Here is a 72,089-nt window from a genome sequence, read left to right as displayed (position 1 = left end):
TAAGCTTGCTTTTTAATGCCTGGTGAGTGAGATAATGGAAAGTACAAGATTCCCTCAAGCACTTTAACTGTATTATTTCTTCTTGGGCACCTTTTTTGATTTTAGAACAAGTTATTAGGATAAAGAAGTATGTAACTTGCGTAAGAAACATACACAACTTCTGCTAAATCTGAGTGTCATATATTCATTTGTAATTTCAGATGTCACTTTAATTACTGTAGTTACTGTAATACCCTTTTTGGAGAGAGATAGATAGATGATAGATAGACAGATAGATAGATAGATATGCCAAGAGACACCTAGAATTTTTGAAAAGTTAAGTCGTTTAGCCCAACTTATTTACAAAATTGACTTAACGCATTTCTAGTAGTCAAATCAAAATATCTGAACTAAATTCACTTCTATACAAAGCAAAACTCGGAAAGTAACTGAGTTTTTCTCAAGATTGGCATATAGACAATTCTAAAAACAGTCCTGGTCTACGAGCTCTCTCAAGCTGGCAGTGCGCACTGGCATGTGCCTCATCCTGCTGACAGTCCCTTCATTTCGAGATCCTTACAGAAAAGGGGAAAAAAGCATAGTTTAATGGGTTTCAAGTTTAAATGATTATACTGTTATATTCTTTCGAAGTAAAGTTAGGACATTATTTTGGAGTAAAATATTTAGTTAGGACTTCTTCCCCCTTTCTTCCACCTCCTCGACAGGCAAAAATTCCAGCATATGAATAAACACACACACATACGCGCCTCCCATAGAAATCAAAGATAGGAGTCTGCACGCCAAAACTCAGTAAGAGTGAACCATGTGTGGGTTTAAAAACTTATCTGTAGAGACATGAGGTCAAATTAACTGTACATTTGATGAAACCTAACTCTAGAAACTCAAAAAGGAGATACAAGTTACCAGATAGGAAAATGTCAATTCCTCTATTTTTCAATAGGAAGCAAGGAGTGGAAAACTTGCTTTCTGTTTTGTTTTGTCTTGTCTTGTCTTGTCTTGTCTTGTCTCGCTTTGTTTTATTTTGTTTTCTCTAGCAGAGGGAGAAGCAGACTCCCCACTGAGTGGGGAGCCCAACACAGGACTCCATCCCAGGACCCTGAGATCATAACCTCATGCTCAGAGCCGAAGTCAGACGCTTACCTGGTGAGCCACCCAGGTGCCCTGAAAACTGTTTTTTAATAAAGCTGCTTTTACCATCTGGGGGAGTAGAAAAGTAAGGGCTGCAGGGAATAGGAAATGGATACTAATATTTGAGTGCCTGTTATCTGTCAGGCATCTGTTCTGTGTTTTATATAAATTATCTCATTTAAACAGCGCAACATCATGAGATCGATGTTTCTAGGTCTATTTTTAATAGAGAAAACTAAGGTTCTGAGACTTTATTTCACTTATGCCATGATGGGTAGTGGCTGAAGCATGATTCAAATTCAGACATGCAGTTACACAGTCAATATGCCATCCATTATACAACCACTGCTTTCCAACTGCAGACAAATCTGTATCAAAAACATCATAAAGGCGGTGTGGAGTCCAGGAAAACAAGCCAGCATTAAATTAAAAGAAAACGGCTTAACCCAAAACATTTTCACAACTGATAATTCAACGTTATTTTGGTTGCTGTGACTTATATGGAACCATGCACAAATTAATCAATTCTGCACTCATATTGTTTTTACATGTAAGACATTTTTTAAAAAACCTATTCCTTAGGCAGAGTGCTAATAAGAAACTATTCTCCTTCCTGAAGTTGTGTCTTATGATTCTACCCAGCCAGTTTTAGGCATGGTCTGTTTTAATAGGATTACTTAATTGCCCAGTCATGAAATGAATGGTGTGACTGATTCTTAAGATGAACTAATTAAACTTCTGCTTCTTTAATAGCCAAGTTAAGATGTACAGATTTGTGACCTCTTGGAAAAATAATTAAGATTCTATAATTTAAAAGGCAACAAACTATGAGAACATAGCTACTAACATCATCACTAATAATTACTGACTATAATTATTAATGCCATTATCCTACTGGATTTCAAAATAAACTCACTTTATTACTTCTATGTCAAAAGAGCATTAAGGTTTTCTTCAAAGTACCATGTGGTTTTATAGAATAAAATACTTAACATAGTGTCCTGTCCCTTGATTTTTCAGAAGAATGTAGAAGAAACAGAGTTTGAAAGATGGGTTGGGCAGGAGTGAAAACATATGTATGTCGTAGAAAGTTATGTAGTTTTAATTGTAAAAGAATATGTTTCTAACTGGACTAAAGCTTAAATGAAAATATCAATTGCTTAAGATAAGTAAACAATAAGTAATGCTGACCATGTAAGTGTTGAGGAAAAGTAAGTTAGCAACTGGAAAGTATGACTTATAGAAGTTAGGACTTCTTATAGTCCCCATTTTGAGAAGAATATTCTAATAATGGAAATATTTAGGAATATGATTTTATAATGAAAAAATACATGTATAGAGACAAAAATTATAAACGTTGAGATTACAAGTATATAATAAAATTTAGCAAAATACAACAAAATTATTTTTTGTGTACTAGCATCAGAATGATCAGAAAAATAATAAAACAAAATATTCACAGGGTGTCCAGTGTCTTGTAGGTCCTCTTTGGCATATGAAAGTTCTTTTGAAAACCTCCCTTTTCCTTACCTCCCCCAACTCCCAAGTATATAAACAGCCACCCCTCACAACCCAGGCACAGCAGCTCTTTCTACCCTCAGGTCCTGCCCCATGCTTTAATAAAATCACCTTTGTACCAATTAATTAATTAATTACTTAAATAAATTTAGAATTTTTTTAAATTAAAAATAAAATAAAACAAAATATGCTCAATGTCTATATGAGGAATGAAGTAAATAAGAGCTATATTTTTAAAAGAATTATGTAAAAGTTTTATTTAAAAAAATACGACTATGTTTCTTGTTTATGTACCTTCCAAATAGTTCATTAAATTGTTTTCAATATTCTGCAGAAACACCTAAATATAGGCAAAGAGGATGTGAAATGTAGGAAACCATCATACTGTCCCCTATATTTAGAGCTCACTGCATCTCTTACAACACATCAAAAAGCTACTTCTGTTTGAAACCCACTTTGGTCTGAGCTACGGCTGAGAAATGGAAAAAAAAAAAAAAAAGTTTTCTATAAACAAGGTAAATCATCTTCTTTGAGCCACTTTGAGTCATTTGGTAAATAAATCCTTGGACTCCCAGCCTCCAGACTGTGATAAAATAAATTTTTGTTGTTTAAGGCACCCAGCGCGTGGCATTTTGATATGGCAGCCCTAGCAAACTAGTACAATCAGTATAACTTTTATGGCCTAAAGAACTTAATGGATTTCCCAAGCTCAACACTTAATTATGTTACCATTGTTTTCAGGAGTCTATTTTTATCTATTTTCTTGAATATTAGAATGACATTTTTTAAAGTCAGAAAACTATCAACTACATTTTGTTCTAATTTTTCGGTTAAATACAGAATTATGTAAGGCTACATCAACTTGCCCTTTGTAAATGTAAAAAATCAGATGTATTTAGGTACAATACCAATTTCATACTGAGAGTTTTCTAGTGTCAGCTGACAGACTTATAGGAAAAGGAGACAGGTTTAGAAAGAATGATGCTTCCTGAGCTTTGTGATTCAAACAAGCTACCTACCAGGAAGGTGAAAACATCTAGTGATCAAGCACAGAGAAAAACCATAGACCTCCTACTTGAAATAACACATTTTGTCTAGCAGCCAAAATAAAAGGATACAGATCTCCACAAAGCACAATAGAAATATTTTCACATCTGGAACATAATTGCCACAGGTTTATGAAAGGGAAAAAAAATCCACACTATAGAGAACAAAATAAGAAAAATATCAGGAAGGAAGCTTATAACATATACCAACTTGCAATCATAGAAATTGAAGCTATTTTAGTGGTGACCCCAGCTCAATTACTGTCCCAGCAGAGAAACAAAGATTTAGAGAGGATTTATGAATTATCCAAAGTTAAACATGTTCTACCTAACCAAACCAGACCTAGAACCTAGCCTTGGTTATATTCTTTCCACTGACCATGTCTTATCCCCCTTATTTTAAAATGTGTTGTTTTCTACCCTTGTATTAGGAGTCCTACACTGGTTCTAACATCAGTAAGCCAGAGAGAACAAAACACTTATTTTTCCATTCAGCTGTTTGGATATGTCTATCCCACTGTCTTCTGACCCCAAAAGCCCCTCTCCCCCACACCCCACCCATTATCTTTTCTGAGCACAAAATTTGCCTTCATGAGCACATATCTCATTTACAATTTACATAGTTTTGGTTTTTGACTGTATTGTCTCTTTCTTCCACTAAAGTGTAAGCCCCACAAACACAGGTATTAGATCTGAGTTAACACTGTATATCTCACACTGATAAGAGAGATGGGCTATTGAATAAAGGAAGGAAGGAATGTGTGATTACACAAATCACTGGTAGTTTTGTGATTACTGAATGTGTGAATGACATCTTGGCATTGACAGGGAAGCTAATCACACTGTATAAAAACCACATTGGAAATATAGACTTTGTAACAATAAGCTGCTAAAATTGGTTTATAGGGGCGCCTGGTTGGCTCAGTTGGTTAAGCATCTGCCTTTGGCTCAGGTCATGATTGCAGGGTCCTAGGATCAAGTCCTGTATCAGGCTCCACGCTCAAGGGGAGTCTTCTTCTCCCTCTGCTCCTCCCCTTGCTCCTGCTCCCTCTTCCTCTCTCTCTCTCAAATAAATTCTTCTTATAAATAAATAAATAAATAAATAAATAAATAAATAAATAAATAAATAAATAAAATTGGTATAGGGTTTAATTTCTAAATTAAACAGTGTTTATTTTCAGAAATTCCCATTTCACCTTTTCTAATCTTAGTTGTTCTCAATCAGGATGACACATGCAAACCACCAATACAATGCTTTTCTTTTTTTATTCTTTTTGTCTTAAAAATTGCATACAAAGTAAAATTCTTGTATTCCTAATAAGAAACCCTCTCCTAAATGAGTATAATTTTGAAGGTGCACAAATCTGTTATGCAAAGAAGAAATTATCAAGTTAAGCTGAGATTTTCTTTGTGCAGTAGATAGACCAAACAAAGCAGTATCTAGAGATCTGATGAGAAAAGGAAGACAGAATAATAAACTCAACATGAAAGTTTAGCTAGCCATCTAGGACGGAAAGGATAGAGAGGAAGACAAAGATAAAATGTAATCACTTATCACATGCTGCTCTCCAAAGATGGAATAAAAATTCCTTTTTACCAATGTTTTTCCAAATCTACTTTCAGAAACATATCAATAAAAATAAACAGTAAAATAAACAGTATCATCATGTTACACTAATATATACACAATGTTTTACTTTGCATATGATGCCACATAGCTCTCCTCTAATGCTATCTAATGCTATCGGAAAAATAAGAAACTGCATATATGATAAGACCAGAATAGTCCATGTCCTGACAAACTCTATTTTTACCAATATTGACAGTAATATTGACAGGAATAATAACTCTATTGAGGAAGACTTTAATTAGATTATAGACAATGATCAAACTGGTTATTGCCTTAAAAGCCAGAAAGCTTTCTTTTTAAGCATTAAGTAGCTTAGAATTGTAAAATAAAAAACACTCAATGGCATTGATTTGAACATGGACACTAAAGTAAAAAAAACTTTCTACTTAGGAGTATATGCAGGAAATTATGTGGGGAGCTTGGCATAAACATTCATACAAAATTGCCCTTGCATATTTTATTAAATTATTAAATTATAAATTAGGGAAAAAATCACTACAGCAAACTAATTATGTTTTAGGCTTTTTCTTTTCTTCTGAAAATGAATCTTATAAACTGATAAGGCTATTAGGGTAGGAATTTCAATCACAGAAACAAAGAAACTAAATGAAAATCCAATATATACATTATTTATATGTATAATATATGTAAACTGATTATTACCTGTAATTCTAACTTAAATATGCTCCATTTAAAAATACTTTAGTAAAAAAAACACTTGTTTTCTTTCAAGTTAGGTTGTGAGATATTTATTACATTTATTTGTAGTTATTGAACGCCAGTTAAGATAATCAAGTCTATTATAAAATACATTATTTAATGTTGAAATGAAAGTTCAAAATTCATATTATTAAATAAACTGCAAACTGTATAATATCTTCCATTCTGTGGCTTAAAATATCATTAAGGCCATGGTATCTATCAACCTACCCAGAGTTATAACTGAGAAGAAAGGAAAGAAAAACCCATTTTATCAAAAAAACCCTCAGTGGATACTGTCCAACTTATTTTCCGCTACAAAGCAGGACAATCATAGTGACAGTCATTGGTGGCAAACAGAAGATCTGTCACTCATCATGCATCTAAACAATGAATATTAATTAAGTACCTGCTATCTGTGGTCATTGTTTATTAAGCAAATACAAGAATCCTTGCCCACATGAAGTTGTTATTTTTGTCACATTACATTCTATTTTTTTTTTTTTTAGAGAGAGAGAGAACATGCATGCATGCGAGGTGGGGGAGGGGCAAAAGGCAAGGAAGAGAGAGAATCTTAAGCAGTCTCCGTGCCCAGTGCAGAGCCTGATGCAGGGCTTGATCTCCTGGCCCTGAGATCATGACCTGAGCTGAAATCAAGAGTAGGACACTTAACCAACTGAGCCACCCAGGCGCCCCACTGTCACGTTACATTCTACTGGAGAACATATGAGGAATAAAATCCCAGAAATATTAACAATGTATTCCACACTAAGACAGTCTCTCACAACATATATTTCCAGACTTAGCTCAATGATTCCATGTGATTTTTATGATATATCAAAGACAATGCTAATGGATTTGAACATCCCCAAATTAAAATGTAATGCTCACAATAATTATGATTGACATAAAAATTACTCATAGGAAACAAAAGTGAGTCACTTCAAATGGCTTTCCAATGCCATTAGGATGGAATCTTTCTACTTACAAAATAAAAGCCTAACAATTCAGAGAGTAGGTCTCATGACTTTTGTTGAGGGGAAAGACATTGTAGAAAATCCCACAAATTATGTGTCAGACTCCAGCAATATAAGGCCTAGTAGAGTGGACACCAAAGTATATAGTTTTCCAACTGCTTATGTTTAGTTCCAAGAGATTGGACTCCCATAGCTCTGTGATACAGGGCAGCATTCAAAGATCAAACTTATATTTTTAACAAGTGCCAACTTTTGCTCAGCCAAACAAGGTGTCTTGGGATATGTTCTTACTTGAAGGGCAGTGAATATGATATAATTAACCCCTGAGCAGCTGAAATACTAATATTGATAAGTACCTACTATGTGCCCCAAACTATTGCAAGTACTGAGTATGTAGGATACAGTGTGACAGATTCTATGGTGGGCAAACACGAAGCCAGAGCAATAGAGCTGAACTCGGACACCATTGTACCTAGCACTGGTGCAAGCCCCTTTTATGTATTTAGCTTCCCTAAGATAACTATGTGAGATCACAGTTCATCTTACGGATGATAAAAGCTGTTTCAAACAGTTAAGAATAGGCACAGTGAGGCTGAGTGACAGAGGATGGGAAGCTAGGATTGTCTGATTGTAGGCCTGTGCTCTAAACCCCTGTAAACATTGCCTCCAATACCAAGGGGCCTAACTCAGAGTCAGATTTGAATTGCCAGCAAATGGTAGCCTCATAAACCCAAAATGTCAACAGTAATGAAGTTTATGGAGCACACTTTAAGTGAACAGAGTATCTCTACAAGCATTATCTTTTATAACTCTCACAATCACTATCAGATTATTCCCTTCTCTAAAAAGTAGAAAATGGAAGGTTGCAATGGGGTTACATCAACATTAAACTGCTCTCAGACACAGGCATACAAACTATCTTTCTTGCAAAGAAATTTATATTCTACTCATAGTCCTACTGTAAAACGAATCCTGGAATTCAATTAAACACTCATCTTGCAAACAAGAGCATAAGTGGAAATTCCTCACCGGCATTCATGCAAATAAACAAAATAATGATGTTAAACCTACATCTAATCTTTTGTTGTACATAGTGAGCATCTGCTACAGCCACCGCTAAGTTATACATTCACAATGACAAAACCATGAAATGAATTTGCTTCCGTTCGTACCAGCAAAAAACTAAATAGGGGGAGGGCAAAGGGTTGAATTTGTTGTATTTCTCCAGTATTTCCTCCTGCTGGCAACACCCAGTAGCATTCCTCTAATTTGGAACTTGTTCTATGCTTTCTTACTTTTCTAACTTTCTAACTGCCTCTCCTGAACAACAACAAACCAAAATGGATCTATCACTGATACTTTTTTTTTAATTCCCTTATATCATATTTAAATTTTGTATATAGCTACATTATTGTGTAGAACACATGCTTTTCTGCTAGGTTTTTTCCTGGAACATTAATTTTGCAATTTTCCTCATAATTATATTTGGAAAATATTGAGTAAAAATTATTAAATTCCTTTTTAAAAATTCTTTCTTGGAGCTTCATTATCTACAGCAAATGATGAAATTTAAAGCTGAGATAAAGTACACACCTCTTCCTAAATTTTTCTATTTTTCTTAGAAAACAGTATGGCTTGGGATAGAGTACATGTATTAACAGTAGTTTGGTAACTTCTCTGCAAAAGCAAGTATGGGAACAATAGCACAGGTTTTCTCTTGGCCTTGATATATCTTAGATAAAGGTGAATCACGAATCTGCTGTTGTCCTTTAAGTGGTAGGAGCTGAAGGGTTAGGTGATTTGGGGGCAAAGAGGAGACACGTTGACAGCCTAGTCTTTCTTACGTTTCTGCCCTGTGTCCTGCGTGATGAAGACAGAGCCACTCTCTTCCTCCACATCCTACCCTTGGCCTGTCAGCCCAAAGGGATATGATAAATACCCAGCTTCCTGGTTGTATCAAGCATTTTTGAATGTCCAAGGTCTGGGGAGGCCTGAAGAAGAGAAAACTTATATGTATCAAGTAAAACAAAGACCAAAGAAAGAAACTCAGACATAGTAAATAAATTTACTACCTTTTCCTTCACCCTAACAAATCATATAGCACATGATTTCCTCTTGATGTGCTTCCTCTATGTTGACTGCATTAATAGAGAAGGATGTCAAAGTGTGTGAGGAAAATAAGTGTGTGTATTTTTTTTAAGATTTTATTTATTCATTTGAGAGAGAGAGAGAGAGCACAGTAGGGGGGAGAGGCAGAAGGAGAGGGAGCAGCAAACTCCCTACTAAGCCGGGAGCCTGATACAGGACTCAATCCCAGGACCTGAAGATCACGACCTGAGCCAAAGGCAGATGTTTAACCATCTGAGCCACCAAGGTGCCCCAATAAGTGTATTTATAATGTACTTAACATTGGGGTGCCAGGGTGGCTCAGTTGGTTGAGAGTCCAACTCTTGATTTCAGCCCAGGTCAGAATCTCAGGTTCCTGGGATCCAGCCCTTTGTTGGGCTCCATGCTGGGTGTGGAGCCTGCTTGGGATTCTCTCTCTTCCTCTTCCTCTGCCCCTCTCCCCAACCCCTAAAAGCTAAAAAATAAAATAAAGTGTTTGACATTAAATAAGTCCATATAAACAATAACAGTGATCATACTAGAGAAACTGCAAAGGGAAAACTGTAAAAGCTAAAAGATATACCTGGTCAAATAAAAAACACTACAAAATGTTTCTCATTTATGGCTAATTACCTTTGGTTTAACAACAATAATGTAGATCAGACTCAAGGTGATTTGGTAACTGTCATAAGGTATTTCATTAAATATGATGTTCTTGAATTGAAAAACAAAAAATCAGAATTAGGATCAGAGTCCTTGTTTTTTTCTTTCTTTCTTTCTTTCTTTCTTTCTTTCTTCCTTCCTTCCTTCCTTCCTTCCTTTCTTTCTTTCTTTCTTTCTTTCTTTCTTTCTTTCTTTCTTTCTTGTTGTGAGAGCTATAAGTGTTTCAAGAAGGCCTACATTGTGTTTGTCTGAATATTAAGTCATCTTAAATGGTAGAAAGCTTTCTACATTTCTAGGCTTAGAATTTTTCAAAGAAAAAACTGATAAATTAGACTTCATTAAAACAAAGATTCTGCTCTGCAAGAGACACTTTAGAAAATGAAAATAGCTAAACCTACTGCAATAATCATTTCACAATACTTGTACATCAAATCATGCTCTATGCCTTAAACTTTTTCAGTGATGTATGTCAATAAAACTTAAACTTATCATTTCTCAATAAAACTTAAAAAAAAAGAAAGAAAGAAAATGAAAGACACATACTAAGAGAAAGTCTTTCAAAACACAGATAGGGGGGCACCTGGGTGGCTCAGTCAGTTAAGCATCCAACTCTTGATTTCAGCTCAAGTCATGATCTGAGGGTCCTGAGATTGAGCCCCATATCAAGCTTCATGCTGGGCATGGAGCCTGCTTAAGATTCTCACTCTCCTTCTTCCTCTGCCCCTCTACCGCCCCACCGCTCTTGTGCTGGTCCTGTCTCTCTCTCAAAACACACACACACACACACACACACACACACACACAAATAAAGGAATGGTACCATAAAACTCAATGCCAAAACAAAAAATAATATTAAAAAGAACTAAGAATCCCCACAAGCAATCTGATTAAAAAATTGGCAGAGGACCTAAATAGAACTCTCCCAAAGAAAACACAGATGGCCAACAAACACATGAAAAGATGATCAACATCAATAATCACCAGGGAAATGTGAATCAAAATGAAAATGAAATATCACCTTCCACCTGCCAGAATGGCTAAAATAAAAAAGACAAGATATAACAAGTGTTGATGAGGATGTGGAGAAAAAAGAACCCTCAGTCACGCTTCATGAAAATGCAAATCAGTACAGTCACTGTAGAAAACAGTATGAACAGTAACCAAAAATTAAAAAGAGAAATTCCATATGATTCAATACCTCTACTACTAAGTATTTCCAGAGAGAAAACAAAAACACTAATTTGAAAGAATATATGCAAGCCTATGCTTATTGCAGTACTATTTAAATAGCCAAGATATGGAAGCAACCTAAGAGCCCATCAACAGATGAATGAATAAAGATGATGTGTGTGTGCGCACACACACACACACACACACACACACACACACTATTACGCAGCCATAAAGAAGAATGAGATCTTGCCATTTACAACAACATGAATGGACCTAGATGGTATTATGCTAAGTGAAATAAATCAGACTGAAAAAGACTAATACCATATAATTTCACTCATATGTGGAATCTAAAAACAAAACAAATGAAAAAACAAACAAAAAGCAGAATCACATCTATAAATACAGAGAACAAACTGATGGCTGCCTTAGGGAAGAGGAATGGGAGATGGGCAAAATGTGTGAAGGGGAGTGGGAAATACAGGCTTCCAGGTATGGAATGAGTAAGTCATGGGAACAAAAGGTACAGTGTAGAAAATATAGTCAATGATGTTGTAATAGCATTGTATGGTAAAAGATGGCAGCTATGCTTGTGATGAGCAGAGCATAACACAGAGATACTAAATCACTATGCTGTACACCTGAAATTACTGCAACATTGTGTGTCAACTACACTCAAATAATTTTTTTAAAAAAATAATTTTCAAATAAAAAAGGGCTGGTATCTAAAATATACGACAAATTTTTAAAATGCAACAAATGACCCAGTTAAAAAAAATAGACAAAGGCCTGAACAGCTACCTCACTTAAAAAGATACATAGATGGCAAGTAAATGTATTGAACAGATGCTCAACATCATGCTTCAGGAAATGCAGATTAAAACAACAATGAGATACTGTTGTATAAATGAGACTCCACCATGTCATCAAGAAACTCAAATTAGAACAATGACATACGTACTAGAGTGACCAAAATCCAGAACACTGGCAATGCCAAATGCTGACAAAGTTGTGGAGCAACAGGAATTCTCGTTCATTGCCAGTAGGAAGGCAAAATGGTACAGCCACTTTGGAAGACAGTTTGGCCACTTCTTAGAAAACTAAACATGCTCTTACCATATGATCCAGCAATCACACTCTTTGGTATTTAGTCAAATGAGTTGAAAACATATATCTACACAAAAATCTGCCTACAAATGTGTACAGCAGATTTATTCATAATGGCCAAAACTTGGAAGCAACCAAGATGGCCTTCACAGGCAAATGGATAAACAAACAGTAGTACATCCAGACAATGGAATATTATCCCGTACTAAAAAGACATGAAATATCAATCCATAAAAAGACATGAAGGAAACTTAAATGCATATTACTTGGTGAAAGAAGCCAATCTAGAAAAACTACATACATATGATTTCAACTACATGACATTTTGGAAAAGATAAAACTATGGAGACAGTAAGATGATCAGTAGTTGGCAGGGGTTGGGAGCCAGGGGAGGAAGGCATGAATATACGAACACAGAGAATTTTTAGGGCAGTGAAAATTATTCTGTATAATACTGTAATGGTGAATACATGTCATCATACATTAGTCCAGCCCACCAAATTTAAAATATGAAGAGTGATCCCTAATATAAGCTATGGACTTTTATTACTAATAATGTATAAATATTGGCTCATCAATATTTTTTTAAGTAGACTCCATGCCCAGTATGGAGCCCCCTGTGGGGCTTGCCCTCCTGACCCTGAGATCAAGATCTGAGCTGAGATCAAGAGTCAGACACTACTGACTGAGCCACCCAGGTGCCCCTAAATATTGGCTCATCAATTTTAACAAATGTACCACACTAATAAAAAATGTGAAAAATAAGAGAAATTAGGGTGGGGTGAGGAGTAGCAAGATACTTCATACTTTTCACTAAGTTTTTTCCTGTAAACCTGAAACTGCTCAAGTCTATTAAATCAAGCAGGGCAGAGAATGGTTTTCACCTAATTGAAAAAATGGATACAAGCTGGAAAGGTGACTGACAATTGTGCTGATATAGGTTTTCTAGATTGTTTTTTATTCGACAGTATTATTTCACTCTTTCTGCTGTAAAACAGAAAATCAAATATCTAGAGAAATTTATTTCAATGACTGTAGTAAAAATACTTCCACCTCCAATGTCAGAATCCACTCTTTAGAACTAAATAGATGGTTTTATAATTGATTTAAACATAGTCTCATACATAGAGAAACAAGTTGAGGAACACATCAACCACTTTCTCCACCACAGGCCATGTGATGACAGTATTTGTGAGGTATTACAATTTAGGATTAAGACCTATTTGGGGGGCACTGTGGACTTACTGTGTCAGATCTGAAAATATAAGACATTAAAGTCTAGCCTTTGTTTGATCTGCTGTCCTTTGCAGTTACCAAAAGGTCAATTTATTGTGCTGCTTTTTTCTCTTTTTCATATTATCTTACACTACAACTTAATATAAATATTACCTAAAGTTTTTATTTTACTTTGCTTGAAAAGGCAAAATGTACTTAGACTGGACCCTTACAGGTACTGAAAAAAGGCCACAAAATGGGCACAAACAGGTATCAGCAATTATTCGGGGGGGGGAGTAGGATTTGGAACTTCACATTGCATAAAAATTCAATTGGAAAGTGAAATTGTTTCTTTCTACTATATGTGAGTAGTTGCACTAAAAACTTAAGGATAGCCCTTTAAATGAGTAGTTTCCATGTATTTCTAATATCAGAAATAAATAGCGTACAACTTGTTTTAAAAGCAGAGCATTTGCTTTCATGGCATTTCACTGTATTCCAAAGTTCAAATGTAAAGCTAATTTCAAATGATAGAGGCACCATTGATTTCTAACATATTACACATTTTAGAAAAATTCAGAAAACTGATGATAAAAAGGGGTCCACCAACTATGGGCCCACAGACTAAATTTGCTCCATGGCTTATTTTGTATACCTGACAGTTAAGAATGATTTTTACAATGTCAAAAAGTTTTAAGGAAGAGGAGGAGGAAGAGGAGAGAGAGACTAAATATGGCCAGCAAAGTCTAAAATATTTACTGTCTAATCTTTTACAGAAAAAGTTTGTGAATCCTAACAAAAACTTTGCATATCTTACCGAAAAAGGACTACTCCTTTCCAAATATTTCAGAATGGAAATATACATATTTTTCTTAAATATGGTTGTGTCTCCCAATAGGATGTCCCATTAACATACTCTAGCCTACCCAGAAAATACACTGGAATAGGATTACATGATAATAGAATTCCATATTCTATTTGCATCTTCATGCTTTACTTTATTTACTTATAAAGTTAGATAATCACTGTGTATGTAATACTTCAGTTCTTCAACTTGGCTAACTTGTATTCTCCTTACATGTGCTCTAAGATAAAATTTTTAAATGTTGAGATGTGGGTATGTGGGGAGGGTAAAGAGGGAAGAAAGGCACTGGACTGCTACAAGAGGAAGTTGACCTCTAATTGTTTTCTGAATTTATCATTTATTTTCTTCCTTTCTTTGCACAAATGAGAATGTCTAGTTTCACAAAGGTAATTACCAATTTTAGAATAAAAATTTAAATTCAGGGGGTAACTCTGAATGCAGGGACACTATCATTTAAAGATGCTATATCAATTTTGTTCATCCTTTTTCTTAAGATTTTATTTATTTATTTGACACAGAGAGAGAGAGAGCGTGCACATTGGGGGGGGGGAGTTGCAGAGGGAAAGGGAGAAGTGGACTCCCTGCTGAACAGGGAGGCTGATGCAAGGCTCAATCCCAGGATCATGACCTCAGCCTAAGGCAGAAGCCTAACCAACTGAGGCACCCAGGTGCCCCTCAATTTTGTTAATAATATTTTTGATGAAATTAGGTGATACACACACACACACAGTACACATATACATATATGTATATATGAAATTGGGTGATACACACACACACGCACACACATCTCTGTGTATATGGATAAAAACCACTGACATAGATCCTAGCTGGCACCTAATATACCTTCACTCTGAAACTCTTTCTCAAGGACAAGCCATTTGTTTACAATTTGTTTACATCTATTTACAAGTGATTTAGCATACGAAAATGATTAAACATGAGAATAGGGGCACCTGGGTGGCTCAGTCGCTAAGCATCTGCTTTCAGCTCAGGGGGTGATCCCAGGGTTCTGGGATTGAGCCCCACATCAGGCTCCCTGCTACACTGGGAGCCTGCTTCTTCCTCTCCCACTCCCCCTGCTTGTGTTCCCTCTCTCACTGGCTGTCTATCTCTGTCAAATAAATAAATAAAATATTTAAAAAATAGGGGCGCCTGGGTGGCACAGCGGTTAAGCGTCTGCCTTCGGCTCAGGGCGTGATCCCGGCGTTATGGGATCGAGCCCCACATCAGGCTCCTCCACTATGAGCCTGCTTCTTCCTCTCCCACTCCCCCTGCTTGTGTTCCCTCTCTCGCTGGCTGTCTCTATCTCTGTCAAATAAATAAATAAAATCTTTAAAAAAAAAAAAAAAAAAATATTTAAAAAATAAAAATAAAAAAATAATAAATATGAGAATACATTGTACAGCAAGTTCAGATCACAAATGATTGAAAGTTCAACTCTAATAACAACTATAACAAAACAACAATAATTTATAATGAATTGAAAGAGCTTTCAGAAAAGTTAGCTCTGGAATGGGAAGAGAAAACAGAATTCATTCTTTCCAGGAGTTGGTCACAGCATTGTCTTCCAGTCCTGTGAGCATGTGCTCACATAGCACCCTCTGTGTTCAACCCTGACACGCAGAGTTAGATGACAAAACCTGTTTCATTGAGAAAGGGAATGTTTCTACCAAGGATACCAAAAACTAAATATTTGTTTCCATTTGTTTGTTTCCGTTTGTTTGTTTTTAAGTTGATGTAATATTTAAGGGAAGAAAAGGAAAACTTTCTATCAATCCATCCATGTTGAGTGAACATTTCAATCTATGTCAAAGCAAAAGTCAGCAGGCGTCATGTCTTTGAAGCTTTCTATAAGGTGACGTATTAAATCAGTATCCTCAAAAGGGACCCCTGAGGAGCTATGGGTAAAAGGTATATACAAAATGCTTCTAAGACAAATTCACAAACAAGATGGAAAAGAACATTTATTTATTTCCAAGAAAAGTAGCAATTATTGTAAACCAACAAAACCCCAAACAGAAGAATCCCCAAAGTAAAATGTACCAAATAAAGAGAAATAAGGAAGGAGCAGAAATGGAGAGTGGCACGTAGGCATTAAGGAAAAAAAGGATCCTAAGACAGTGCTATTATTTCAGCAAAAATAAGTGGACAAGTCCATACTGAAAATATGACTAGAAATCAGTAAGTCAAGTAAAAGCAAAAATATAACACTTGGCTTTTTCTTTTGATAAGTGGCATTTTAAATACAAAAATTCAAAAAGATTATCATTGTATAAGTTATCTCTCACCCCAATCTTCATGGTGAATTATTCCACATGAAACATTAGTCATTTTGAAAACAACAATAAGGGGCGCCTGGGTGGCACAGCGGTTAAGCGTCTGCCTTCGGCTCAGGGCATGATCCCGGCGTTATGGGATCAAGCCCCACATCAGGCTCCTCCGCTATGAGCCTGCTTCTTCCTCTCCCACTCCCCCTGCTTGTGTTCCCTCTCTCGCTGGCTGTCTCTATCCTGTCAAATAAATAAATAAAATATCTTAAAAAAAAAAAAACAACAATAAAGGCTATAAATACTATATGGAAAGAAGTATCCTTATAGATGTTGACCACACATTAATCTTCACTGCTAAGAGTTAGATATGAAGGTGATTGTAGGCAGTTAAAAGGTATTTTCATAAAATAATTTAGTAGCTAAGCAGTAGAGTGAAAAAAGGGAGATTCAAATGAGAAGACATGTTATTTTCAAAATAGAAGAACTTGTTTAATTATTTGAGTATAAATGTTATTACATCTCAGAAGAACAGTATAAAATCTCAGGCCTCACACACTAGCGAGGGTGAGAGATCAGGACAGCAATTGTCATACAATGTGGGGTGCCACAGGGAAGCTCCAAGCAGGGAACGCCATCCCGCATGTGAAGAATCATGGAAACTGCAGATGGAAGGACACATTTCAGCTGCACTGAATTACGGGTTTGCATGGGGCTCGGGCAAAACCTCCTGACTGTGCATAAATAATGAAGGTACAGAAAAACAAAGTGTCAGAAAAGTACTCTGGATCCTTAGAGTCATGATTAGTGTTCTAGTCACCAGGAGAGTTTCTAAAAAAAAGAAAACTTCTGGCCTTACTCTATGCTTATTAAACCAAAATCTTCAGGAGTTGAATTCACAAATCTGAATTAGAGAACACAAAACAAAAAACATGGAAGTTCCTTATTTTGACCACCTACAAATTTCACACAGTGAGAGAATTAATGAATATACACCTGGGTCTTGATCCCATTCACTGTTTAAGCCCATTCCAATATGGATTCTGTATAAATTTCCCTTTGCCAAGGTCACCTGGGGTCTTCACTTCACTAATACCAGTGACAATGTTAATTCCTCATCCACAATGGCTTTCTTTCATTCTGGCTGCGCATAAAGCCAGTGATCTCTTTCCATATCTATGATTTGCTCTTCCCCCTTCAGAATGCTTTAATGACTTCCTCTTTCTCTAAATACCACTTTAAACAGACTGAAGTATTTGGCCCAGCCCTAAATCTCCAGACAATCTGACATCCTTCCATTTGCTTTCTTTGATCAAACTGTATTAGCCTTCTCTCATTTCTTCAAACACCAAACACCTCCAAATGGTCAAATGAACGGTCTGATAATAATTTTTTTGCCACAAAAGTTTTCACTGACCATGCTGATAATGAAATTGTTGTTTTATAGTCTTACTATCTTTTATACCCAGACTTAAATTTTTCACTCTGTGCCCTGTAGTTGGCACGATTTTAATTTCCACAATTATGCCCTCTTGCGTATCAGTACTCTCTTCCTACAGTTCCGTCTAGACCAAGGATCAGTGAAATGTTTTGTAAAGAACCAGAGAGTAAACAATGTAGGCTTTGTGGGCCAAGAGGAAAATTTGGGCAACTGTCCTTGTCACAAGACAGTCTTTTGTATATTTTATATTTTACACTTAAAAATGTAAAAAATAGGGGCGCCTGGGTGGCACAGCGGTTAAGCGTCTGCCTTCAGCTCAGGGCGTGATCCCGGTGTAATGGGATCGAGCCCCACATCAGGTTCCTTCGCTATGAGCCTGCTTCTTCCTCTCCCACTCCCCCTGCTTGTGTTCCCTCTCTCACTGGCTGTCTCTATCTCTGTCAAATAAATAAATAAAATCTTTTTTAAAAAATGTAAAAAATATTTATAGCTCACGCAAAATCAGGCAGAACAGATTTGGTGCATGGGCTGTAGTTTATCAATGTCTGACCTAGATACATGACTTTAAACATGATCTACAGGCTTATGATTTTCATACTCACATCCCAAGCCAAGTCATGTTCTTGTTGCCTACTTGATATATCCACTTGAATTCTAATAGGCATCTCAATTTAATGTACGGGGGGAAAGTAAAATCAATAACACACATGTATCTATCTACAGCTCTGGAACTTAGAATCTATCCCATGTCATCACACCTTCCCCATCTCAATAAAAGATTATAACTATGTCCCTAAATCTAAACACTTGATGGTTTCTTGATCGGTAAATCCCATCAGGTCTATCTTCCAAATAACTTCTAATTTCAACCAACTTTACAACTTTATTGCTACAACTTTTAGCAACTTTATTGCTACAATCACAATCCCAACCACCATCATCCTTCATCTGAACAAGTGAAATAGTCAACTGAATAATCCCTCTTCCCCCACCACTGTATCCCTCACCAGTTAAGTATACCCTTCATACTGCCCATGGAAGGAACTGTGTAAGAGTAAATCTAATTATATCACATCTCTATCTTAAATCTTTCCATTGATTTGTTTTCTATCTAAACATTGGTTGAAAAATCCTAATTAATCTGGTCCCTTATAGCCTCTGATCTCATGTCTCTCCCATGCCTTCATTCTAGCCAAACTGGCCTGCACTCCCCAAAAATATCAAGCTGATTTCTATTTCAGAACCTTTATATTTGCTGTTCCTTCTGATTGGAACACCTGGGATCTTCGAAGTACCCAACTTTGTCTTTTCATTCCAATCTCAACTGAAACATCAACTCCTCAAAGAAAATTCTCTGACCTCCCCATAGTTGGATCACTGCCTCTCCACATGGCAGTTATACTCAACTATACTATCACATTTAGTCTTCTTCATAGCAGTACACTTCATAGCCCTTCATAGCATTGACAGTGTTTTATATTTGGGTGCCTTCCTCTTCTCTCCCTTTCGACTACATTATCACCACCTGGGGCTCTGCCTTCCTAGCTATAACCCCAGCATCTGGCATACAGCAGGACTCTATTCTGATTACCTTGTCTACTATGCATATGCTAAATCTTTTGACTAATTTTTGTTACACTATTTCCCTTCCTCTCTGTATTTCTCTCCCTTCTTATCTCTCTTCTGGCTTTATATCATTCTGTGTCCTCAGAATTTCTCCATTACATGGTAAGAGCTTAATTTCCTCAAAAACAAAACAAAACAAAACAAACACCACACTACTTTGGCAAAAAAGACAGAAGATAGAAGAATACAGTCAATGTTGTTTAGTATAAAAAGATACAGCCTTACCAGGAAGACAATTTCACCAAGAAACAAACAAAAGCACTGCTAGTTATTCCTTGTTTCCAGATTTGAAGCCAGTAAGTTTTTCTACTTTCAAGCATCCTTGACCATAGAGATGAAAGACATATACTTAGAGCTATTAACTAATTACCACTGTCTACATTTAGGTTCTAGAAGCACAATTTAATATGGTATCAATTTATGCGATAATAATTCAAAAGCAGTTTTATCAACATTTCCAACAGAACAAATGTCTTTTCTAATTAGCATCTTCAATTAAGTACCTAAATCTAATGAAGAATAAGTTATACATTATGCTAAATTTTCACTGGCTCAGTATTCTAGAAAGCTTTTAAAATAATTAAAAACAAGATACTCAGTAATGGAAAAGAGAAAGAGATAAAAGCTTGTTTTAATCAATTTAAATTAGAACTTAACATGGCTTTAATATACCAGTTTATAGTTAACTGCAAGAGTAATAAAGCAAAATTATTGAGTCCTAAGTAGTGACCAATGTATAATCTGAAAACTCAAAATGATTAGCAAAAAGAAATCTCAAAATCCTTCAATAGCTTCCCACATCACTCCAAACAAAAGCCAAAGTCATTAAAATGTCAAGTAAGACTCTACATAGTCTCTATCCCTTCCTTTCTATTCTGTTATCCTTCAGATTTTCTACCCACTACCACCACCCCTCCAAAATGCCACATGTGCTTTGCTCCAGCCACATTAGTTTCTCAGCTCTTCCTACAAAATACTAGGCATGATCTTGCTCAAGATTTACACACTAACTGTACACTTGCAAGGAATGTTCTTGCCCCAAGTCTCTGTGTGGCTTAGCCCCTAACTACCTTGGCTTTCAATTGCCATCTTCTCTATGAGGTCATTCCAGAATATCCAATTAAAAACTGTTATCTCAAAATTCCCTGTTCCCCATCACTGCATTATTTTTCACCATCAACCCTGCCATACTTTACACATTTATGTTGCTCATTGTCTGTCATCGGTCTCCCCCAATTAGAATGCAAGCTCCAGGATGGCAGGACTCTTTGTCAATTTTCTTAACTATTTTATCACTAGCATCCAGAATAGTTCCTGGCTTAAGGTAAACACATTATAAACTTTTGTTGAGTAGATGGATATATACTCTGAGCCATCAAGGAGCTTAGAAATAAGGAAAAGACACAAATGAACAATTACAGCACATATTGAGAAATACCGATAAAGTTGTGTATGGGGACCTTTGAAAACTACAGAAAACAACACCAAAATAATAATGTGGAATCTGGGCAGAGACATAGCTGGGGACATCTGAATTAAGGGACAAAAGGAAGATCGCCAGCTAAAGAAAAAAGAGAAAAGAAGAGCTAACTAAGAAGCATCAGAAGTTACTACAGGAATAAGGAGGGCACGTATTGCATGGTGCACTGGGTGTTATACACAACTAATGAATCATCGAGCCTTACATCGGAAACCGGGGATGTACTGTATGGTGACTAACATAATAAAATAAAAAATCATTATAAAAAAAGAAAGTTACTACAGGAAAAATAAGTTTTAAAAAATCACCATAGGAATAAAAGCATAATATACATTGCATCCCAATTATTATGTCACACACAATTAACTATAAAAACCAAAACCAGTTTATGCTTTGACAAAGCTCCAGTTGATAAACAGATCACCATGTGACACGGCCAAATAGAAATTTCAGTGCTTCCTAACTTTTGGGGAAAAGCCTTTAGACAAGATTTTGATGATTTAGGGAAGAAAGTTGTTGGATGAGGCACATGTCCCTTAAAGACAAGACCAAGTTTGTGAACACTGTGTACAGCCTTCATAGTGGAAAGGTGCCAGATTAATTTTTTTTGAAGTCTCTTGAAATCTAAGCTGGCAACTTAGAAAATCATGTGTAATTCATGAGCTTTTTAAAGGAAACATAATAAGTGACAGAGAAGTGATTCTCAAGTGTGTCTTTATACTGAGGTATGTACAGCATTATAGGTTGAAGAAGTAGAAAGAAACAAAAAGAATTAAGAGTAAGCAGTAATTTCTGCTGAAGACCAGGACATACAGTCTCACCCATGTGACTATTCTGAATTTCTTGACTCCAGTGTCTAGACTCATTAGTTCGTTTTGTTCTTTAGTTCATGCACAAAAACTTAAGTCACATTAAAAGCACAATGTTAACACTTCATACCATGAGATGGCGATGAGGCTGACTACAAAGTTAAGTGGAGTAGACTAAGAGCCTGCTTGCAGAAGGAACCAGCTTCCCCAGCCACTCTCCACTTTATTTCTATTTTCTGGTAGGTAAAGTCCTACTAAAAATTTCACAGATTGATTTTTTTAATTTATATTTTATTATTACTAGCATGTATCAGAATACCTTAATTTATATATTTCTCATACCTGCTCCTATCACTTCTCTTTTTCCCCCCCTACTTAAACCACTTCTATTCCTTTTTCTTTCTCCTCAGCTACTATGGCCTCTTTATTATAATTTATTATAATATATGAAATATATATATATGTATATACGGCTGGAGAGAGAGATGAAGCTAGCATTTCCCATAGAAGATACCATCTAATATGAAGTCAAATTCCATAACAAATTCCAAACACAGCAAAAATCTCCAAATGAAATTTTAATTCTAAACCAAGTCTCCAAAGAGTCTTCAAATATATAAAAACAGAACATTAAAGCTCAGTAAAAACAAATGCTAAGATCACCAGAAGAGTGTTTTAAATATTTTTTCCTAAATAAATTCAATTTTTAGAGGGTGGGAGAACTTTCATTAAAATGAGATTTTCTGTAAAAAACAAATTAAATAAATGGGAAATAAAACACACACTTTATTATGCTGCATGGTGAGACTACTTTTTTAAATATTGTGAATGAATGCCACCTAAAGATTAGATGATACTATATAATTTCAGTAGAAAGTGGTATCAATTACCATGTGCTTCCCCCATAAAAATGGAATATTCTAAACTAGCCTTTTTTTCTATGGCGATGGCTTTGACGATCAGGAAGGCAGCGTAAAACACTGAAACAAAATGCAGTGACTTCATTTTAAACCATCTAATCTCTAAGTTGTGAAGAGAAATCCCTTTCTATGGGAAAAAGAAATGTTATTAAGAGAGCTTTCCAAAGCAAGTCTTTACAATTGGATATTTATGATATCACTTCCCTTACCTCATGGGCTTCCATGCAGGTTGCGTAAAAGAACATACACTGACTTCTTTTAAGAATATAACCTTCAGATGTCTAGAAAGAATTTGAAATGCATGGATTTTCAAAAATCCAAATTCTGAGGGCAAGATCTCAAAAAGTGTTATTATCTTTAAAGTAAATCCACTGTGTTCTTAAACCACTACTTTCCCTATTTACCATATAACATGAATTTTTTAAGCTATGCAAATGGTGTGTTGCATATAATGTCTAAGAATGGTTAGCCTTTTCTTGTTGCTGTTGTAAGTTTAAGAAGATCTTAGGAGGGGGCGCCTGGGTGGCTCAGTCTTTAAGCGTCTGCCTTCGGCCCAGGGCGTGATCCTGGCATTCCGGGATTAAGCCCCACGTCAGGCTCCTCCGCTGGGAGCCTGCTTCTTCCTCTCCCACTCCCCCTGCTTGTGTTCCCTCTCTCGCTGGCTGTCTCTCTCTCTGTCAAATAAATAAAATCTTAAAAAAAAAAAAAAAAAAAAGAAGCTCTTAGGAATTATTGTTACAGTTTAAATGTTGTTGGGGTGAATATTTATGGGAGTCTTAAGTATTGGATAGTTGCATTTCTATATTAAGTTTAAATCAAATACTAAAACTGGACATAAACAATTCTGCTACAGACCAACTTATACACATATATATTGTTAACTAGCACAAAGGAAAATTCTTTACATTTGATAAGGAATGCCAGAAACATTAAGACTTCTATTAGATAGTAGAGTTCAATTTCACCATCACTTAGCCTGATGATATTTTAAGGTCAAGTCTCCTGGGATACACAAACAATCATCATTCAATATTGACTGCCAAATGTTTGAGCTCAGCTCTCTTAAAACAATATTCAGTTATAAGATGAAAACAATTTACCCAAGCAACCTGGGAAAACATAAACTCTGGGTGGTATTAAGATCCTTTGAGGTGATTATTTCTCACCTTTGTAATGATTCTAACATATTAAAATTCATAGATCATACGACCTGAGAAATTCTAATTGAAAAGCTGTTGCTATAAACCTTCACTCAAAGTTGTATACCATCTTCATTTACTGACAGAATTACACAATCACTTAAATTTCTTGAATGAAACAAAAAAATGAGGGAAACAAAAATAAAGCTTTTGGGCCACACTGGGAAAAGATTTCAAAGGAGAAAGAAAAAGAGATGGAGAAAGAATTCTTTAGCCATCCTTCCATCCACCCATCTACCCATCCATCCTTTAAAAGTTTTTTTCCTATCTCTCTAGGAAAAAAAAAAAAGATGTGTGACAGACACAAAACACAGGTGATTGGCTTAGTATGATTAAATATGATTCCACAGTAATATGGTTTAACAACTTGCAAAACAGGACAATCAAATGATTTACTTTTCAAAATCTTACCCCTTCACTAAAAAATCATTTTACAATGAAAATCATGAAACTAAAGATCATAACTACTGAATATTATCAAATCTTATTTTTTTGAATGCTTAATACCTAACCCTAATTCTGGCCATGAGAACAAACATAATTTGATTTGTCCTCAAAGTTTAAGTTTGCTACATGAGTTCAACTGGCTTCTTCAAAATTTCTTACATCTAGCATCAGTGTTGGAATTTCAGCACATAAATAATCACAGGAACCAAACTGATTAAAATTTTCTGTGTATTCATGATAACAGATTAAAAATATTACTATATTTAAGCCTTTTATTAGTCACAAAAATCAGGAAAATAGCACTAATTCAAAAACTACGACAAACTTGTTTTTGGAAACAGACTGACATATACATTCCATTCTTGTTATTATCCTTATTAAGTACCAGAAAAAATAGCACTCCTTTATTAAAACCATTAAGATAGGAATATATTTTTAAGAACTGACAAAAAATATTTCTGAATGCTTTATTTGTTTTTTAAAGTCAAAATCATATCTTTACTTTTAATTAGCACTAACCTTAATCCCAAACTGCCTCATTCTGCCTTTATAGTCACATGCATCTCAGGGACTGATTTTTTCTTAATTTTTTATATAAATTACACCTTTACCTTAATATACGCCTCCTATTATTACTTGAACATACTGTTATAGAAAGAAAGAAAGAAATGGGATTGCCGAGTTTGGAAGTAATTTCTCAGTTCTAAACATAATAACTATTGCGGGAACCTCCCAGAATCTTGTAAATCATTTGGTCTCTCCAGTGCCTCCCTACAGTCCCTCTTGCCAGTCAGCATTTCCATGGCTATAACTGTTTGCTACAAATTATAACTAGACATGTTAAATGTCAGGTCAGTTTTCTCTAGATTATCCCTAAAGGCAATGTATCATATTTGGAAATGTGTATATTTATAGCTGTGATAGTTCTTTTATCTTTAATAAATATTTTATTTTAAAATAGTTTTAGATTTACGGAAAACTTATAAAGATAGTACAGAAAGCTCCCATACACCCCACACCCAATTTCTTGTATTAACATCTGTGACAGTTCTTTTAAAGACAAAATATATCTGAACAATTATGTTACTTGTTTTATTTGCATAATAAATCTATTTTCTTTTTAAAAAGTCACATATATTCCACTTTATCTTAAGGATTGGCTTTATTTAAAAAAATGGATTGGCTTTATTTTCATTTACTTGGTAGTTTCTAATGTGCAAACTACCTAAGCAGCATAGAAATGGGCAACGTCCAAGTGAGGGAATGCTGCTCTAAGGATACGTATCTAGTATTCCATAAGTCAGAAGTCAGGGAAACAGACTATTCAAGCAGATGCTTTTCTTGAGTGATATAAAAAATTGACAAGGGGCAGCTACCTGATTGCAGCCCACTGTCCATTCCTTTCTTCTTATTGGACCATGAGTTTGTTGTAAGTGGTGGTTGCACACAGTTGAATTAATACTGAGTATGATGCTTTATGTACAATCTAGAACATGTAGATTTTTGCCTTCTGTTCCCACAACTTGATTACTATTTCTAACATGGTTTTTATGGGAAAGAACATCCAGATTTCCCAATGACTTACAAATAATTAGCATATAATCTACTGATAAATATGGAAAGCTTATATAAAAATACAATTTAGCTTTGCTATCATCACTAAGAAATTTAACTTTAGGCAAAAATAATTTTATTACATTTTGCAATGCATATTTTCCATAAGAGTCATACCTCATTGATACATAATCACAACTCTGGACTTTGGAAGTCCCAATAATCAAAGTTTAAGACAAAGCTATAAACAATGTAAAGAAAACTTCATTTATATATTTCAATGCATTATTTTCTTACCAATAGTGAAGTACCATGAAATTTTTATTTAAAAAGATATCCAGTAATATAAAGTTTTCATTTTAAAACTTTTATCTTTAAATTATGCTTAATTGAATGTCCAAAGGTGAAAAAATTAATATTTAATGAGGCTTATTGATCTAAGTGATAACATGCTGTTTGGGTTGTATTTGAAATTATTAGATCTGCTTATCATGCCTATGAAACCTGCTTCATTCAATCTAGCTACCCAAAAATTCCCTTAATCATAAAATTAAAGCACTCCATTGTGCTTTCTATTAAGTTGTTTTGTCCCTTGAATCACTGTCTGTTTTAATTTATTCTTTTAAAAAGAAACTAAATTACTTAACTTGCATTTACCATTACAGGCTTCACTATAGCTAAGCATGGAATTGATTTCAGGGAAAGTTCTTTACAAATGTTGGTCACTATCAAAGAAAAGAATATCCAAGCAATCAATATTGAAGAAAGTATAAAGGGCTTGGACAAATAAAAGAGATGATATTTATTTTTCCTCTAACATTTTAAATATCCAATAAACTATTACCCATTAAGAAAAGTCATAATCCCTGGAAATGATGGCCTCACAAAGGGTTTTGGCAATCTTGTGTAATACTAAATGTACTGTTGGATCACTATTGCAGAAAAACAGTTGTCCTGCTGCATTTTAGTGATCTGACACATTGCCAGAGGAATAAACAACTCCTTTAGCCAACAGAAATGTGATGTAGCTGCTGCCTACAGATTCTTGTTTTAGATCTTTGATGAAAAAAAAAAATACTATGTGTATTAAATATGATTTCCTTCCATTATTTTTATCAAAAAGGAAAAATGAAATAATTCAACTATATGCTAATATAAATTCTTAATGGCATAGAAGAAAAAGTTTAAAAATCAAAGCCTATTTCATCATTAAAATTTGTTATCTGCATATATGTGTATATACCTATTATCACACACAAAGATACATGCATTTTTATTTTTGAAAAACATCATCCCATTTCACTTCAAAAATTCATTAAACAAAATTACATATGGTGAGCAAACAATGTTCTTTTCAAACCATCTTTTCAAAAGCTACTAAACTATTTTTAATATACACAATATTTACTGGATATTTTAGAAACCAAAGGACAAGCAAAAGCTCAACAATTCTATCACAATTATATAACACCGCTATACACTCTCAATTCTATCTAGAGTAATGTACCGGTCTGTATACCTTTCCTGCTCATAGTTTTCAAGACTTGAAAAAGCAGAAACAATGTCAAAATGGATTCTCCTCCAAGAAAAAAAAAAAAAAATGCCATAGGGGTCAGCACTTTTTTCATATAAAACACTAAATAGCAATTTGTATCTGAAAAGGCAACACACCTCCAAAAATAATACAACACTTTTCATAAAACACATTTCATTGATACTAGCTTTGGCATGAACCACTCCATACAGCTATTGATCAAATCAGCACACTGAAAAACCTTATTACAAAATCTATGGTCCTTTCCTACTCTGCAAATGACACTTCAGGACACCACAACCTCGCATCTCAGGTCTACCATTAATTTCCTACAAACACACTTGGCAGAGCAATGAGAAACATCAAATTTTTCATGTAATTTCTGAAGAACATCACACCCTTTAAAGAATATGTCCTTGAAATTTAAAAAATTAAAACAAAAACCGCTCAAGGAATGAAACAGGGATCCAAAAGCTTCCATTCAAAAATAGAAAACCTTCAAGTAATATGTTCTTGTAAAATTACACACACACACACGAACATATCTGTATCTCGAACATCTACCGCAACACAATGAAGCCAATTTGGAGCCATGACTTCAAATCTACAACACCAACTCACACCTAATTCTAGCTCAACTTAACTAATTTGGAAGTATAATACACTTTAACAAAAACCTTGGAGAAAGACTGAAACAAACAGCTTAAAACATCAAACTAAAGATCCACATAATATCCAGCTCTCAAAATAGTAAAACATGCCTGCACCTACCTTGGCCTTGTCCATTGCCTTGCTGACCCCAAAGGATCACAGTCATCATTAGCAGTTCCGGAGTCCATGTCCACATTCTTCTAGTAACACTTCCTTGTCTTCTGGCCATTGCATTTTAAACTCTGCATAATCAGTGGGGTAGGCATGAAAAGTATAATAAATTACAACCTTAAAAAAATGCATTACCACTCAAACTCCATATCTAATATGCAATATGTATTTAAATATTATCCTATTACAAGGAGATAGATTTGAAAATCATTGTCTCTCTTTGGGATTCTTACAATGATGATTAATATGAAAACTCATTCATCTTTAACCTCATATTCTAAACATTCATCTGAATATTTTTCAACAGCAGTCTGCAAAATAGGCCAGTAAGCCTGTGAATATTTAAAAAAGTATTACCAAAATATCTATGAGAAATAAGTCAGGCAAAAAATTGTACATGGACACTAGTTATAACTTGTTGAGGTAAATTAATTAATACATGTCATCTCTATGTACACATACAAAAATGAATTTTCAACACATTTATGTAAGTTTAAACTAAGTATCTCATAAAATATTTTTTAATTTAATAGTATTCTAGTTATATCGGTAACTTTAACTACATAGATTTATCATGTACACAAAACTAATCTTGTATACTTAAAATTGAGAATATATAGAAATCACTAACCATTTGCAATTCCAATATCAGATATATGTATATAAACCACAGGAACTATCATACACAGAGAGATAAAATGTGATATCTCCTAATAAAATATACTTGAGTGCTTGTTTTGACAGTTGTTAATAATGAAAAATTAAAATGCTTAAACATCCACCAAATAGATGTTATTTATTTATATAATTGAATGATATATAATAGCTAAAATGAATACACTTAAGCCACATGGACCAACATGGATAAGTGTCAAAATTTAAAAGTTGAGCAAAAATAGCAAGTTGCAGAATGACAGATTCAATACTATAGTGATATATATTTTATATGGAAAGGTAAAATTGTTAAAACTATTTATTTTTGTATATGCATAAATATGTACTACAACATAATGCTGCATAAGAATGGTAAACACTTCCATTGCCCAAATTAGGAAATTATAAGATTGCAATTTAAATAGTTATCAAGAGGGGTCCCTGGGTGGCTCAGTCAGTTGAGCATCCAACTCGATCTCAGCTCAGGTCATGATCTCAGGGTCCTAGCATCAAGCCCTGCGTTGGGCTCCCTGCTCGTCTGCTTGAGATTTCTCTTCCTCTCCTTCTGCCTACCACAATAAATAAATTTAAATAAATAAATAAATAAATAAATAAATAAATAAATAAATAAATAGTTATCAAGAGGAAACTTCACTCAAAGATTATCCCAAATCCCAACTTTTCCATAATTGACAAAATATGGAGCTAAGGAAACTAAATTTAATGATTTCCAGAATAAGCCCTGTATTCAAAATGCTACATAATCATAATTCTAGCAAACTTGGAAGGGAATCTAGGCATCCAGAACTTTTCCTTCTCCCTTTCTCCCACATTAAGAAAGAAGAAGACTTAATTACTCATTTAAGTACTCGCCCACCTAGGCACCCCAAACCCATCCTGCTCATTTTAAACGAGCGAACAGTCCAAGAAGGTTGCAATAACATCTCCAATTTCAAGTGTAATAATACAATGATGACAGAAGAAGATAGTATTAGCACTAACATTTCTTGAAAAGTTTTTAAATTCTACATACTCTGCTAAATGACTTGTATTTCTTGTCTCATTAAGTTCATACAGAAACCCTCTGAACAAAGCAATTTAAAAATTACCATTTCATAGCTAAGAAAACAGAGGCTTAGAGAAAAGCCACAGAATTCTGAAGCCATATGATTTGTAGCCACCATTGTTGTGATTTGAGCCAAAACAAGAGTGACCTCAGAGCCTAGGCTCTGAACAATGGATTACTAAGCAGAAATGTAGCCCTAGATATAACTGCAGTCCAGCAATCATTCCAGAAAGGATACTGAGAAGGAAAAAGATCTCCTGCATATTGAACCTCACATATTTATTCCAAATAAACATCTTCAAATTGAAAATCATGAATACCACTCAAATCAATTGAATGGTTAACAGTTAATCTCTAAAAGAATCAACCCTTTCCAGAGAAATATGGGGTATCCAGGGCAAATCTCTAATCCCTGCCAACACACAGTAACATTACTAATAATTTTACATTGAAGAATAAGATGAGTAATATTTTAAAAGAGCAAAGGAGCTCCTGGATGGCTCAGTCAGTTAAGCGTCTGCCTTCAACTCGGGTCATGATCCCAGAGTCCTTGGATTGAACCCTGCATCGGGCTCCCTGCTCATCAGACAGACTGCTTCTCCCTCTGCCCGTCACCCTGCTTGTTCTCTCGCTCTCTCTCAGATAAAAGAATAAATAAATCTTAAAAAAAAAAAAAAGCGCAAAGGTGATGCCTGGTTATTTGTTTAGGGAGCAGGGTAGGAGATTGTTGCCAAAGGCCAACCCTAGTGGGGTGCAGGTGCACTTGTACGATACAGGTACATGTTCTTTTAACCACTAATTTGCAGATCTTTGTCCCCTTCTAATCACTGTATAACCATTTTTTTAAATTTGATATATTTATTTGAGAGAGAGAGAGCACGCACAAGAGAGAGCACAGAAGCAGAGGGAGCAGCAGAAGAAGAAGCAGGCTCCCTGAGAAGCAAGGAGCCCGACACTTGGGGCTCGATCCCGGGACCCTGGGATCATGACCTGAGCCAAAGGCAGATGCTTAACTGACTGACCCACCCAGTCTGCCCTGCTGTATAACCATTTTTATCTGGTACCAGCAATGTCATAATTCAGATTTACATCACCCTTCAATGGATTGCTTTGGCAAATTTATTCTTATTTAATATTTCCTGAACTTCTGCTAGTCTACACACAGTACTCAATTTAAATGGTGCCTTTTTTAAAATATATCTTCTATATAGAATTGAGGCAGTATCTGAAAAATCTAAAAATACTCTTCAGAAAGGATTAGCATATAAAACACCAGTTCCACTATTTATTTTAGTAAAATTCTAAAGAGCAGATGGCTTTCAAATTGTTATTATAATTTTTTAAAAAATGAAACCTTCCTAAGTTGATGTTTATGGAAAACTAATATTTTATAAATGCCAAGTTACTATGATGTGTTATCTATTGCTGTTCCTGCCATTCTATAAATACAAAAATCATAACTTTTATGAAACTTTTATATAAAGTGCTCACATAATGTAAAATCAACGTTTCTCCATTTTTATGAAAGAAAAACAAAATAACTTTAAAAAAGTATGCTAGATGAACCAGAAAATAAAGTAACATTTACCATAAAGATATGTCATAGAATTCTCTAAATCTTTTTTTGTAACACTCTTTTCATGCATTTGACAATATAAAGTATATGAGGAATACTGGCTTTAAGTACTTTTACTTGTTACTCTTTAAAGATTGGAATAAGTCCTAAAATGTGGATAATTGAGTCCATTGTGCTTTTCTGTCACTTGTTACTCTTTAAAGATTGGAATAAGTCCTAAAATGTGGATAATTGAGTCCATTGTGCTTTTCTGTCATAAAATAGATTTGATAATCCCTAAGCAGAGAAGACTTTAAGACTTCAGATTGATAATGACTATATAAAACACCTTGACTCACTAGTGTTCACCTGACTATCTTAATGTTGAAGGTCACCAAAGGAAAAAAAATAGATGCTGGGAATGTATTGCATGTTATTTCTTGTTATATATAATAGCAAAATTAGTTGGGTTGTGCAAGGACTTTGGAGCAAACAGCACTAGGAGATGGTGTCACAGAGTACTGAGGCTCCGCAGTATATTGTCCGATGATGCCCACAGTGATAGCATCTGATCTGAGGGAGGCTTCATACCTACAGGCACCAACTAGGGAGGGAAATCCTGAATTAAGGATCCTAACTATAGAACACCTACCATCAACACAAGTGGAAATTTCCATACAGACCATCCCTTATCTCTGCAAGCATTATCTCTGCAACTTCTAAGATCTTCTGCCCTCTCCCAGTAGTTCCATTTCTAATGTGGATCTTCTAGATGTTCTCTTCCACCCCAGCCAGTAGACCTGACCAGCCATCCCAGATCGTATGTACATATGAAATTTGTTTTTAAGTGAAATCTTTCTGAATCCAGATAAGTAATGCCCCAGACTTGTCACTTCATTGTCATCCATAGGCAGGAGCTACGGTCAGCTTTTACAGCAGCTTCTTTAACAAAAAACTCTTCTCTGGAGCGAAGTTTCCTTGCAAGACTGTCTCTTGGCAATAGCCCTCTTTGCTGAAGTGCTTCTCAAGTGAGAGAGTTGGGCAGTGCCAACAAACCTCCAGGTTGATGTTCCTTTTGCTTAACTTCTCCATTTAAAAGCAACCTCTTGGATCACCCTTTTAAAACTAGAGACCAAAGAATCAAATGGGATCAGGAAGTGACCATAGCTCACAGGTCATCAATTCCTCTTCTCAGCATATTATAGGAACACAATCTAAGCCAGAAAAACATAGAGCCCATTACAGCTCTCGAGTTCCAGTTATTAACATTGATTTTTTTCAATGGGAAATTTTCATTAGAAGCCATCACATGACTTACATTCAGTAATAACTTAGATTAAGATATATATTGGAGCCTCACTTTAACATTGTCCTTGAACTAGGTGCCAGAGTCATTTTTAAAAGGGTCCTTTTGACATTAGTAAATTCTTGTAGGTAGGATCTATCTCAGTTCAAAATGTATCTGATATGCAATGGTGATGGCCAAAGTCCTGTATAATCCAAATTAATATTGCAATATGTGTAAATTTAAGTGTAGATATAATACATGATACATTTGTACTTATTTATTCTATTTCTTAACAGGATAAAACTTGGAAACTGAAAATATTACTCTAGGCCAACATCTTTAGAATGAAAAGCCCAGGCAGTGATAAGAAACTTAGATGCTGACCCTGTTTGATATCTTTGATGAATTAATTAATCTCTTTAAGATTCAGTCTCTACATATATGATAAATGAAAAAAAAATCTCTAAAATTCCTGTAAGCTAGAAAGTATTAAAATTATACCATGTCATTAGTTCAGGGAAGACTGACAAATCATTTGCCTTCAGCATTTAAAAAAAAACAAAACATCTTAAAATGTAACACAACATGCAATTCTGTCCCAAAGTGTGGCCCACAAAGATTCTGCCTCAGAATAAGGCAGATAGCTGGTAAAATGTATAGTCCTACATTATCACTGTGAACACACTAAATCAGAACCTTTGGAGATGAAGCCTTGGAATATACATTGTAATAAATCCTCCAAATGGTTAGTTTTTAGTCATAAAGTTAGGAATTGCTGGTTTATACCATCACACTTAAAAATTATACATAAATAGATTTAATAAAAATCCAATCTTTCTAATCTTAATGATAGAAAGCTTTATTTTCAGACTGACTTTTCAAAAAAATGCAATGTTAAATAGTGATGCATCATCTTTGTCTAATTTTAAATAAATATGACTAAGGGAACTAAAACAAGTTTAGCGGTTATCTCCCTATTGTTTGAGATCCCAAAGGAACCAGAGGGGCCTAAAATCTCCCCAGAGAGGCTGAGTGATTATCTTCCTAAACACTGTGGAATTACTGAAGTAGCATATCACCAATGCTGCATATCCTGATATCCGCTCAAGTGGACTTGCAGATAAACCATCTCCAGACTAGATTCCCTGACCTTGTTAAGGTAGACAAGGAGACTTTGAGCTTTGGAAACTACAGGAAGTGAACAGTCCATGGACACCACTGGATCTAGTGGTCTTAAACTGATTTATTCATCCAACACATATGTGTCAGATATTACACTAGTTCCTGAACTACACTGATGAACAAGAAAGCCAGGGTCCCTACACTCTTAGGGCTTAAATTCTACAGAGAAAGTCAGGTGTAGAAACCTAATTAAACAAAGAAAAGAAATCATTATGAAATGTGTTTATATGCAAAATCAAACCAAGAACTGGATGAAAAACAACAGTGGGGATGGTGGAGGCGACATCTGATAGAGTAGACTTTAACCACTTCTTTCAGGTGATAATATTTAAGCTCAGATCTGAAAACAAGAGCTAGGTTTGCATACAGTGGGAAGAATCTCTCAGGAAATGAGACCAGAATTTTCAAGGGCCCTGATATGAGGATGATCTTGGCATGTAGAAGTAATTAGAAGTTATGAAATCTCATTGGACTAGAGCACGAAGAAAAGATTGATGTGATGTGACTAAAAGATAAGATGTGATATTAGACAGAGCTATATCGGTAACGGTATAGAATGTGGTTTTTAAGTCCAAGTACATTCGAAAAGTAGGAAGAGATATGAACTGATAAACATCTTAAGATATAACTTTGGTTTCTATGTAGCTAATAGAGAATAGGGAGTTAAGGATAAAATGAGGTAGACTAATGATAAGACAGGATAACAGAGTAGGTAAGAAAAGATCTGAATCTGGCCAGACTGAACATCAGAGATAAAAATCAGTGGGAAAATTCTAGATATATTTGGCAACAATATTTTTTAAAGGAATGTTGGATTGGGTATTGCAGAATACAGAGGGGAAACACAAAAAAGACCACTACGCTTCTGGCTTATTTACCTGAATGGTTAGCAGTGCCATTTTCTAGGACATGTTCTCTCTGAAGTTTCCATACATGGTGTCAAGTGAGGCATGGACTTACAGAGGTAAAGTCTGGGACAGGCTCTAAAACTAGAAATTACTAGTTCTTTAGTAAAGAAATGGTGTTTAGAACTTAGAGATTATGTATGTGTATAGAGAGCAGAGATTAGGATGACACCCAAAGAAATATCAATATTTAGTAGTAATGAGTAGAGGAACAGAAACACATTGTCCTATTAATGATGGGGAAATGGACCTCAGGATATTTGCAAGGGAGTCCTACAGATGAACCATGACATCTGAACTCAAAATGGTGGAAAATGAAGAGGGCAGGGTACAAATGAATTGTGAAGAAATAGCAAAAGCTGTGGCCTAGGATGAATGTCAATGAAGATGAAGAATTGTAGGAATGAGGATACCTGAGCAAATGAGTTAAAAGAGGACTGATATCCAGATGGTGGAATATTTGGCATTAAGATCCTGATGGTCCACATACTGGTACAGAAAAGGTAGATTTGGCCATGAAGTGGTAACTAAAGTGGAGGAAGGGAAAAAAAGCAATGGAAATAAGGATGTCAAGGAGTGAAGAGGGGACTTTGATGGTCCTTCCATTTGGATATTGAAGTCATTGAAATTGAAAATAGGACTTAGCTGAAGAAGATTTTGAAAAAGGATCTACAGCCTTAAATAAATGACAAGAGTGACTAGGAGATCTGTTGATATCAACAAGACAAAAAGAACATGACCAATATTTTCAAAGCATTTTTGTTTCAAAGGAACAGTAAGACTTGAAACAGGGAGAGAAATTAGCAATATGAAAGCTATTATGAAGAATAAGAACAACTTCTGGACATAAGGCATGTGGAGGGTGAGAAAAGACCAACCTCTGTGAAGGCAACAGGGAAAGTTATCCTTTGGTATCAACCAAGTTTCATTTTAAGAGAATTAAAAAAGCAATGTTGAACTTAGCAAAAATCACTTTTAACAGTTTCCAGTAGCTTAGTATACTACATTAAATTAAATTTTAATTTAACACAAAGGTATAAATTCCAATGTCATAACATCTCAAAATGGCCCAAACCAGGTAATTCCTTTCTAAGTATCTCCTTATACTGTGCGATTACTTTGTCTTATTCAGTTAACAGTATTAGTGCTCTAAAATGCACACACACACGCACACACACACACACACACACACACACACTCAAGTGTACATGTCTTATTTAGTGCAGATCTCATTTTGAAGGGACATGCAAAGTAAACGAATCATCCCATAACCTTCAAGCATGGAGACTCTGAGGAATTACAACATGGCTTTTTATAAAAGAAGTTAACCTGAGTACAAGAAAACAGAAAAAATGTCCAGCTCTGGAAGCCGACTTAGCTGAGTCATCCTTTGCCACCAACAAGGCATCAAAAAAGTAATACAGGGCTGGAAAAGCCTTTTCAAGGAAGTAGAAGTCACCTATCTGTAAGGCTCAACTCTTAAATGCCTGGTCAAGATATGGCATCTGGATCAGAGTTCAAATTTTATAAAGATGAATACTTGTTAAACTAAACAATCTATTTCAGGAGAAACAGGAAGATAGAGTATCTATACTACCGGACAGATGTAACATGCTTTCCACAAAAATAGCTTGCATCTTTGAATTGTTTTTTTTCTTTGACAGAGGTAACTTAGAAATAAGAACCAGGAAATGAGGGAAAAAAAGCTATGAGATGTGCGTGGGTGTATATGCATTTGCCACAGATCTTCAACCATTGCACTATCTTTACCATAGACTTCAAGCAAGACAAATATATAACATTTTACTTCAGGGCAAGCACAATGAGTGAAAAAATGAGAATTTGTTAAATCAATATAGATTTACTATAGACACTCAGAACTATGGGAAGCAAGAATTCCCATAGTTCTGAGTGTCTATAGTCTAGAAGTCCAAGTAATCACTCTCTCTGCCACATGTAGCCATCATGACATTCTGGAAATTCCACAGGACACTTTTTACATATGGATTTGGAAAAGAGAACAGGATAAAAAATGCTTTGTTGTGCTCTGTATTCTACGTGCAACATACATTTTGTGCTACATGCTAGTGTTAGATTGTGATTGCCCAAACCTCTACGTGGAAGAGGTAGTTGAATGAGCAATAGTCTGAAAGTTAATGAGCCTGACACTGGTTGACTCAGTTACTAATTGGATAAATGACCTTGTATTAGTTATTTAACCTCTCCAAGATAAATTATCTTCAGGGCACAGTTGAAGTGGCTGGATTCCTTCCACAGGTGACATTTATGTTGATTTCAGTCAACTTGTATCCTGCTAAACTGTAAATTGGACAACACAGAACTTTTTTCTAGACTTCACAATTCCACAAGACCCTTATGTTTGTCTTTCCCAATTCAGCAGGAATTATATGAACTAAATGAATTTATGTAGCATTCATTACTTTAATATATAAACTATATCCAAGCAGTTCCATGAAGTTCTAAGCTCATTAAAGGGCCTTGATGTGGAATGTAGAGAGGATGGTCAGCTCCCTTCATTCCCACCTTCCAGCTGCCTTCAATGCCTTGAAGATTATTTACACTCAAAAATTAGCATCCTGAGAGAGCTTACCTAAGTGAGAAATCAGGCTAATTCCTCAATAAAATGTTCTAGAATAATAAATGCATTTCTGGTCAAAGCACTGGGATTCTGGAAATAATCATTTTCCTAATGAGGCACAGGAACTCTGACTGTAAAAAGTTGGTATATGATATCTGCCAAGTTCAAATGAGCTTCATTTTTAAGGGCCTTCTTCTAGGGCCAAGTATAATGACTCAAATTAGTGAACTTAAAAATTGTTTTAAAATGCTTGATGGAGACATTTCAAAGTATGATCTGAGATTTATCACTCTTACTTTTGCTGACTCCGATGTGCCACCACGACTTAATCAGATTAATCAAATACCATAAACTGAAACACACTGCTCCTTACGATCACCTTCAGAACTTCTAAACAGCTCAAACCTAGGAGATATACTTTTAATAATAATGTACTTGAGTGCATAAGTTTTATTTAACATAGTTGTTTAGAGACATTTTAACACAGGAGATTTGAGAACGAAGACATAATTTTTTTTAAGAAACCTTCTAGGGGGTGTTACTTAAGTTACTATAGAGAATTTCAATTTATGAATCCGATGCCATTAATCATAAACTCAAGAAAAAGTCCTTGTTAAACTTCACAAGAGTAATATTTGTTATAAAGCTGTGTCATTAATTTCAATTGGACGTATTCCATATTACTGGGAAATGTTAAGAATTTCATTCCTTGGCCAGCAAAGCCCTCATTCCCTGGATGAACATCGTACTCCCCACAGACATAATGATCGACGTATTTGTCAGATTTGTCTGCTGCTTTCCTGTAAGCAGTTTACAAAAGATAAAGGAAAATAAAACGTAAAGGTGCACTATATTTAAAACTTTCATCAAAAGGCAACATTCTTTGAGTTTTAAGAAAACATGACTTAGGGGGCGCCTGGGTGGCTCAGTCGTTAAGCGTCTGCCTTCGGCTCAGGGCGTGATCCCGGCGTTATGGGATCGAGCCCCACATCAGGCTCCTCTGCAAGGAGCCTGCTTCTCCCTCTCCCACTCCCCCTGCTTGTGTTCCCCCTCTCGCTGGCTGTCTGTCTCTGTCAAATAAATAAATAAAATCTTTAAAAAAAAAAAAAAGAAAACATGACTTAGTTTTCTGACCAATTATCAAGTTGCAGATATTGAGCAACCTTTCATAATTCCATTTTCTTGTAATCCTGTTGTTCTGGGAAGCTGTCAATCGTACCACCTTTGCTTTTTCTCAGCCTATCTATCACTTTTGTCACGCTCTTCAACTATTTCCACTACTGGACTTTGTCTTTATTACTTAACATAATGTCCTATACATAAAAGGTTGGTGCATGTATTATTAGAATGGAGAAATTGAATTATCAGTGGGATATCCTATTTCCCCTATTCTGGTCTTCAAATAACTCAAGCTGTCCTCACAATTCTAACCCTATCAGGGGCACTGAGCCAAGGGACCCTGGATTATGGTACTCTTAAACTAAAATTATTAATGATTTTACAGTGCCAGAAAGATTATAGGATTATCCAGGACAACCCTGAATATTCTATCTAAGCCTCACATAATCAGAGGACACTTTTATGATTTTATTAGCCTTCAAAAGACACTGCTTTTTTAAACCTACGTATCATTTGTTTACATAAATAAAACAGTTCATCTCTCTACATTCTCACTATTCTGACATGAATTTTCTTTTTTTTTTTTTTTAAGATTTTATTTATTTATTCGACAGAGATAGAGACAGCCAGTGAGAGAGGGAACACAAGCAGGGGGAGTGGGAGAGGAAGAAGCAGGCTCATAGCGAAGGAGCCTGATGTGGGGCTCGATCCCATAATGCCAGGATCATGCCCTGAGCCGAAGGCAGACGCTTAACCGCTGTGCCACCCAGGCGCCCCCTGACATGAATTTTCTTACGAAAATTAATTCTCAATATTTTCCTGAAATGTCCACTCAATTCTATAACAACAATCCATAGCAAAAAAAAAAAAAAAAAAAAGTGGTTTAAATGTGTTAGTTTCTTATTGCTGCTATCACAAGTTAACACAAACCCAGTGGCTTAAAAGAACATAAATTTATTTTCTTATGGTTCTATAGGCTCAGAAGTCCAAAAATGAGTCTTAGTGGGCTAAAATCAAGTCATCATCCAGGCTATGTTACTTCTATAGGCTCTGAGGGAGAATCTTTCCAGAAGTTGAGTGCATCCTTTGTCTCCATCCACAAAACTTATTACTCCAACCTCTCCTTCAGTCACCCCATCTCCTTCTAGTATGATCTTTTGTCCTCCCTCTTATAGGGTCTCTTGTGATTATACTGGACCTACACAAATAATTAAAGAGAATCTGCGCATTTTAAGGTCAGATGATTAAAAACTTTAATTCCACCTGCAACTTTAACTCCTCCTTGCTATGTAATACAACATATTCCCAAATCCTATGGATTAGGATATGGACTTATTTGGGAAGACATTATTCTACCTACCATACAACATAATTGGGAAAAGGTAAAATTAGGTATAATGCACTGCTAACTCTGGCAATGAAACATTACATTACATAAAGATCTATCACAAATTATTTTAAAAGGTTTTAGCTACGAGATCATTGATCAGTTGTGGTATATTCTAGGAAAATCTCATGTCCTTGATGTTAATCCATCACATAAATAAATGGTCTTTTTAAAATTAAAAAGGAATATTCAAGGCAACCTACAGAATCGAAAGGAACTGTAGTTGGTATACCTCAAGAGGCCTGATTTCTGCATATTGTACGTACGAACACACCAAGGTCCTTTCCAACACAATCTGGAGGCTATTTCCCCCACGTTGACCAAATGCTTTTATTCTCATCACTATTTACACTAAGTCCTATTTTCTTTAAAGCTTACCTTCATTAGCTTCCCCCCCCCCCCCGGCTTCCCCTTATTTTTCTCCTCTGAACTCGATTTCATTTCTTATGTATTCCATATGTTCACACACTTGATTATGCTCTGCTTTACAAGATTCTCTCGTTTTATGCATGCATCCCCCCCCCCCAACACACACACACAAGTTGTTTTGTCTGCATGACTTATCACCTTAGCACGCAGTAGTACCATCTCCTGCTCAGGCTGTCTCCAGCCTGAAATTTCGTATTTTTAAACTTGTAGTCTAACTTAAACTTCATAATTAAGTAAAGCCCCTATTTGAAGGCATAGTATGGTTTCTGCCCCTAAAAGTCTGGGTAATGCACAGAAACACATTTAGGAATATAATTGACTTTTATGTACAGAAGCCAGATGCATTTCGTGCCTATGTGTGCTGAGGGAAACAAGTTCATCTCATATATCACAATAAGCATCTGTTCCACTAAATTCCGCTGCCGGATACTCATCATACTTAGGCAACAAAACACTTAAGGAAATAAAAGCTCTTTCCAATTAAAAAAAAAAAAAAATCAGAAAGCTTTGTTTAAAAAAAAAAAGTCTTCCACTACCAGTTAAACCCACAGTAGGAATTACTACTAAAAACAATAAAATAATTATTGAAATATAGTTTCTGATAAGGCATGTTGGCCCCTACCCTGTAAAATTTAGAGAAAGTGATATTTGGGTTTATATTTGAAAGGCTGCTTTCAACAGCAAAGATTGTGTTCTGACGTTTGAATATACTTTGGAAAATGTAGATATTTAAAAGAACTAACAGAAAGCAAACTACATGGACATGAACCTGCACATACTTTCACCGATAGTTTTACAGTTTTATTTATAGTATGTATAAATTCATACAATTTTGTTAAAATATCACAAATACCTCCATATAAATAATTTCCTCTTTTTTAAATTTTATTAGCAATACATATTCTAATAGATTTAATGTTCACATGAGTCTCAATATTTCCTGACGAAGTACTTTGTCCTTTTTCTATTGGACCATTCTTATTGATTTATTGAACTATTTATATGTCAAATATGTCAAATGAATTGCAAATACTTTTTCCTGATTTGGCATTTTCTTTTTATACCTACTCAGGGTATCATTTGAAATATTAAAGTTTTCTACTTTAACAAAGTCCAGTCCATCAATCTCTATTAGTTTCTGTCTTTGGTTGGACTGTACTTAGGAACGTTAATGTAGCCCTAATATTACAAATGATATTTGCCTATAAATTTTTTCTTTATATTTTGAGGCATTTACTCAATGTCTACTGTGAAATTAATTTTTATGGATGGTGTATTATAACTTTTTACAACTATAAAACACATATAGCCAATTACTTGAACATTATTTTATGAATCACTTATCATTTTCCTACTGATTTGAAAGACTGTATCATATATCAGTATGTAACCTTATGTAGTTATGAAATTATGTAAATTCAAGCATAATGGCCAGCTTTACTTCTTCACCATTATCCCCTGAAGGGATGGATGGAGGAATTGCTCTCTTACGGTTTCAGTGTTTAACATAACATGGTTTAAATGACATCTGAACAACACAGAAACTTTATTTTCTAGTTCTGAACTGTGTTTCAGCTTGACCAATCCATCCCACAATTTGTCTCTGATGGTAGAGAATGAATTTTGTGACAGTCACATTTCTATTAAAACTGTGTCAGGTACTGGATAGGTGCTCACAAACACCTGTTTAGTGATTAGATTGATAGAGATCTGGTTTTCCATTGCAGGGGTGCTACCACACAATAATTTTCACTGGCTTTTCTCTGTCAGAAATAAAACATTCATCACAGCTCTGCGTGTGCCCGTGTGCGTGTGCACACACCCTTTCCAGAGACACCCTGTTTTCCTAGTATCAACACAGATTACAAGATCTTTGTCCATTCCAAAGGTCTGGTCACAAAGAAAATAACAATAGAAAGCCATAAATGCGAGACTGGAAAGAACAGAATATGGAAGATGAAATTACCAAATAAAACTTTCTCCTTTTTTAATATGTTGCTAAAGGAATGAAAAAAGTAATGAATGTAAAAATGAAAGTACACGGTGTAGGTATATATCACATGCACTCATTTCATGGTGGATATATGTATACAGACAAGTACGAATATATGGGCTAAATAGTATGCCATCTGTTTTGTACTTATAATACACATAGATGTACATACGTACACAACAAATATGAATGATTTGCATAAAATTTCAATTCTATTCCTTTCCCTAGCTAAAAACTGAAAAGCATTTAAATCAAAACTAATTCATTTAGAAATGTTTTTAACCAATATCTCCCATTTATCCTCATTTTTGTGGCTCCTTCTATTGCCATTTTATGTCAATTTTGCCATAATTTGCATGTATTTGAAACAGTTACCTTAAGAAATTAACCCTTTGGCTAAGAGCTCTAAAACTGAATTTGTGTCAATATATGTGTATGCACAAATACTTAACATAGAAAGGTCAATCACAAAACTATGTATACATATATCAAAAAAGACAGTTTTGGGGTGCCTCAGTGGCACAGCCACTTGGGCGGCTGACTCTGGTTTCGGCTCAGGTCATGATCTCAGGGCCGTGGGAGCCAGCCGCGCATTGGTCTCAGCACAGAGTCGGCCTGAGTTTCTCTTTCCCCCTCCCCCATCTATAATAAATAAATAATTTTTTTTAAAAAAAGACCATTTCACTCAGAAGTTTTGTTATCTATATATTTTGTTATGTTAATAAAATCAATATATTATATATCTTGGTAATAAACCTGTTTATTTTATTTGCTCACTTCCATCTGAACTGCCACACTGTGGCAGATGTGATACATTGACAATTTGATACTTTACCACAGTAAATACGGTTATCAAAAAAATAAAAATCAGTGAGTTGCAAGAAAATATATGTTTTGATGAATCAATGACTTAAAGTTGTCAGAGAGTGGTACAGCAAGGTGAAAAAGAATGAAAACCAAAGTTCTCGAGGCCGGTAAATAACAATAATGATGCTGTATTCTGGGCATCAATCACCATCACCATAAATCTGTGATACCCATATTGCCAAATACTTCATGTACAGCCTTAATGTTGATTAATAGACATGCCGAAGTACCGACACTGAATGAGACTTTGTAGAAAAAGTGATATTCAAAAGCATTTTGAAAATGTATCATTTCTACATCTGGAAATAACACATCTGTCAATGTTACCTACACAAATCTTGAATTTATTTACCTAATATTTAGCAAATACGATTTTAGTGAAAAATGTTAAGATTTGTAGAATAGTGTATGAAACTGGTGAGTGATTATAAAAGAAATCTATGACAAATCCTGATTATACAAATTTGCCAGTAGTGGCAGCAAAATATAACATAGAGAATGACATTACCTTTCCCATAATCCTCAGCAGCACCACCCATTCTTCTCTTTACATAATCGATGTACGTGATCTAAGGTTCTGTGCACCTGCCACCTCAGCACACACCCTCTATCCTGGCCCTCCAATCAAATTGCGTCTTACAAGCCTTTCTAGGTAGGAGTTCTAGAGTCACCACTAAAAATTCATACTTGTTGCAGGTATTGAAATGCTTCCCTTTGAAAATTCAGAACACACTATACTGAAAAAAATGAATCTAAATCTTAAAAATTGCTTTAGAACACTGTGAACTCTATGAAATAAATTGTGCTGAGATTCAACAACTTTCTTCATTTCTGCCTATCTCACCTGTTTTCTTGTTATTTTCTTCCCACATAGTCACAGTTAACAGCAGATTCATTGTTAAACTTCACTAATTGATTATTCCACAAAATAAATTATTTCCACCATCTTTCTGATGCCTCTACTGTTCTGGTTCTATATAATCCTGTTTTTTTGGATGAGTTAGCTTTTGATTAAAAAAATAAAGCTTGACTTCTATTCTTGAAAAAGCCATTATTTCTTCTTATGAGCTTTATAATGGCAAACATCCACTAGGTCTTGTGATCAACCTAGAGAGAATATTAATCGCATTATTTTCATATCAGTTAATAATAAGAACTATGCCATTTACTGTCCTCAAATCCAGTGCTATGGATAATAAGTTTTCAACCCAGAGACAGTTGGTTGCATGAGCAACATGAGGAAGACAACCAGCAGTCTTATACCCACACTGAGACATGTCCACACACACTTGCTTCCACAGCCAAAGTAATACCATATGTCCTCAGTGATGTGGGTGGGCAAAAGTAACAGTTGGCCTGCTAAAGAGAGCCATATGTACAGGCAGCCTATCACATCATCCTTTTTCCTTATGGTTGCTGAAAGCCTATCACATCATCCTTTTTCCTTATAGTTGAAGTTCTTGCTCTCATGAATGTCATGGCTAGAGAAGATGCTTCCATAGTAGAAAATACCATTTATTGTGCAACTACTATATCTCTGGACATGAAAGCAAAAACATGCTTGTGTGTTACTCTTCTTATAAAGAGCTACTTAAACATCAACAGAGTTCCTTCTCCCAATCTCACCTTCCTTTACTAAAATGTTTTATATTTTTGTGCAAAGGGACAAATGTGCAGTCTTTTATCAAAAACGAACATTCATAATCATCCTCGCTTAATTCCATGTCATACAAACCTCTCTTTGTAGCTGGATATTCATAAAATTATATTGTTTGATGTTAAAAAAATGTTAGAGAAAAATAAAAATATTTTAAAACTTAAAAGTTTTTAAATTAAATCTGGAAAGAGAGGAGACAGTAATAAGCAAAACGGCATTCCACATACATTATCTTTTACAAGGTAAAAGAAAAAACATGGGTTTTGGATGATTATAACAGCTTTGTACCTTAACAAGAGTTTCTCTGGAATTTCCACAACAGCAAAGACAATTCAGCTATTGTACTGATAATAAAATTTATAGTTTTAAGGTCATTCTTAATCCTGTGATCAGATAAGATAATTTACTTTTCTCCTAATGGCTTCTTTTTGACAAATGAGAGAGCTTTTAGGAAGGACAATGCTCCCTGCACAACAACCAGTAAAGCATGTCACATTCATTTACAACATAATTTTAAGAAAAATGAAGGACAAACTTGTGAGACAGTAAGAATTCATTTGCATTAAATTAATCTGAGCAGGGCATTTCATGTTCCCTTTGGCAACAATGGTATAGGGGAGGAAATGAATCCATCTTATACAACAGTTCTCTTTTAGATTACAGAAAGATTTGAAAAGCTGACATGACCATCATTAAATTTCTTCTGGAAGTCTACAATTAGTGTATATAACTCATGAGATAAAATATTCACAATGAATATTTGTGAAGAGCACCAGTTATTATGGAACTACTAAATGACATCCCTTGAATGTGTCTTGAAAAGTTTTAAAGAGCACCAAGTTTGTGTGGTTTCTTCCATTGATTTGGCTTTGTAAACAAGAGCTAATTTCATAAATAAGAACTATCATAGATACTGCTTTATGTAATTTAAACTTAAATCATCCAGATGTTGGCCTTGACAGATAATGGGTTTAATTAATATTTTTGACCCTAGAAGAACAAATGATTTCACTTACACTTTACTAAAATTAGAGCTAATAAATTTAAGGGATCAGCATCTGTTGTTGGAAAATCATCCATCAATATCTTCTAATGGGTCTTAAAAAAACCCAAATTTACATTTTTTCCCACAAGGAAGCAAGCGCATTAATTTTTTCAAAGCACACAAATATTATTCCCATTTGTGGTAAACTGAGTAATGTCCCCCAAAGATATTCTCCTCCTAATCCCCACACCCCATGGATGTCAAAGGGACATCCCCTTACATAGTCAAAGGGACTTTGCAGATATGATTGAATTAAGAATATTGAAATGGAGATCCTGGATCATCCAGGTGAGCCCAGTATAATCACAATAGTCCTTGAAAGAGGGTTGGAGGAGTTAGAGGAAGTTAGAGGAAGAGGCACTATAGAGACAGAAAGGATAGAACCAATGCACCTTGAAAATGGAGGAAGGGGTCATAAGCCAATGAATTCACATGGCCACTAGAAGCAGAAAAAGGCAAGAAAATGGATTCTCCCCTCAGAGCCTCCAGAAGGAATCAGATGCAGACATCTTGACTTTAGCCCAGTGAAACTGATTTTAGAACTCTGAACTCCATAATAGTAAGACAATAAATTTGTGTTGTTTTAAGCCATTAAGTTTGTGGTAATTTGTCAGTACAGCCGTAGGAAACTAACATACCATTATAATAAGCAAAAGAACGAAAATGAAATAGAACTTGAGAGTCCTAGGGGGCGGAAAAAAAAAAAAGGATGTTAAAAACAGGATTTTTCTTGATAACTATATACGCTACTTGCTTATCCCTGAACCATGTTATTAATAATGATCATAACCATCCAATCAATATGAATCCACTACTGTGTCTAATTTAGAGATGAAATTTTTCTATCTCTTCCTATAATCCCATGCAGATAGCCTTGAGCAACCCTATATCTAATGGAGTGAACATCTTCATGTAGGAATCTTCCTGTTTAGCAGAGAAGTTATATCTGAAATTAAGCCCTATTAGGCCAATCTGGGGACAATATGTAGAACATTCAAATATTACCTTTCAAGAAAACCACTAGGACTAAGTTTGTGATGCTACCTTCACCAACAGAATCAAAGTTTATTTGAAAGATTTTCCAACTAATAATACAAAATCATGTCCATTTTTTTCCTCTTGTTAAAAATAAATCATTGCCCAACTCTCCATTATATTTATGTTAATTGGATTAAGTCCAGCTATAAATTATGCTACCACAAATAGGAAACCATTTAAATAGAAAAGTCTCACTTAGTGCTGACAAAATGACAGTACAAAACTGTCAAGGATGGGAGGGAGTAAGTGTTTAGTGGGATAAATATGTCCCTTTTCTTATCAAAACTTGTTCTGAGACCTAGCTTGCTTCCTTTCATATGCTTAAGCACAATAAAACTTGTGAGAACACTCCTACTTTTCTAGAGTTTAATCAGAAGAGAAGTAGGAGATGGGAATGTTTTGTGCAAGACTGACATTGAATCTGAGGGGGAAATCAAAAACTTGGAAATAAAATGTAGAATATCCCCACAGTAGCATATGGGAGGGCAAGAAAAAATACTTATTGTCTACCATCTGCTAAGTCCCCTACATAGATGATTTTATCAAATTTCTTTAATGTACTAGCAACTCTTCAAAACAGGCATTTTGTTCACAATTTATAGATAAAGATCACAAAAAGGGATCTCAATCAATTCCACACAGCTAGTAAAAGGTAGAATTAGGGTCAATATAACAGCAAGAATAACATAACAGCCTCACCTTACTCGGATCTGGACGTACGCAAAGAGGCAAAGCATGAACAAGGAACTTAAAAGTTAGACGCTAGTAATCTCCCCATTTCATAGAAGCAGCATGTGAGGTGCAGAGAGGCTACACCATTTGTTTCAAGTTCATACAGATGGCAAGAGACAATTTCAAACCCAGGCACTTTATTACCCCAAGATGTATGTGCATTATTTCCAGGATTAACTGTGATAATTCTTAACTCTGAGTGTCCAACAATAAGTATGCTACAATTTGTCCTTATTCTTATTTAGTATGAGAATTACTAAACTTCTTCCCTTGTCTTTTGCAATTTCACTACTCATTCACATTATAGTTGTCCATGAAAAATAAAGTTCAACGTACGCATCCTTTTTAGTTGCAAATTTTGGAGCTCAAGTAATACATAGTACATCACACTAAACTGCTAGTATCATTTGGAATGAAAACAAGGAAATTTTTCACTTAGTAAAAAATAATTGGATTGTTCATTCCTTTATCTACCATATAGTTCATTAAATGTATATTTGTATTAAAAAGCATAATTTTCTTTTACTCTTCCTATGCTTAAATAATACATTTAAGGAACTGGTTCAACAAATCAGAATAATTCATGAATTATACAAGAGAAAATTTTTATCCAGTGACTTCTGTTTTTTCATTCCTATCATGTAGCCCATTTTAGGAATCACAAATTTGTCTTAAAGTCAACCTTCTAGATTTCTCCCCTCTACTTTCTCTTAGTTTCTCTTAAGTGGTGAATAAAATGTGTTTATCCAAAGTTACCCTGGCATTAAAACAGTGCAGTGAAAATTGTAGTTGTCACTCACGTCCACTGTTCATACATCTCCACATTTTTCTGCACTAAATCTCCTCTAATACTCCCTATGCTATCAAGTATCACCGATAAGGAATGAATCTCATAATGTAAAACATAAAATGACCATTCCTCTCCTTAGTATCCCATGCCCACTCTGAACTACTCCTGTTAAAATGAGCAACTAAGTGAACATGGCACTTTTAGGAAAACAAAGTCCAAAATTCAATCTACACCTCTGCAAATTTTTATCCAAGAAAGCATGACCCAATGAGCATCCTATATGTGAAAAAAAGAACTCACTTTCGTCAGTGAATGTTCATGACACTCCAGCAGTAAGAATTGTTGCTGTTCCACCCACACCTGCTTAGCACTCACTATTCTCACGCACATAGGTCAGACAACATCCAGGGCTAAGCAGTGACTCTGTCACTGGGGTGAGGGGAGAGGTGGGGAGATAGATACATCACCAGAGGTGTCTCAGCCTGTGCACAAGGGTGTCTGGAAATTTTAGGGCATTCATGTCCCCAGTTCCTGGAGCAGCCCTTAATCAATGATGTAAATCGCCCTTGCCCAGGAATGTGTGTAGATAAAGATATATAATGGTCCTCACTCTTTCATGAGGGAGGAAATGATACATCTTTTCTTCTTCTCTTCCTCTCTCCCTCCTTCCTCACTCAGCTAACCAGCTATCTGGAAGAACTGCACAGGAAGAGAAATAAGGCTTTGGTCAGCACTCTCAAGAGGACTCCTTTTCTGAGATGTTAAACAATGATGAGCTTCACACATACCCTGCTTGAGCTACTTTATAGGATCTGAGAGATTTTGAGATTCCAGAAAAATTATTATAAGTCATCCTTTTAACAGCAGGACATGAAAGAAATTGGTTGGACAGTCAAGAGCCATAGAACTTATTATCCTGATTCATTCAAGAATACTTGAGCCATGGGTGTACACGGAATCCTGCAATCAGATGCAAAGTTAGTATACTAACTAACTAACTAACTAACATATGCTTAGTTCCCACATGTAACTATGTAGGTTAGGTCTATCACAGGGGAAAAAAAAAAAGTTTCAAAGTGTATGAGACTCCAAGAAGTCTCATTTGCCCTTGCTCACCTTCTTCCCATACCCCTAAAGGCTCTACTGAGCATGTAAACACACACGAATTCATCCTCCTGCATAAAAAATCACCAACTGTCTTTGTAACTCAAATGGTTTTCTAAGAGTTTAAGTATAGCAGATTATTACCACTTATGAATGAAAATGAATAAAAAAGCTGAAACAAATTTAAAGGTTTTTTCTCTCTCTCTCTCAAGAATTAAAATGAGGCTTACTTTGAATCAGTCCATATCAGACAAAGCACTCATGGCATATATAAAGCTTTAACAAATTTTTATGAATGTGGTCAGGTATCAAAAAACAAAATTGTTTGGTTTCTAACTTCCTCTTCTCATAAATCCTATACAGGCATACATTACCTGCCAATGTTCAAGGAATCCTAAAGACTATTCACTGGGAAGTCTGGTGGTTTACTCTGAAAGCAAGTTGTAGCTGTGTTTCAAGTTCACACTAAGCAGTTTTAAAATGCATCTAAATGTGGACTGTCTTCTATCTTGATTATAAGACATAAATTATTCCAAGAATACTCTTAGTAAATATTGGGTCTGCCTTTCAAATCCACTCTTATAAAGGAGGACACAAGGTCAGCTGTTAGAAGTTTAGGAGTTATTTGAAAGTGAAGAGCATATAACTCTGCACAATTAAATGTTCTTTTATGTAAAAGAATAAAACCAGTTTTAATAAATAACCAGGAAAATATTAGCAATATTTCAGGTATTTGTACAAAAGGCATATTCGTATATCACTACCGTAATAGTTTCAACTAAAAGCAGCTGTGCACTTTTGGGGAAAGAGTTGAACTTGAAGTTAAATATTCTAGGCTTAAATTTCTAGTTTATTACATAATAATTGTAGAGATTTAGGAAGATTAATCCCTCTGTACCAGAGTCTTTTCACCTGAAAAGTGGAACTAATATTACTAATCTTTCTAAACTTCTGTAAGGAATTAGAAATGGAAGCGATAAGAAAGAACCAGGCTCACAGTAGTAGACAGGAAGGATCTGTTGAATCTAAACTGATGTTAAAGGGAGAAGAAAAGTGAAATATTACATCTTAATTGCTAAAACTGTAGATGTATATATCTCAATTGAAAAGCCAATAAGCTCTCTTAAGCATAAAATGACACTGGACCCTCGTAGAGAATTTAGTAAATATGTGAAAGATATAAATTTCATCCCTCAATTTTGGTTCTGATATTTATTTACTAAACTCATAATTTATATACTTCACTATTATTAAAATGCATGGTAGCCCATATAACTAGTTGTATGCCCACCAATTCTACCGAAAAGTATCCAGCAAGGCCCATAAAGTATTGAATCCAAAAACAAAAATAGCAACCCCAACCACCTAAAAGCAAAACATGAAAAAAAAAGTCTTATGATTATGATGATTAAAAGTTAGTGCTACTAGCAAGAAAGCAACCTCTAAACTACATAAACTTGTAATACACATTAGGAATATTGCCCCCCCCCACACACACACACACAAGCAAATGTGAAGAAATTAAGGACGTTCTGTGGGAAATGTCCATAATTTCATTCCCAGAATTTCTTCAATCCCTTTCCCCAAAGTCATTTCAGGAAAATAAAGTTGCTATTCTCTTAATGTGAACTCATCACTTTTCCCATAGCATTTTCAGAAAAAGAAATATACTTCCTGTCAGTCAGACACTTAAAAGTTGTGCTGTTAAAGAACTACTGGTAATAATTTTGGAACAAAGGCTGAAGAGGAAATGAGTGAATCAACATGGCTTTTAAGCTAAACTGCCATCACATTTCAGAGCCTGTCTAGAGAGCCTCAAGTTCTCTGCTTTTAATAAGCTTGTGGAGAGTACTGAGCAAAAGAGCCTCCCACTGCTCAGGCGGTTACCCTCTGGTAAATCAGGGTGAAAGGAACAGCGCTCCCCACTTAGAGAGCAAGGTTGCCCTGTCCCAACGTACACTAGGACTCCCTACTTCCACTCCTTTCCAATCCTTTGACTGGACTTGCAAAATTGGGCAGGAGCTAAGGGGAAGAAGGGACAGAAGGACAAAACAGGCAGCCAGAAAAACAAATGACTGTCTTGAAAGCTTATAGATGAACACATATATAACGCAAATATTTGGGGACATTTCCTAAAATCCAGTCACTTCAGCTGAATTCCATCCGAATCCCCTAATCCTTGCTGTGAGGATTGAAACTGCCCACCGCCCATCCGCCCACCCCCAGCATTTGCAGCCACGTCAAAATCAGTCTGTCATGACTTTGGGTAATTTGTAAAGCCAGCAGTGTTTGGGGAGCTGAGCAAGCTCGCCAATTCCAAGCCTCTAGTTCGAGACCCCTCAGTACATCTCTCTGCTTAACTCACCTGGAGTCAGGTCTAGAAGGCAGCCTCCGCCCACAGGGACGGGGAAGCAGCCCTGAAAAGCTCAGCAGAGTCCGCCTGAATAATGGAAGCAGTGCAGCTGAGCAGCTCCCCCCGGACCTGCTGCTCTAGCTGCTCCCAGATTTCTTCCACTCCCCACCGGAGCTGTCCTTCCTTTCTCCTCCTCCTCCCCGCCTGCCGCTACTGCACTCCCTCTTCCTGGCGGTGGCGCAGAGAGGTGTCCTCCCAGCCTCCCTCCTCCAGGCGCACGAGCTGTCCGTGGTGCTGATGAGGAGACTCGGGGCTCCTCCCGGGCAGGCGGTGCACGCAAGCCCTTCGTGAGACACTGGAGTCCCAGGAGCAATGCAACAGATTTGCCTTGTGCAGTCACCACAGAAATGGGCTGGAAGAGGCGACCAGCTGTACCCTGCTAGCATGTAACACCCCCTTGTCAGTTTAAATAACCAATACCCTCAGACTTCTTCCTAAATATCTCCAGCGATTCACAAGTGCCCAAAAGCAAAAAAGGGATTTGAGAACATATCTGTATTAACATTATCCTCTATACAGAGACAGTAACTTGGCTAGATTCTAAGACTGAAAAGTCTAAGAAGTGGTATAAGATTCAGTGTGGTTCTTTTGACATATTTGGGGTGTACTTGGGGCTCTTTAACCCAAACAAGCAATCTCCTAGTCATGACAACACAGATTCCTAAGGGAAGCCAATGGATACTTATTAAAGGCTCTTTGTTTAATAGCCTCCTTTTTCCCCTCAATTAATCTTTACCACAATCCTATAAAGCAGCAGTAGCAACTTTATTTTATAGTTTAAGAAGTAGGGACGGAGTACCTTGCTCAAGCTCACAGAGATCCTATGTTTCTGAACCTGAATAACAACTAAAATGTGTATGGCCCACAATCTATACCTGTGTACAATGTCTTGCAGAATCTTAGATAATACTGTGCAAGTGAACCAATAAAGATAATAGAACTATGAACAAATACACACCAGGAGCCTAATGAATACCCTGAATCACAGAGAGACTTGTGAATAGTCAAACACTCCAAGTAACAACAGTTCAGATGCATGCTAACATGTGATTGCCTATAAAATAACAATAGACAGAATTAGAAAAGGTAAATAGTGTTCAAAATCTTCAGAATCAATTGTCAGCCACATGTGAGTTTAATTTTCCACACTAAAAAAGAAGCCAATATTGGCTCTTTCAAGAAGCCTATAATGGGCATGGTCTCTTTGCAAGGGAAAAAGTCTTAGTAAACCAACAACACCCTTGTATCCCATTTAGAATATACAATTACTATTTAATATTTTTTAAACTATCAGTAGTCATTTATTTCAACTAACTTTATATGAAAAATTCATTACCCATTCAAGCTTCCAGTATATTAGATTGCATTGACAATTAAATTTACTTAAACCTATAGAAATAGAGTTAATAAAGTAAGTAATAAAATTGACTACTAATATGTCATGATGTATTTCTTCCTTGGGCAAAGGATAAGAATTCCTCCTATAGTATGAAATACCATAATATGAGTTCTATATTTTTCTTTGTAGAGATTAAGTATTAAGTATTATGCTGTATTAAGATGTACAGATTTCTTATCTCCAAATCTATCCTGATTATTCATCCTATGCTTCATTCCAGAAATTATTCAAAAAGGAATTTCTTCTTATTTTCAAGGTAATGTAGGGGTAAAAGAGAAATCATTGGTTCACAGAAGGTAAGCAGTCTTAAAGCAACTATGTCAACACCAACCACTAATTGAGTAAGAATAAATTTTGTTCATAAATAATCATAAAAGACTACGACAGAGGTATGACTAACTCTGCATTCTATGTTATTAATTTTACTACTCCAATTGAACATACAAATATATACTTATATTTTTCATCCTATCTAAATATTTATTGATATTGGCATAATAATGTCATATCTATCCTTCAATACTCAGTGTACATGTACCCATAAATCTTTCTCTGATTTGTCTTGCAAGTATATTTTCTCCCTTTGAATGTTAACAACATGTTATAGTTCTGTCCAACTATAAACTCTTTTATCAATCACTTTACATAACAAGAGAACTTTTTTATAAAATGTGTTGAATGGACAGATTTATGCTAAATTTTTATATACTTACAAAGCTCTGCACCAGAGATGGGAGTAAATTATTTGCTTAAACTTGATTTACTCTTTCCTTCATTTACTCAAAAAATATGTGCCCATGCTAATTTTTTCTAAACCCTCTGCAAGATGCGATGTGTCCAATGGCGTTCACACTTGATATGGTCCTTGACTTTATGGAGTTTACAGTATAATAATGGAGTAACAAATTTATGTGTTCTTGCTGAATAAATGAAAAGTCTATCTGAACTTCTTGGCCAAGGCCATAACATACATGAAAGCAAAAGAGCTGCCTGCCTGAAAACACTAGAAGGAACTCTCAAGAGGGTCTCTCTTGAAATAGTACATCTCATTATGGAAATAATGAGAACAATTAGTAACTGTGCAAATGACAGCACACATGCATCTTTGCGGTTTCTGACCTTTTAGCTTCCTCAAAGGCAAGACCACAAACCTTTCAACACCATGAATAGTATTAATCTGAGCAGAGAATATAACACTTTCACATATTACATTCTGTTTTTCCTTCAAGTGATTCTAATTTTCAGCTGACTCTAATGGATTTTCTGGTGAAAATATTTGTATCCAACAACTATCCAGTGAAGTTTTCTTACCACGAGCCATCCTCATACTCTAATTCATTTCTGAAATGCCTGTTTGCCTTTAGTTTGTGATAAAATTCCTTATCTACTTTTACTGGTAACCATCACATAGTAACACACGTGTCCATATTTGACTGGATTTCAGCTTGCAATTGTTCACTTTTCTACGAGAAAAGAGAAGAGGGAACAAGGGAAAATATATTTGGAAGAATATCCAAGGGGCCGTCATAGAATCTCAGATCAGGATCTTTTTGAAAAATTAGAGTTTGGACTGACAGCCAAGGCCCTAGAATGACTGAAGCAGCTCATATCTGGTCATTTTTTTTTATGAACAAAATTGTCCCCTAAAATGTTTTTTTTCCCTAAAATGGTTTTAATTTTTTAAATCAATTTTATTTGCGTACAAGTGTTCATGAAGTGGAGTTAGAAAAGGGAGTATAAGTAAGTAAGCAGGGGCACCTGTGTGGCTCAGTTGGTTAAGCATCTGACTCTTGATTTCATTTCAGAGCATGATGTCAGGGTCATGAGATAGAGCCCCCCCCCCTCCCCCACCCCCAATCTTCCACCCCGTGTGGGGCTGTGCCCTGGGTGTAGAGCCTGTTTCCCCGGGTGTGGAGCCTGTTTAAGATTCTCTCTCTCCCTCTCCCTCTGCCTCTTCCTCTCTCTCTCTCCCTCTCAAATAAAAATAATAATAATAATAAGTAAGAAGTTGGGAGAAAAAAATATTCCACAAAAATCAAAAAGTTTCTAAAATGAAGAAAACAACCTGCTTTTTCTGAATGGTTCTGAAAAAAGTTCATTAATTCATAACTCTATACATTGTCCATAGACTTAAAGCGTAACATAAAAAGGACAACTTAGCAAAGGACTTCTACAGGATCAAATCTTTAAGTTTTCCATACTTGTTTTTTTCCTGAATAAAAGAGGCATTCATTTACATCTCAAAAAATAAAATGTACTGTGTGCATCAGCACGTAGGAGAAAGAGGAGCCTGTCTCAGTGCTATAAAAGTGAGCTGTCACTGGAACATACTACAACCTACCATATTCTCCCACAGGCTAAAATTTTCACCCCCGGAGTCATGCCTTTGAATGTGTCTGGGATTTGCTACTAAAAATAAATATATTCGGGAGAGGAATAGATAAGTATTAGGACTATTATATCATTCACTAAAATTTAGCATGCATTTATATATTCATCCATTTGCTTCAGATAACAAACATTATCTGAGGATCCACTGTGTTCATGAAAAGATGGAATCATCTTTGCAACATGGGGTTACTTGAAGGAACTGAGAGGTCAACTATGATGGCAAGAATGAAAAGATTAGAGCAAAAAAGGAGGGGACTTCGAAGAGAAAAGGCTCCAACAGGTCATTACAATTTGGAAGGGGGTAAACATGCCTGGTGAGAGCTATTTCAGAAACTTGAGTAAATTAATGATTCTGTCTCTCAATTTCGTCATCTGTAAAATGAGGAAAATAACTCTACTTCACGGCTTGCGGAATTTATCAATCTATGTAAATAAAGCACACAGAATAGTTCCGGATACATAGTATGCACCAAGTGTTTGCTATTATTATGTATAGGAAGTGAGAACTTCAAGATATAGTAAGATCTGGCAACTAAAGGCAAGATATGAGAAAGCCTCCAAATTCACTTTGACGATTGGCTGAGGGCTGCCTAGAAAAAAATAGCTAAATTAATGTTACATGTACATATTATTTTGGGATCATTTCCCCCTACTCTGAATACCTCTATCACCCTGTCTAGACATTTATTGCACTTTTCAGTTTCTCTCTTGAATTATGGTTATTTATGCATTTTTTGGATTCCTCTGGAAAGAAGCTTATAGAGGGATAGATTCTTGAGGAGCTTTGTCAAAGGCACCTTTCTATCTCCTACAGCAAGTAATCAGTACTGGTAACCCAGTGTTGGTTGAATGAATGAACACAGGAAGATTATTTCAAATTTTTTCTGTGCTATTAGTCTGAATTATACCTATAGTGGTGAGAGAGAAATGACAAATGGTGAAAACATAGGGATCAGTATTTAAATCTATAATTCTGTTTTATTTGAGAAACTGACATACTTTCACTTCTAATGAAATCATGACATCCTGTATGTATGGATTCACTCCTGCACAAAGTGTGGTCTGTGGACTAACAGCATCATCATCCCTTGACGCCTCTCAGAAACCATATCTACTGAATCAGAATTTGCATTTTGACAAGACCCAAGTGATTCATATACTAAGATTGAGAGCCCTGTTCTATAATTGCCTTTATGCCCAAATTCCATTGTCAATGAAGGAATATACCACAATTATAATAATAATGGTAATAGTAACAAAAATGCAACTAATATTTAATAATCTTCTTATAATCTTGCTCTTCCAGATGGTAAGCAACGTCTTTTATATAATATTTGTTATAATTCTATGAAGTTGCCACTAATATCATCTAAACTGAGACACATATTTTAAGTAACTTCTCCAAGGTCACAGAGCTAGTAAATCACAGAAGATTTTTGAACTCTGGTTGCCTCACTCCAAAGCCCAAACCCTGTTTAACTCCCGGTTAATACACTTGCTTCTACCTTCCATTTCCTGACTGTGGTTTCCTTTCTATTTGATTAACTTTATTTATGCATGGCTGATTTTTTAAGCCTCGCCAATAATTTTTGGAACACGGTGTATTATAGATTAATAAAGGCAACACCAAATATCATCCATGAGAAATCGTTGTAAAATAGCTCCAAAAATATTCAAATACTAAGAGTCAAAGGTTTGTGGGGTGGGGTTTTTTGTTTGTTTTTGGGGGGAGGTGTTTGTTTTGGGGGGTTTTTTTGTTTTTTGTTTTTTTTCAAAATTTTTGTGGCAAAGCTATTTAAGATAAAACGAAATAGCCTTTCTACTTAGAATTTCTACCTGGCATTTCTCAATGGAATAATATTATTTAAATGACCCCCAAAATTCCATAAGCAGCCTAAAAGCAGAGAATATGAATTGCTGTATAAGAAAAAAAATGAGTATAAATATGCCACATGAATGACATCTATGAGAATCATGGGAATTCTATTTGGTATTTAGTATTTAGTTCCTTTCTGCAGTGTGATCACAAAGAAGTGTCTATATGATTCACTGTGCATTATGGGACAATAAATCACCTCATTAGACTCAGAGATATGTAAAGATTTACAGTCTAGGAATGTCTACTAGATATTATTACTCATTTCTTAGACTGCACCTCCACCACTATTCTTTTTTTTTCCCATAGGAGGGTGCACATGAAAAAGATTTACTTTAAGCCCAGCAATGACTGGGACCTCTGTGCAGCCAGACATTTTAAAGGACAGATCGGCTTATAAAGGGGTAGAATTGTGACCTTGGTCTTTTTGTCGGAGGGAAGCATTCCCCAGCCTTACTGTATTTTCCCCAAAGCACCCTTGTGTTGTTTTTCCTTGATCCCTGGCTCATATCACATGACCCCTCTCCCAGTCTATCAGTTGGTTTCTGAGGAAACTGCATAAATCCCCCAAAGGAGACTGAGAAAAATGCAAAATATTATTCAGAACAGCAAAATTCCATTTTAATATTTTCACATGGAATTCAAAATGTAAATAAAGATACTACCATCTCCCACCTAGAGCAGACATCCTAGAATCTTAAAAGTAGAAAGGCTTTAAAAGACTGATAAATGGGGGGTGCCTGGGTGGCACAGCGGTTGAGCGTCTGCCTTCGGCCCAGGGCGTGATCCCGGCGTTGTGGGATCGAGCCCCACATCAGGCTCCTCTGCTGTGAGCCTGCTTCTTCCTCTCCCACTCCCCCTGCTTGTGTTCCCTCTCTCGCTGGCTGTCTCTATCTCTGTCGAATAGATAAATAAAATCTTTAAATAAATAAATAAAAATAAACAAATAAAACTAATAAATGGCATTTGTCAAAAGTTTCTTTCTAGAGATGAAGGAGATAAGGTCTAGATACACTATGAAATTTGCCTGAGGTCACATAGCTAGCCAGGCGGCAGCAGATTTTTTTTTATTCCTCTAGGATATGTATTTATTCCTCTATGACATGTATTATCTTTGTTAGTCCATAGAAGGAACAAAATCTCCAATTCAGGGGCTTAATTTTCTCTGTGAATCTCTTTTACATCTCCATTAATATCCCTTAAGAATATTACAAGAAATGATTAGCAGTATTTAGATATTTTAAGATACACTTTGAAAAATTGTATGAAGTATCAATAATGAGAACCTCAGAAACTAAAAAAGTAAATACCAGATAAAGTAAAATTATATTTAAACTTCCATGTGACACAAATGACAATTTACTCTCACATATGTAGTTGTACCTTTCACATTTCTGTATAAAATATTTGGGGAAAAAAGAGCATTTCAACACACAAAATGTAAATACATAAAGATGAGGAACAAAAGAGCAAATGAAAATAATCAAGCTAAAAAATATCACAGCGTCATCCTCAGAAAATCATAAAAGGTTTCTCGACTGAAGAAACAGGAAAACGTGAACATGTGAAGCACGCTCGCTTAACTATACTGATAATGGAACATGTTTTTAAAAGGCTTTTAGAGGATGGAAATGTTTTATTATGTATTCAGTAAAGTGCTACGGTGGTGTTTCTTAACTCTCAGCTATTTTTAAAATTCCCACAATCTCCATAGATGACAGTCACATAAATATGGAAGAAAGGAATAAGCCCTACAGAGGTAGTGATACAATTCCGTTTTCAACTATAAGATATTTCTAAGCACACATTTGCTAATCATGTTGACATGTCTTTAACTTCTTTTTCACCTCCACCTGAGTGGCTAAAGCAATCCTTCACAAGAAGATAGATCTTACTTTTTCTTGCAAAGATTTTTTTTTCACATAATACTCCAACATTTCCAATTTCATTTCTCTTGAAGAATATTTCCATGATATATATACAATTACTAGAAGCCTGGCTGCATACATAATTTAAACAGACTTTTTAAAAAATGATACTATGTAAATATTATAAACCTTTTAACTTTCAACTAATTAAAATTATCCTTATCAAAAGGATTTTTCTACATATGTATCATTTGGAATTTCATTCAGAATGCATTGTCAGTGTAAAATTCAGTAGCTCAATTTCAATATAATTTTTTTCAGATTTTTATTTATTTATCAGAGAGAGAGAGAGCAAGAGAGCACAAGCAGGGGGAGCAGCAGGCAGAGCAGGCAGAGGGAGAAGCAGGCTCCCAGCTGAGCAGGGAGCCCGATGCAGGGCTCGATCCCAGGACCATGAGATTATGACCTGAGCCAAAAGCAGAGGCTTAACTGACTGAGCCACGCAGGCACCCTCAATATAATTTTTGAATTGGATTTTACATAAAGTTATAATAAAACAAAGTGACAAATGGATAGAATTTTTAAACAAAATTTTATTTACGACTGAAATATTGAGGAAGTAAATAAAATCTCTAAAATAATTAGAACTATTTTAATAAACTACGTATAACCAAATGGGCAAAATATTCCTTGGCTTGCTGATTTGACAGGTGGTTTGTAGTTTCTGAGCCTGTTTGCTCGTCTGTATAATTCAAAGATTAGGCTAGGTAGGTACTACTTCATGTTCTGTTCAACTCTGTAAAGTTGTTTTTTTTTTTTAAGATTTCATTTATTTATTTGAGAGAGAGAGCATGGGGGGGCAGAGGGAGAGAGAGAATCCCAAGCAGATTCCCCACTGAGCAGGGAGCCTGACATGGGGCTTGATCCCAGGACCCTGAGATCATAACCAGAGCCAAAGGCAGACACTTAACTGACTGAGCCACCCAGGCGCTCTTCTATAAAGCTATTTAACAAATTTGCATTAGTACTCTCTTCCACCCTACTCTATTCAACAGAATTGTCCCTGTTTCTACTCTAAGTCCCTTTATAAGGGATCCAGAGCCCAGCCGCTCCTACTTTCCCAAAGAATTCCAAAAATCCCCTTGCTGTCCGGGAGCCTTTTCATGAATGGCCCCACCACACACCCAGTTTCTTAACCCCCCACACTAAGTACACTCCCAGGTATCCCTTCCTTCACCATCTTCTTGTGTATATCCAATCTATGGTCCTACCATTTCAAACTTGAAAACATGTCTCTAATGCACTGATGAAATTCTATCCCTATAAGAACTATGCTAGTTTAAACCACTGTCATCTCCTAAATTCGATATTCCCCTGGGTCCCTAAAATACCTGCCACCACCACTACTATCTTTTCTCTACACGGCAAAGAAGGTAACCATTTTTTAAAGTAACTACATCATGTCACCGCCCTGGTTAAACCTTTCAGGGGCGCCTGGGTAGCACAGTCGTTAAGCGTCTGCCTTCGGCTCAGGGCGTGATCCCGGCGTTCTGGGATCCAGCCCCACATCGGGCTCCTCCGCTGGGAGCCTGCTTCTTCCTCTCCCACTCCCCTGCTGTGTTCCCTCTCTCACTGGCTGGCTCTCTGTCAAATAAATAAATAAAATCTTTAAAGAAAAAAAAAAAAAAAACTTTCAGAAGCTCCCCAATGCTTATGGAAGAAACCCACATCCCACATCAGAGCCCCCAATTCTAATCATGTCTGCAACCTCATCTCATGCATCCCTCCCTTGTTTCTCATGCTACAGCCATACTGAACTTCAGTTACCCATATACACCAAGTGTTCTCGTGTACAGGGCCTTGGCATGTGCTCTTCTCATTCCTTGGAATTTTCTTGTGCTCTTTTCATCTCTTAGTCCTCAGTTTGTATGTCATTTCTTCAACGTGACTTTTCTTAATCCTAGTTTATTTCACTCTATCTTCAACCCTTTTTTTTTCCTCTCATGTTTCCATTCATAGTACTTATTATACTATGAAAATATCTTGCCTATTCATGTGATTACTGATTTTCATCTGACAGACTTTTTAATAATACTTCAATAGGTCAGAGTTCTACAGCTTTGTCTATAATACTCAATCACCAGCACTTGGCACAGGATCTGGTACAACAAATGCTTACTGACTGCACGACAAGCTTCACAAAGATAAAATCAAATAAACCTCAGGGACCGAAGGCATGTGTTTTTGTACACCTATGCTCAAGATTAAAATAGACTCAGGCTATAAAAGAAAATTATATCCAACTATATTAGTACCAAAGAGGGTTGTCTTTTAAGCCTCAAATTGGGTTGGGTTGCCCAAGAATCTGAAATGAAAAATAAGGTACAAGAAGTTTATTAGGCAGTGTCCTAGAGATTAAAACCTATAGAAGGGGAAAAAGAGGAAGCAACACTGGACAGAGAGAGAAGATGAGCAGTGATACAATCTCAACAAAGCCCTCAACCAAAGCTACAGGGAGTTCTGGAGCTCAGATGGCCCTCTGAGACGTCTGAATTGGGATTAGACAAACGGGCCTTTTACCCCATATCTCAATCAGTCTTTAGGTGAGGCTACCCTGGGAAAGGTTGTGACCATGGGTGAGGCAGCTTTCTGCAGCCAAAGAAATCCTAGAGGAAAGCTGACAATGAAGGGCTCTATCTACAAAACTCCCAGCACCTGGGAACAGCCCATGCAAAATATCAGAATCCAGTATACTCACAATAAATTTCATTGACATTTGAGTCAAAATTAATTTCAGAATTGGTGTTTTTCTACCAGCCGTATTAGCTCCCAAATATATTTGAGAAACTACATGAAGTGGAAGATAAAATTGTGGGTGGTAGCATAAAAACCCTGTTATGTTCCTGGAGTTGACATGAAATATCTGGGCAATAAATGTAATACATAGGTTAATCTCTGGACCTATCTGCCCACCTAAAACCTCCAGGAGCTCAGACAGCTGAATTTTACTTACTTGAAGTTGTAATTTTAAAAAAAAATCCTGCTGCAGGCAGATTTTTGTGATAATCAAATTATTTTTAATTATTTTATCATAGTTGTGTTAAAGGAAGAAAATACAACTCTTGAGAAGAATGATAGTATTTCTTACTATCCAGCATCTTCCCCTTAGTAGCACCAAATGAACTAAAATACTCCCAAATCAAAATAATCTAACACAGAGAAAAAAAATAACTTCTTATAAGCTCCAAAAATAGTGACCAAATACAGACAACGTGAACAAATGGAAAAGCAAAAGCTGGATGCATAAACCTCTACTAGTGACCTCATTCTTCTCCCTGGATGTTTTAGATGGTTTTTAAGATTCTTTCCTTAACTTTGACATTTAATAAATTTACTAGAATTTGCCACTGTTGTTGTTTCTTAGGTTTCATCTCAGAATCCTCAATGCCAAAAGGCAAGTGAAAAAAGTCTCTACAAAGTTTTAATCAGAACAAAAAAATTATATGCCCGGTGCAGTTGTCATTTATGTATTCCCAGATCATAGGAAAGTATTGTTTAGGAAGAATAAAACTCGGGAAGGATATCATCCATGTACCTTCTCCTTTAAAAAGTCGATTTGAAGATGAGAAACAGACCAAAATAAAGAATTCACAAATAAATGCATTAGAGGAAAAATACTGATCTTAACATTGTATTAGTAAATAGAATTAAGTCTTTTTAAAAAAGCATTATACTTAGAGGAACAAAACAGATGTAACTTAACATAATCAACAATCTATGGTCAAGATTTCAATATATATTTGCCCCCAAGAAAGGAGCAGAAAAGACTTGTATGTGTAAGCATTCTTCATTTTACAAAATATTGTTTCATTCTTATGTTGAAATTCGAGGAATATATATATAAATTATATATACTTAAACATTACTTTTTTTTAAAGATTTTATTTATTTATTTGACAGAGAGAGTGAGAGAGCACAAGCAGGGAGAACAGCAGAGGGAGAGAGAGAAGCACACTCCCTGCCAAGCAGGGAGCCCGACGCGGGGCTCGATCCCAGGACCCTGAGTTGATCCCAGGACCCTGAGATCATGACCTGAGCCGAAGGCAGACGCTTAACCAACTGAGCCACCCAGGTGCCCCAACATTACATTTTTTAAGAAATCTTCTATTCTTTAAAATTACCGGCAAATTGTTAAAAAAAAAAAAGAAGAAAGAAAAAAAAATGTATATATGGCATACCAATGAAACAATATGGCATAAATGAAGTCAAGCCTTAGAAATAAAAAACAAACTCATATGTCAGAAATTTGGCAAAACTATCTGTTATAACAAAAAATGAAAAAAAGGAAACTTATGAAAAAACAGACCATTAAAGTCTGCTGTAAAAACACATGAAGATACACAATAACTGTATCATGTGAACACAGGAGGGGTAACTACAGCTACAAACAAGAGGATGGACAAAGACATGGCATGGGAAATAAAGGAAGAAAGCAGGACTAAAACCACAGTATCAGGAAGGGATGATTCAGAAAATCTGAAATGTTGAAAGATAAAATCTATAAAAAATATATAATTAATCTTTATGTTCCAATAAGACAGTGTTGAAATATATAGAACCCAAATTCCAGAAATACAAGGAGAAATAAACAGTATAGAGAAACCTAACCTTTTGACAGATTAAGTAGAAAAATCAAATAGAAAGGATCCTTGAATAATGACATCAGTAAACATGATCAAATAGCTATGTACTAAATTCTGTACTACAGCTTCTTTTCCAAATGCTGGTAGTATAATTATAAAAATTACCACTATATTGGGCCACAAAGCAACTTCAGTAAGGTCCCTGAATAAGCGAGCACACGTGTAGGACATAGAATTATGGTGCAGTCAGTAAGAGCACATTTCTGATGTGCCCACAAATTCACCTAGGAGAGGGCTTCCTGGGGCCAAGAATTTTTTACTCCTTTGAAGGTTTACAGTTATAACTTAGTTGAAGACCTAGGCTATGATGCCTGACCAAGACCAAATAGGAGGAAAAGGCAGTGAGGCTCCTTAGAGAAGTCACTGGAAGATTAGGAAAAGGATAAAACTGCTGATGGCTTCTCTGCTTCAAAACCTGGATGGAGAGGACATTCTAGTTAGCTATATGCAAAACAACCGACACCACAATCTCTTCTAGGCCAACCATCCTACTGGCAGGGTTGTGTGCCTGGGAAATGGATGCCAAGTGAATTCAAAGACTGCAACCAAATTAGCACTGCAAGATCAGCTGTGGCATGGAGTCTTCTTAATTAAATGTGATACTGAAGGAATAAACATCCCTCCTCTTCTAGAAACTGCTGTGCCAGGGCAGAAACACTGGACAATATATAAATCAAGGCTCTCTCTATGGTCCAGGTAGTCCCATTTCTTCTAAGACAGTTTGCATGGGAGGCAACGTCAAGCCTCCCCTACCCCACACCAAGAATCGTTCATAGCAAGTTCTGAAATTATGAGTGGCACCCTTATGTGGAGAAAAAAATTTATTAAGCCATGCATATTACTGGCAACAACGAATCTCATTTTTAAAAATTACACAGCACAACAGAAAATCATTAGTAATCTGTCTTTTATACTTTATGAAAAGACATTGGCAGAAAGTAAGGAAAATAGTCTTCATTGAAATTGAGAAAAATGTGAAACTTAGTGTCTTTAGGCATTAAGAACTGGGAGAATTCAAAATGTTAGTGTTACTTTTTAGTTAAATCATAGTGTCTCTGAATATTTACTTATAATGGAGGGAAGCCAGTACATGAATATAAAAGAAGTTTATTAAGCAAATGTCACTTTAATTTGCTTCTAGAATATCTTGATGTGACCTTCTGGTAGTTGATTCATCATCCTTATTTTGTTTTATTCATGCTAAAATTAAGATGAGTTTCATTGTGTAGGAAGAAAATGCTGGTAGAGGGGCTGCTAGTCTGTAAGGGTAGCAGGGGGAAACCGGGGAGCAGTTAAGAAAGAATACACCAAAGAGGCATTTGATACTTATCTTCAATATTGAAAAACAAAACTGTTGATAAAATATGAATTAGACAATTTTGAATTTTAAAAATTATGTTTTATTTTAAAACATCTCACGGGCATCTGGGCGGCTCAGTCAGTTGAGCAGCCGACTTTCGGTTTCAGAGTAGGTCATGCTCTCATAGGTTGTGGAATCCAGCCCCCCAACCTCCCCACCACCCACCCCCATCAGGCTCCCCACTCAGCAGGGACTCCCTTTGAAGATTCTCTCCCTCTGCCCCCCTCACATGTGCATGCGTTCTCTCTCTAATAAATAAGTAAATCTTTGAAAACTAAATAAATAAAAAATTAAAACACCCCAATTAATTTATCATGCCCCTTAAACTTTAACTGCAAGTAGAATTACCAAGCTCTCTCCTTAGTGCTCTCACCCTAACCCCTATAAAATTTTTATGACACCTTTAATAATATTTTTTAATATATCTATGTATCAATTATATTATAAAGCCCTTAGAATGAGATAGTGTCTTATCTACAGTGCCTAAATAAAAATATGAAAAGAGGGGTGCCTGGGTGGCACAGTCAGTTAAGCGCCAGCTCTTGGTTTTAGCTCAGGTCGTGATCTCAGGGTCCTGAGATCAGGCCCCACAGCAGGCTCTGCACTCAAGGGACAGTCTGCTTGAGTTTCTCTCTCCCTCTTCCTCTCTCCGCCCTCCTCAAATAAATGGATAAATCTTTAAAATAATAACCTTTAAAAAATATGAAAAGAATAAATGATTTTACCTATCTTCCTTGATTCCTATTTCTCTCACCCCAAATATGCAAAAATTATTATTTAATAATTTTAATAATTTAAAGGGCTTATAGTTCAGAGTTTTATTCTGTAACTTAATGTATTATTACATGAAACTCAATTTATAACATGTCCATCAGCTATCTCCTCCTCAAGATAATAACCACAATTTATAATTTTGTAAAAGACAATGAGTACTCTGGCTCAAATTTATCATTGAGACTCTTAAATCAGGATGAGTAGGATCTGGAGAAGAAACAACCATTTAAAGAGCCATATTTAGGGGGGGCCTGGGTGGCACAGTCATTAAGCTTCTGCCTTCAGCTCAGGGCGTGATCCCAGCATTCTGGGATCGAGCCCCACATCAGGCTCCTCTGCTGGGAGCCTGCTTCTTCCTCTCCCACTCCCCCTGCTTGTGTTCCCTCTCTCGCTGGCTGTCTCTGTCAAATAAATAAATAAAATCTTTTAAAATAATAATAATAATAAAAAATAAAGAGCCATATTTAATTTTGGTTTAGCAAGAGGTAGATGCAAATTCAAAATTAAGGGAATAGTGTTTGTTTTATAAAAATCTATAAATCAATGATGGTGGGAATGCAAACTGGTGCAGCCACTATAAAAAACAGTATGGAGAAGTTCCTCAAATAATTAAAAATAGAACTATCATAAGACCCAGCAATTCCACTTCAGGATATTTATCAAAAGAATGAAAACACCAATCTGATGAGATATATACAGCTCTATGTTCATTGCAGCATTATTTACAATTGCCAAAATACAGGAGCAACCTAAGTGTTCATCAATAGATGAATAAAGAAAATGTGGTATATATATTTATACAGAGACACTATATATTATATTATATATAATATCTACTATATATTATATTACATATTTTATATTATACATTATAATACATATTATGTATACACACACACACACCGGAATCTTGCTCAACCAAAAAAAAAAAAAAAAAAAAGAATGAAATTTTGCCATTTGTGAAGCATGGATGGACCTAGAGAGTATTAGGCTAAGTGAAATAAGTCAAACAGGGAAAGATTAATACTATATGATTTCACTTATATGTGGAATTTTAAATCAAAACAAATGAATAAACAAAACAGAAACAGACTCACAGATACAGGAAATGAACTGTTGGTTGCCAGAGCGGGGAGCGGTTGGGAGGGAAGGCAAAATAGGTGAAGGGGATTAAGAGGTATAGACTTCCAGTTATAAAATAAGTAAGTCATGAAGATGTAATTACAGCATAGGGAATACAGTCAATAATATAATAACTTTGTATGGTTACAGATGTTAACTAGACTTATGGTGGGGATCATTTCATAATGCATAAAATAATTGAGTCACTATCATATATATCTAAAACTAACAAGATATTGTATGTCAATTATACTTTAATAAAAAAGGAATTTTTCACTACAGACCAATTTTTTTCATTGTTTTGCCCATATATTTATAGTAAAATTTCCCCTATAAAATTTCACAATGTGGAAATAATCCATTATGAAATAAAATCAATATGAGATTGGGTCGTAATGAATCTGAGATGAATGGGTCAGGTTCCCATAAGTTTAAGTGCCTAACCTTATAAGCCCCTATGACTTCCTGAAGCTGGTTTTCACTTAAAAGCATCACTAACCTAATAATTTACCAATAATATCAGATGTATTGAACTAGTTGTATTAGATTACACTTTTATTTTTATTTACCTACCTGATTTTTAGTGTCATAGAAATATTAATATCAAAGACTTCAATCAACACATTAATACTGTTTCTTTAAAGATAGCAATATTTTGATAAAATTTTGTATAAAAAAGTCTCGTTAATATTAACTTCCAAATCATTAAAAATGTTTCCTGTGTCTTGCCTTTTTAAATCTTATAGTAGTTCAAGAAGATCTGTAAGACACCTATTTTTATTGTCCACTCATTTCAAGTTCATTTTGTGGAAATAGCTCATGCATCCTGATTCATTCTGCATCCCCATTCTATGCATTCCAGTTTAAGGCATTATCAGTAAGTATTACATGTCCACTTATATAAGTATTACATGTCCACTTATATAAGTAATAAACTTATTACTAGTTTGAAGTAATGAGAGGCATATCTATCCCTCTTATAATAAACAGAGCAGAAAAACAACAGATATGATAACGGAAGATTATTACATTGTTCTGTGAAGGCATCAATCAGTCTTTTAGAAAGTTCCTCAAGGAACTCTGCTACTAAGCTACTATGAGCTGGCTAATTCATTCATTCTTTCATTTATCCTTCCAAAAAGCATGTCAAAAGCATCTACTAAAAATCAGTATCAGACTAACTGAAATATTAACTCAGCAACTGCCCCTCCTCCCTCCCTCCCTCCAGAATATGTTATGCAAAAGTATTTTTTGACTGAAATGATGGAGTGTTCATTTGAATCATGTTTGACAGTGTCTAGGATACTGAGTTTGAGAAATATTAAGATAACCATTAAACAAGATGGCTCCTTTTTTAGGCTTCATAAACATGGGGGAAAAATTCAATAGTTAAAAAAAACGGCCTTCAGACATGGGCAAACCTGGTTTTCAATTTCAACCCTCCCCCCCCCCCGTTAAGAGTAGTCTCAGGAAACAACTTCTCTAAACTCCAGTATTCCATATGAAAGCAAACTAAAAATACCAATCTCTTAGTTTATGGTAAAGATAAAATGAACTATATATAATTTTCTATATACACTAATTTAATATATGAAATTACCTTGATAATTATTAGAGGTTTTTTTTTTTCTGATTATTGCCCTAATCTTAGCGGCATAAAATAGCAAATATTTTATGATGCTCATGAATCTGTGGGTCAGGAGTGTGAAAAGGGCACAGAGGGGAAGGCCTGCCCCTGCCTGCAAAATCTGGAGCCTCTGTTCGTAAACGCCAAGTAGCTGGAATCACTTAGAGATTTCTTTACTCCCTTGTTTGGCACCGGGGTTGGAATCCCTCAGAGACTGAAACTGTCACCTGGAGCATCTATACACGTGTCTTCTCCGTGTGGCATGGGCTTCCCACAGCATGACACTCAGATCCCAAGAAGATAAACCAAAAACCATTCCGAAAGCAAGCAACCCAGAAGAATCAGGTAGAAGTCGCATGGCCTTTGTACGACCTAGCCCCAGAAGACATATGGTGTCATTTCCTTCTAAGCAGTCACAAGTTCACCAAGATTTCCATGGGTAAGGGAACACAGACCCCACTTATCAATGGGAAAAGTTGCAAAGAATGTCAGAGGCCAATTTATAAAATGCCAGAGGTCCCATTCTCTATCGTACATCAAACAAGCTGATCATTGTCACTGCTTGCTGGAATCGCTTAGAAGCATTCTGCAACCAGGTGAGAACATTTCCTCTCAGTCACAGCTATTAGAAGTTTGACCGAATCAGTCCTAGAAAATCTGATTCCTGATTTTAAGACAGTTAGAAGTAAAATCAGGGGCGCCTGGGTGGCACAGTGGTTAAGCGTCTGCCTTCAGCTCAGGGCGTGATCCCGGCGTTATGGGATCGAGCCCCACATCAGGCTCTTCCGCTGTGAGCCTGCTTCTTCCTCTCCCACTCCCCCTGCTTGTGTTCCCTCTCTCGCTGGCTGCCTCTCTCTATTTGTCAAATAAATAAATAAAATCTTTATTTAAAAAAAAAGAAGTAAATTCAAGCTGCTTTAAAAAGGGATGTGTTTACTCTCTAGCTGGAGGTTTTAAATTTTTTCCTTAAGACCTTTTACTTCTGTAACCTTAGGCAGTGAAAATTACATCTAGTCACATTATATGTACTATATACATCCACTACACATACTTTTATAAAAAGAATTTGTACGAAATTAAGTACTGTACTCTGAATTTCACGGATTTCTTTAATGTCTGCCAGTTACAATGCTATATATCATACTAAAACATGGAAGACATTTCCAAATTTTAACAATTTAGTTAGCACAATAAAATTATGCATTCCATGTAACACATGTCAATATTTTTTGTATTTCTTAGTGCAAATATGAGATTTGAGGCTTTCGTATTTTAAAACAGTTACTAGAAGTATAGTTGCACAAAATCCTTACTGTATCTTTTTTATAAGATAATTTGAAATTTGATGATACTAATTTCATTATCTTTTAACTATGTTCATTTTCCTATTATAGTGAACTAGAGGACTCTCTTCTGAAGGCACATTTGGTGTGATTGGCTGGTTTCAGCTTATTCTCCAGTGATAGGAAATAGCTCAAACGACGAGCATATGGTGGAAGTGTTGCCAACTGGTGAAGAGTACTCTTGGATACTGCAGACCATTTTTAGACTTGGAATGTGGAGCTGCTACCGTAGGACACAAAGTAGTAGCTAAATAATTTCTTCTTTCTCATGCTTTGACTTTTGCTCATTTTTGATCATCTCTGTTTTGTGCCATTTCTATGTATTTCCATTCTACCTGCAATGGTGTTAAACGGCAGTCTTCTCTTTCAAGGACTGTGGCTTTCTGACAATTTAGTTATGTAAGAAGCATGAGACTGATGAAATTTTCAACCTGACACGACTAATCGTGGCTTTCCCATGATCATTAGCTTCTAAGAGCAATGGTGCTCCTTATTTGAATTAATTGGAATGTCATATTAATATGCTGCAATGTCCAGCAGCTAATCACTTTGACGTAGAACTTTGTTGTTCAAGATGAAATGGCGGAGGCAATGGGCAGCAGTGAAGGGTAGGCCTTCATGCTCTACTAAAGACACTAGAGCCACAAAATAAGTTTCCTGCAGTTATTCATTTCTTCTGACTCAACCATGTCGCTGGAAAATGGCACCGGATCTGATGCTTTCTTTATTCCCTTTGTTTTCCCAGGAATTGCTTCCATGCAAATGGTTTCTTCCCTTTGTTATTAATACTTCTTAGTTTGCTTGATATCAATACTGCTTAGTTAGCTTACAGCTTCTATGACAGTGAAGAATATATCTTTTTCTAAAGGCTAAAATACTTCAAGGAACAATTTACTATGCATTGTAATTTCTTCCTGGAACCTGACACTAGCTCTCTGCGCTACGTCACGTTCTATGTGATCATGAAGTTAAGCATATTTAGTCAAGTGCCACTTTGTTAAGGGTTGGATGGTTGTTACTGCATTTGTGAGTGAGGGGCTAGTTCAAAAATGAACAAGATTCAGTCCCTGCCCTTCAGCGCAGTCTGGTGGGAGGTGGGGGGAGATATGGGGGGCTATTTGCAGATACTTCTAATGCTGTAGATAGTTTATCTAAGAGATATACAACATTAGCCTCAGGGTGCCTGGGTGGCTCAGTTGGTTAAGCGACTGACTCTTGATTTCAGCTCAGGTCGTGATCTCAGGGTCCTGAGATTGAGCCCTGCGTCAAACTCCGCACTCAGCAGGGAGTCTGCGTGTTTCCCTCTGCCTCTCCCCCAGCCCCCTCCCCACTCACGTACATTCTCTCTTTCTCTTTCTCGAATAAATAAATAAATCTTTAAAGAAAAAAAATTAGCCTCAAAGTTTTTTTGAAGAGCAGGGACAGACAATATCAGACCCGAAAGTTAGGAAGATTATTCTAAGCATTGTGTGGTATATATTGCTGGGAGTTTGGGATGTAAGGAAGTTAAGAGGTTCTTAGATTAGTCCTGGGATGGAGTAATATCAGTTACAATCAAGTGTAATGGAAGTAGA

The sequence above is a fragment of the Ursus maritimus genome, unplaced genomic scaffold, assembly GCF_017311325.1.
Source record: "Ursus maritimus isolate PB19 unplaced genomic scaffold, ASM1731132v1 scaffold_4, whole genome shotgun sequence".
Classification (NCBI taxonomy): domain Eukaryota; kingdom Metazoa; phylum Chordata; class Mammalia; order Carnivora; family Ursidae; genus Ursus; species Ursus maritimus.
The sequence above is the reverse complement of the archived record's forward strand: the minus strand, read 5'-3'. Positions refer to the sequence as shown.